Source organism: Ambystoma mexicanum, chromosome 13 (genome assembly GCF_040938575.1).
Source record: "Ambystoma mexicanum isolate Mex_15411 chromosome 13, UKY_AmexF1_1, whole genome shotgun sequence".
NCBI classification, from domain to species: Eukaryota; Metazoa; Chordata; class Amphibia; order Caudata; family Ambystomatidae; genus Ambystoma; species Ambystoma mexicanum.
In genome coordinates, this window is record NC_090938.1 from 34293333 (window position 1) to 34354280 (window position 60948).

Here is a 60948-nt window from a genome sequence, read left to right on the forward strand (position 1 = left end):
GTGTAAAACAGGGGTGTATGGTTGCTGCAGTACTTTTCAACTTATGCTTGGCGGATATGCAAATGGCATTCCATCTCGTTGCAGCAAACCCTGTGAAGATCACTGATGTGATCATTGGATGGCTGACGTATGCTGATGAGCTCATGTTAGATTACACACCCGCAGGTCTTCAGCAAATGCTTGACGCCCTTGGCAACTATTGCGCTGACAACGGTCTACAGATCAATATTGATAAGAGTAAAGCGATGGCTTTTACAAATAAACAGACCAAAAAAATGTGTGGAAATTGAATGACAAAATAGTGGAACAAGTCACGTCCTATAAATATTTGGGAATCATTGTGGACGACTGACTAACATGGAACACCCACTGGACCTCCCTCCAGGCTCGGTGTACAATTTCGACTAATGCCTTGAGCATATTTATCAGCAGAAACAGTGGCTACTCAGTATCAGCAGTACTGTACTAATATACAGCAAAAATAAGAGCTATATTATTGTATGCTATAACTATTTGGGGCCATAACCTCATTAAGTTGGTGGAGCGTTTTGAAGCTTGCCTGTTACGAAAATTGTTCCGCCTACCTACTAATGTAAGCGTGGAGTATCTTTACCTAGAATTTGATCTTCTTGGGATGCCATATGTATTTTATCAATCATTATGTGATAAATTATGAGAAGTTAAACAGACTGGAAACAGACAATCACAGTACCCTATGTAGCCGTGTTCTTGAGACTTGAGGGTAAAGCCTCGTTCGGTATCATGTTAATGTTAAAGGTCATTTGTACCGCGCACTATCACCACCGAAGTGGTCCCCTGGCGCTCTGGCGGCTCTGAAAAGGGGAGGAGAGGGGGTGGGTTAGTAGGAATAAGCTGGAAAAGTGCAAGAGAGCAGTGATGTGCTGTTGGCAGCCTCATGGGCAAACTAAAAATGTTACACACTAAGTGGGCTTGTGCATTTTCCACACATGGCAAAACTAGTATATTTACCATGAAATCTACGCTAAAAAGAGCATTGAAAGAAGTCTGCTATGAACAACAGCTAACTAACCTTGCCACTAAATCTCACAGTGGTACTTACTGCCAAGAACGCATAAACAGATGTTCCCCACCGGCCTATATTAATGCCTATCCAAGTCTGCATACTGTCTGGCTATACTTGGTACTGAAATTTCCCATATCTGAGGCACTCAAAACAAAAAGGTGCCCAATTAGGGATACCGTGTTCTGAGCGAATGTGTCGCCTGTGTGGTAACGAAACCACTGAGACGCTGTACCATCCATTGATTGTGTGCGATAGCTTGTACGAATTGCGCTATAAGCACATCAAGTCATACAGCAATCAATTTGAGTTTGTCGAAATGGAGGCTTTATGGTTGCATTTCATGAGCGGCAATGATATAAATTCGATATATTTTATGGTTGCATTTCATAAAAGGATTGTACTAATTTTACGATGTATTGACTGATTTTATTATGTGATGCATTGTACTGTATGTAATATAATTAGATGAGAGATGTGATTGGTTTTAATCTGGTTTTAACATTGGTGATGTAATTGTACTATACAAAGCATTTGTTTTGCTATATGTACACAAATAAACTTGAAACTTAGTGAGACTACAATATGAACCTCCCCCGCGCTCCCTACTGTGCAGGGTCAGAGGCCGTCGACACTGTTACGGTTGTTGACAATTGAAACTGGTCCTTGAAGCAGTCGCTGAAAATCTTGCAGTAAACCGATATCAAAAGGACTGAAAGAAATACTAAATAATGGCGCCCGCGAAGAAGGAACTCTGCAATATGCGTTAGACTGACTGGTATTAGTATTATTTATATAGCGTCTATACGCAGGCAAGTGTTTCAAAGCACTCAAGGAGGGTGGGAACATGGGGAAAATACAAGTGTCGCTCAGAGCCCTTGAAAATCTGAGACGATAATAGTGTATAAAATACATTAAACAGTATGGGATAAAGCAAATCGATTCTGCAATTTTAAAAGTACAATTAGGGGTGAAGACAGGGGAGAAACAGACAATACCTTGAGCCGTGGTACTACAGATCGCGCAAGTGCACAGAGGGTAAAGTGCACCCAGTCGGTCGAGACTAGGCTAAGTCCAGAGAGAGCCACTCTTTGTTTAATTTCACAGTGCGTTCAGTGGGCTTGGGGTGTAGGGCCCCAAGGCAAGTGCCAGCAAGGACTGACAGGGGTGCAGGGACCAGTGAGACTCTTGAGGTACACCAAGCGGCCAGTCAACATACTGCAAGGAGTAGGAGGGAGGGAAAGGACAGAGCTAGGTAAGCAGGGTATTGGGAGAGAGAAGGAAAAGGAGAAGTTATTGAGGCATTTCCGGAAATTTCAGGAGATCTAGCTCAAGACATAGGGTGGCACCTGCCAAGGATAGGGATCTCCCACCAAATCTCTGCTTGGTGAACTGGCTCACTCGCAGAACGTTGGTGGTAGATGAGCGGAGGGATTGTGAGGGACAGTATTTAGGTAGGCAGCGTTGAAGGTAGGTGGGTCCCAGAAAGCCTTGTGGGTAATGCAAAGGGTCTTAAATTTGATCCGTGCAGCCCTGGAGAGCCAGTTGAGGGATTTCAGTGACGGAGAGATGCAGCCCTGAACTGGAGGCCAAGAACAAGTCAGGGGGCACAGGGCAGAAGGGAGGTTGAAGAGGCTGTTGCAATAGACCAGCCTGGAGAGAACAAGGGCTCTAGAGACAGTGAGCCTCAGGGGGAAGAAAGAATGGGTAGAGTACCCCTGAGGTGTAGTTGCAACTTTTTAGAGGTGTCTGAAATGTGAGAAGGAGAGAAGATGACCCCAAGGTTTCGTGCTTTGCAGGTGGGTGCAGGAGCAGGGCCAAGTGAGGCCAGCCAGAGTGGGAAAGTGGAAGCAGGGGTCCCAATGTGAACTACAAAAAAGGCAGCAGGCGCCCCTCTCTCGAAAGAACACGGCATGATAACCTGTTCAGTGGTTATCAACCACTTTGAGAGTTTGCAGCCATCTGCTTTTTGCTCACTGTACCTTTCACAGATGGGAAATATCCATTTGCATATCAGTCTTTGTCCAGCCCACATGGGCAGTCCAGCACCGAAATGCTATGGCAATTCCTTTCTGAACAAGAGTACCAACAGCAACCCCATACACGTGTTTCAGCCTTGTTGGGCCTCATCAGTGAGGTGAAGCTGTGCCTCTCTGAGCACAGTGAGCAGGGAGTCCACGTCTGGTTGCCCCCAGGCAACTTAGGGTAACCAAGCCCAAGTTCTTTCCAAAAATACAAGAAAGGTAGCAGGCGCCCCTCTCTCGAAAGACCACAGCATGATAACCTATTCAGTGGTTATTAACCACTTTGAGAGTTCGCAGCCATGTGCTTTTTGCTCACTGTACCTTTCAGATGGGAATGCAGCACACCATGACTGAATAGCAGTCAGATGAGGAGGAGGTGGCTGAGGCTAGCCTGAAAGGTGTCATCAGCATGGCAGAAACAAAACAATCCGAGAGAACTCGACGCATGAAGGACCATGGGTACTGTAGACATCACAAGTATTAATGGCCCTGTCGGCATCCCTTTTCGTTTTGAAAATTAAAACCAATATCCTGCAGCTACTAGTAGTGACTACCACTACCAGAGACTGCATCCCTCCTGCACTAAATAGTCTTCACTGGCTCCCAGTTGCTGCACGGATTAAATTCAAATCACCATACCAGCCACAATGCGGTCTGGGCCCAGGGACCACACTATCTTCTACTTTATTTTACTAAATACTCTCCGCTCTAGACCACTATGCTCCTCTTGCTCCAACTATGTATGTAAAACGTTTTGCTAAACAGAGCAAGTGGTCGTTCACTTTCCTCAGCTGGCTCCCTCCTATGGAACAGCCTCTCCCACAAGTCTTGAGCAGGATCTTAAATTCGACAAGCTCCAAAACTCTCAGCTTTACCTCCTCCTTCCCCTCTCCCCTCCTAATCCCACAGTTGCTGCGATTGGTGTTCTGGGCACTTATACATACTCAGGTCCCTGACCGTCCACACCCAATCTGCCCAGTTTAGCCCATCTCTGTACTTACACCCTGCAGGCTCGCACTTACACCACTCGCGGCTCCAGGCCGTGTAGCACTCAACATTCCTAGCACTTCATCTGTGGTTCACTCATGAGCTCAGAGTCCCCAGCACTTAACTTCATGCCCTCTTCCTTGCTGCACGTTCACATTCTGAATAAGCAAGGCATAGTAGGTCAATTGTTTCCCTCCGCTGCTCTTATGCCCGTTATCCATTTCCCAATCATGCTCCCTCCCTTGCCCCGTGGGCACTTTGAAACCGTATTTCTTATTATATAAGCACCTAACAAGCAAATAAACGTCCAGCATTGCAGCATCCACAACAACGGTCTGTGTGTGTTGCCCAAGGAAACAGTAACAGCGGACTACCCCTCTGCCTACAGCACAAACTCTTAAGATGGAAAGGCCCATGCCTTCCTTTAAAAGCCAAGCACAACCCAGAAAGAACCAGGATGCAAGCAGGGGCCTTGAATATGGCAAGTAAACCTCACCAGCGATTGAGACCTCTGATTAGTTCCCCCAATCTGAGGGTAGCGCTTACTGGCCACAAACTCAGACTCTAGTCCCACAAATCCACAGTATCCGATTCAGTTCAACTCACCTGTTGGCAGCCGGACGTTTCGCCCAGCATTACTTTGTCCCATTTTCACACGCACTGTTAAAAAGAATTGGCTCTAGCACAGATTATCTTAAAGATGCAATGATCATATCTTTTTTTTTTTTTTTTATTGTAATTTTTAGTTTTAAATCAAACTTTTATCACAACATTTTCCTTTACATTTGTTTGAAATCTTTTAAGAACATCAACTGTTACATTTCACTCTTCATCACCCAGGCTTAAGTTTCATTTGCCAAACAATCATCTAGAAAGTTTATTGTCGAGCAAGTTAGATGTATCGAACTTCCACCTAATATTCTTTGCCACCAATCGTCCATGTTATCATTTTTTGGCGCAAATTTCCCAAGATGGAGTTTTCTCCTAAGCTTAAGCTCTGGGCATACTGTTATAAGATGTTTAGGTGTTTCAGTGTGTATCTTACAAAATCTGCATGCTTCATCTTTTGTTTTTACCATGTGACGTGCCACGAGCATTTGATTTGTTTTTATAGCATTTAATCTTAATTTCAAGAAGCCGTTCCGATGGTGTCTCGAGGGGAATCTCTGCAAATATTTGGGCACGTTATTTAATTTGTTTGTTAACTGACTTTTGTCCAAGGTGGATGAGAGATCTTTTAGTTTTTCTATATTTTTTATCCACAGCCATTGTTGTAGTTTTTTCTTTGCTATTTGTGGCTGATCGAGAAGTGTTTTGAGTGTGATGTCAGTTGCATTCAAAATTTTCTCGAGCTTGTGTACCCAGTTCTCAAGTAAATTGCTGGTCTTCGAATTGCCAGTTGTCATTAGTATTTTATATGCAGGTTCAGGGTTTGTGATCCGCATTTTCCTTAACATTGCGAGAGATTTCCATATAACGCAGCCATGCAGTTCTTCTAGGGCAAGTTCATGTCTTATTGCGATAGTTGGGATGTAATTAGGTAAGCTTAACACTTTCCGCCAAAAAGTGCCCTCCAGTTTTGTCCAAATTTCATAATCCAAGTTCCATATGGTTTCCGACCCATATGTAATTCCAGGAATTACTTTTTGAATATAAAATTGTCGTACTGGAAGCAGACTGAACTTTCCATACAAGCTATTAATTTTTGCCCCTTGCAGAGAGAATGTTTTCATACGTTGTATCAGGTGTGTAACCCAATTGTTTTCACAAATTGACGTATTAATTAATACTCCTAAGTATCGAATTTCTTTAACAACTTCTATTTTGTCGTCGTCAATCCTCCATGTAAAATCTCGGTTTTTCTTTCCTTTGGCTGGTCCAAATTTCATTATTTTGGTCTTGTTTACGTTAATTTTTAGTTCATTTTCCTTCATATAGTGATGTAGACCCTGAAGTAGATGTTGGAGCCCTATTTGTGTTTGATCCAGAAGGACTAGGTCATCTGCATAGGTTATACACCAGATTTGTTGGCCATTTATTTTCGGTGAGAAGCGATGGATTTTGTTCAGTGCATTTGGAATGTCGGCAATAAACAATTTAAATAGGACTGCAGCCAACGGGCATCCTTGTTTCACCCCTCTGGTGGTATTTATGGCTTCGGTTAGATCTCCTTTACCGTTTAATCTTACTCGAATCGAGGTTTTCGTGTGAAAAGCCATTATTGGGTGCAAAATGTTGGTTGGACATCCCCAATTTACAAGTTTTCTCCACAGAAGATCTCGATTAACTGTGTCGAAAGCCTGTTGCATATCTACAAATGCTATGTATAAATTAGTTTTTTTTGCCATGGTTTCTAGTTTTAGCAGATTTATTGTGGTCAGATTAATATCTGTCCCCACTCCTTTTGTGAACCCAGTTTGACGGTGGTCCATTATACCTTTCTTAGTGGCCCATAAAGTGATCTTTTGTTGTAGGAATGTTGCCATTATTTTCCCCATTGTGTCAAGAAGGGCGATGGGTCGATAATTTGCTGGGTCAGCACGATCTCCCTTCTTGAACACTGGTATCACAATAGCTTCTGTCCAAGATTCCGGTAGTTGTTTCTGCTTTGCAATTCTTTCAAACAGAATCGCAATAAAGCTTGCCCATTCAGTTTTCTGAGCTTTTAATTGTACATTGGATACACCGTCAGGACCTGCTGCTCTTGAGTTTTTTAAATTGCAGATTGCGATTTGAATAGCTTCTGTAGATTCAACTACATTCCAGTTGGTTGGTTCACAACTCACATCACGTGCTAAGACTTGTTTTGTTTGGTTAAATACGCCTGTAAAGTGTTGGTGCCACGCTCTCTCAGACACTCCGTTTGCAAGCATATCAGTTTGGTGCGCATTATTATTGTTTAGAATTCGCCAGATCTCGCGCGTGTTATTAGATTGAAACAGGGATATCATTTGTTGTCCTCGTTCTTGGTCTCTTATTATGGCAAATGATTTATGCCAATTACGATATGTCTGACGCCTTTGTTTTATTTGTTGATAGGTATATGTACCCCAGTGACGCTTCAATTTTCGTATGTCCTTGTTGAGTTTTTTTTTTTGGCTTTTAACCAAATTGCTCCATTCGTGCTTGTGTGTTTGTTTGTTGTTTAAGAAACTTTGGCTGCTCCTTTGTTGGTAAGGCAACAACGACGTGTAGTTGATTGAATCTTTGTCTTTGTTTGGTCTTACTCGAAATTCCTTAGTGAGGTTCTTTATCTGCTGTTCATTTATGCGAAGCCGGTTGCGTCCTTGATTTATTTCCACCGGTTGATTATATGTGACTGCTTCCTTTTTACGATGTATTGGCCAAGACATTTTTAGAATGTTATGGTCACTCCGCTCTGTTTCGATAATACTTAAATTTAAGATCTTTGTCCAAACATTTCTGGATGTCCAAATGTAATCTAGTATTTTTTTGTATCCAAAGTTTCTCCAAGTGAACAATGGAGGGATATCTCCTGGTATATGTCCATTTACTAGATCGCAATCTCTCGCTTCCATTTCATGATCCCAGCGCACTCTTCTTTCGCTAGAGGTTCGTTTTTCTTTTATATTTGATGTTATGAGTTTCCTTTCTGTATTGAACCATGATAGGTTCATGTCTCCACATATGATTATTGATAAATCTTGATATTTCTTTTGATTTTTGTCAATTATCGATGTTACTGTTTGGATGAACAGTTCAATTGAGATCTTAGTTGGATTCCAGTAAAGGTTGATTAAAAGTATGTATTTAACCTCCGTTTCTTGGCTGGTTGATCTCCGCATTAATGTAGCTTGTACGAAACTATTTGGATTGTTAGTTTCACATATTTCCCATCCTAATCCATGTTTGACCATGGTTATTAGTCCAGACTGCGGGCGTCCTCGAGCATTTTTTTCAGCTGGATTTAGCAGAGTGAGGTAACCGTCCTTTACCGGCGAACTACACAACCATGTTTCTTGTAAACAAATTAGAAAATTGTCCGTCAAATCGACTGGAAAACCTCGTGTGTTCCATGAGATTAAAGTTACAACCTCCTCTCGCCCATTTTCCTCTACCTATTGTTTTCTTACCTTATGATCCGCCTCATTTTTTTTCACATTTTTCACCTGACAGATTTTCATCTGGTTTCTTATGGTATCACGACGCTGTTCCTTAGCCTCAATTTCTGATTTTCTGGTATTTGAGCTTCTAGGGGGTTGGGAAATGGATTCTTCCTCATCTGTGATTTCAAATCCCATGAACAATAATTCGTCTTTGGCTCCCATGAGTGTTTTCCTTACGGCATTCGAGTTGATATGTAGCAGTACTAGATCTCCTCGTTCTTCTGAGAGGTATTCGACGATTCTTATGTCATATGTTGTGATAGTTCTTAGGATAGGGACTGAATGTAATAGTCTCATAACATTCCCTCTGTTTAGGTTTACATCGTTTTCTTCCTGAAAAATGTTTTCAATCCTTATTTTTCCTAGTTTTTCTTTCTGTTCAGTTTGTTGTTGACTTTCTTCTGAACGCAGTTTAATCTGTGATTGTGCACGTGTTAACTTTGGATTTAGCGAGGCTTGATTTTTTGTCTCCGTGCTATCATTTTTACCACTCTCTTTCTCATGTTGTTTATTTTCATTATTCATTACGATCAGTTTTTCTCTAACCGCTTTTATGTTTGTTGTTGTTGCTCTTTGTTTCTCAAAGTGACCTTTTTGAAATCCTTTGCGAGATTCTTTCAAAGCTGACTCGCTAGTTTCGTCCACATCGGAATCATCCGTTTGTTCTTCAACAAAATTGTCAGTATAAGTTGACAAATCACATAGGTCTACTGAGGATTCTATCGATTGCACAGAAGCGTTGTCAGAGTCTATTCTCATTCTTTTTTTCAAATTTGATGGGATAGGATTGTCTGTTATCCCCGTTATTTTTATCAAGGGTTTTTCCTTTTCTTGTTTATTGATTGATGCCGATTTTTCTCTTGCAAAAAGACTTTGTTTTATTGGTGTGGGTAAATTTCGAATAAACTTTCTTGAACCAGAGGAATTTTTTTTCTTTTTTGTTACGTCTAGGTTTTTTTTTTTTTCCGTTTTTTTTCTATGCGATTTTAGGTTTTCCAAATTTGATTGATCAGCCTTTGCGTCGTGTGTAATGGTTTTTGCTGCTCCTCCAAATATGCCATAAGTTGTCTTTTTGATTGTTGCATTTTGCAGGTACGTAGATGGCCCAGCTTGAGCGTCATCTGCTGGATCACTTTGAAGGTCTCTTGCAGGCAGAATGTCTGTAGACTTTGTTTGTACTTCTTTAAGCAATGTACTGCAGTTCTCCATAGTTGGTTGTTTTTCTTTATTTGCTGGATATTTATTTATTTGATTTAGTGCAGTTTTTTCCTGCGATAGGTCTTTTTGCTCGATATTTGTTACTTCTTTGTTATTTTGTATTGTAAGCCTGTTAGGACTCCTATCTCCACACGTCTGACTAGGCGTTCTTACTTCAAGGTCTGTCATGCCGGCCGCATTTTCCATCTCTCTATCTTGTGTACTTGATTCTTGCCTCATGTTTTCCTTCAGAAATTTCATTAGGCGGCTTTTTCCCATGCAATCATTTTTAATCTGTGTACTTAATTCAGTGTGACGTGACCAGTTTCTGGAAGCTTCATTGCCTATTTGATGAGATAGCTCCCTATTAGCGGTTTCCAATCTATTGAACTTGTCATTTAACTGACTTAATAGTGCGTTGTTATTTTGAAGTTCGTCATGAAGTGATTCATATAATTTAATGAAGGGAATTAGAGCCAACGAGGTGGCAGCGAGGACATTATTATGTATTTGAATGGCAGCCGCCGTTGATATATTGGTTTTTGTCGCAGCCTCATTTTCCAGATCTTGAATTGAAGCCTCTTTCTCTTCGGGCTCCCTTTCCGTTCCGACTTTGTGTCTTACGGTGTTTGGAGCTGATGTCCCTGGATTCGTGTTATCAACTTGTGTTATACCAGGCGTTGAACAACTTGACATCAAATGTGAGGAGTTATTTTGGCGGCTTTTTTTCCTCTGCTGATCATGTAACTTGCTGCTTGAACTAAGTGAGGAATTTTCCAGCATCTGATTTTTTTTTGGCGTTTGCCTTCCGGTGAACGACGCACTTTGTTCTATTTGAGTATGGTTTTTAGGAGACAGATCGATAGTTATGTTATTTTTGTTCTTTTCGATCGTTTCAATAGGTCCCGTTATATCACGTCTGTCTTTGTTTTTATATTTGTCTGTGAAGCTTTCAGTAAGTTTATGCCTCATGGCTTCAACATCTGCTTTTAAACGTTCCGTTAGGCGTGCTTCTCGACCTGCAAAGTCAAAACTAGCGGTCTGTTTTGGCGTATTTTTCTGCCAACTTTCATTATTATATTGAGCATAAATTTGTTTGTGTAATGTTTGTAGCCCTGGTTGTAAATTGATTTCCATATTCTCTTCCATGACCCTTGATTTTTTGGCCGTGTCTTTTTTTTCCTTTCCTTTATCCGATCCAACTGAGATTTTGAGCTCACAAGGTCCCAGTTTCTCTGAGCTTTTAGTTGTTTGCGCTTTTCTATCTTCTGCATCATTTTTCTTGTGGTCTGAGGGAGGATAAACAAAGCGCATAAGACTCTCTTCGCCTGACCGCTCTGGGACCGCTAATTGTAGCAGTTCGTGATCGGTCACGTCGAAGGGCGAATCAAACATTAATGTATTGATTTCAATGGGGTGGACAAGTACTACTCCATCTTGGATTTCTTTTTCAACGGCATTTTCACCATTCAAATTGGTTTTTTCTATGCGTTGGTTTTGATCATCAATATTTTCGCACTCGAGCATTATGGTATCTATATTGGCCATGTTTATTCCGCTGGTATTGCTATTACAATTTGCCTCAAGATTGTAATTAGCGCCAGTAAATGTTTGCGCTTGTGTGAGGTGTCCATTTCCCACCATGACCTCTCTTTGGCTGTTTTTAGTGGAGCGACTAGCCAAGTATTTGGTGATTATTTGCGCAAGCGGAGACACAGAAAAAGATTCATTATTGGAGTTTTTTGAGTTTGCACTTATTGATGTCCTAGGCACCTCCTGTACCAAACAAACCTTGTTTGTCATTTGCTGTTCTAAACTCGACCAATTATAACCCTCCAAACCATGTGGTTTGGTACATGTTTTCTCACTCATAGTTGCAGGATTTTCAATAAGCCGTGTGCAAAGCTTTTGCTTAGAGCGTGTTTGTGGTCCCACCTCCACCATATCGTTTCCTTCTTACCTGACTCGTCTGCTGGCCTCTTTGCTGACTGTAGGCTTTTCTTGCCTTATGCCGAAGTCGCCGAACAGCCTAACAGTACAGCACCAGCCCTTCTGCCACCAGGGCTTACGCCGCGAGGGTGAGAGCGAGTGTGTTTTGTTCTTGTTTCCTGTCACGTGACTCCTCACGTGACCAACGAGGCTCCGCCCCCTCCTGGGAACGAAGCGCGGAGCTGTATGGATTATGAACAGCTGAAGTAGGAAAGATTCGCCTTCCACCACGCGAGTCTCTAGGTCTGCCAAAAAGTCCTCAGCAACTGTAGTACGCCACTCGGCAGAGAGCGAGTGTGTTTTGTTCTTGTTTCCTGTCACGTGACTCCTCACGTGACCAACGAGGCTCCGCCCCCTCCTGGGAACGAAGCGCGGAGCTGTATGGATTATGAACAGCTGAAGTAGGAAAGATTCGCCTTCCACCACGCGAGTCTCTAGGTCTGCCAAAAAGTCCTCAGCAACTGTAGTACGCCACTCGGCAGAGAGCGAGTGTGTTTTGTTCTTGTTTCCTGTCACGTGACTCCTCACGTGACCAACGAGGCTCCGCCCCCTCCTGGGAACGAAGCGCGGAGCTGTATGGATTATGAACAGCTGAAGTAGGAAAGATTCGCCTTCCACCACGCGAGTCTCTAGGTCTGCCAAAAAGTCCTCAGCAACTGTAGTACGCCACTCGGCAGAGAGCGAGTGTGTTTTGTTCTTGTTTCCTGTCACGTGACTCCTCACGTGACCAACGAGGCTCCGCCCCCTCCTGGGAACGAAGCGCGGAGCTGTATGGATTATGAACAGCTGAAGTAGGAAAGATTCGCCTTCCACCACGCGAGTCTCTAGGTCTGCCAAAAAGTCCTCAGCAACTGTAGTACGCCACTCGGCAGAGAGCGAGTGTGTTTTGTTCTTGTTTCCTGTCACGTGACTCCTCACGTGACCAACGAGGCTCCGCCCCCTCCTGGGAACGAAGCGCGGAGCTGTATGGATTATGAACAGCTGAAGTAGGAAAGATTCGCCTTCCACCACGCGAGTCTCTAGGTCTGCCAAAAAGTCCTCAGCAACTGTATTACTGTCTGCACATAGCTATGCGAAAACCGAGCGGGCGTTCACGCAGGTCTGCTAACTGAACGACCCCGCACCTGCAGAGCTAATTGGGTGCTAAGAGGTGCTGGGCGGGAGAAGGTGCAGTGGTGATCGAATTACCCACACAAGGAAGAGGCGCAGACAGGAAGTTTAGAACGAAAGATGGATGGATGGATGGAAAGGCTCGTGTGTATTCAGAAGTTGCTCAAGTCACCATGTGCTCAGGATGAAACAGGAAATCGATGTAGGACTGTAGGTCAGCACCTACACGTCCATTCACCAGCACACTTTGTTCCATCTCTAATTAGTGTCTTATATACACAGGAACCACATTGCACAAGTGCTTCAAGAAAACAGTCATCTGGCCACAGCCAGTATTTAAAAGCATGTAGAGACAGTTAACATATTAGGGTTATCAGGCAAATAAAAGCATAAGCAAACATTCCTATGAGGTGAAAGTAGGCGGGCGGGATTGAAATTAAGTGCAATTTACTGAAGAGGTGTGCAGGCTACAGAGATGAAAGTTCACGTCATGCAAGTGATCGTGGTAAAAGGGAGATGGAAGGAGGGAAAGGAGGATTGTGGGGAAAGGGTTAACCAAGGTGAAAGCAGGGGACTAAAGGTGGAGGTCAAAGCACTTTAAAGTTTGAAACTGGAGCGTACGGATGAAGGAGAGGGTGGGGTGAAGTGCTTGGTGTATGAAGGTTGCATTAAGTTTGTGATTGGAGGATGACCGTGTATTTGGGCAGTCTTATGAAGGTGACGAATTTGGGTGAAACAGGTTGCAACACTGGGAACCACAAACATGTGGTCTTACCTAATAGATAATTTAGTGGACTGTATAACAAGGCTTTGCTGAAAGCCAAGTTGACCACGTTGATCTTTCTTTGACCTACATCATGGGTCTGCATCCTTTAGCTCTCCCATCACCACTTGCCATCCAAGCCAATGGTGATGGCGTCCAAGTCAAACAGCTGGGGAGCCACATGCTCCAGACCCCTGATCTTTAAGGAAAGGCCAAAAATGCTGTATGGCCAAATGCAGCTCTGAAGCAGTGGACTTTGACCGTTGATGTTGGATACATGCAACTTATTGAATAGATGCAACCAGTTCAAGCAAAAAAGAAATGCCAAAAATGCAGGAGAGGCTCTACCGAGGATAAAGCTAAATAACCTGCTCTATGCGACTGCACTTAAATGAGGGACAATGGCCACTGAGCAAGCACCATTAACTCCAAAGACATGTTCGGGCGTATTTGTGCTCACATTTTTAGCTCACGGGTGCAAACTTCTGACCCTCCACTGAACTGCTTGCCCATTGAGCCACCCGATGCAGCAGCGTGTATCCTCACTGAGCCCGTCACAGTCTATCAACCACAAACCGCTGGCAGTCTGCTTCTAACTGCACATCATTTTGACAAGCGCCACTCCAAACCACTGCAACGTCATTCACCAGCCCTTCTCAGAGGCTACAACCAGACTACCTCAGACATTCTGGTGAGTACCCCAGCCTCCAATGTCAAAAGCCACAGAGCTACTGCAGTTGTACCCGCTCAACGCCTTCACAGCCACTGTACCCAAACTGATCTTGACCCGCCCACACCATTGCTCAAAGCTGAGCCTCTACACCAAAGAACCAAAACAAGGTACTATTGACCAATAACTGCTTCTTGGTTCATTTGGGCCCTAGATACTGGTTAGGTCACTTTTCCACCTTTGTTCAGCAAAAGACTATTGTTTTTGTGGTTAATATTTTGCTTAGCGCCCCTGTATTCATATTCTAGTGCTACATTCTTCTGCTTCATCTTCTGTTATGTTACTTGGCATTTATATAGCATTCTATTATCATTGGTATCTCAAAGCACTGGTAGGTTGAACGCCCTCGGGAACCATAGTTCAGTTCAGTAGAGGTTATCATAGGGTGCAAAAGTTATGTGTGCAGCTGATGTAATAGCTGGATGGTAGCTACATCCTAGCGTTAGGTGTGGTGTTCAAGATATTAGTTGGAATGTGTGCAGTCTGGTGGGTGGACATCCAGACTGGGTTTGGCTGCGTTAGGCCTGAAGGACGGTTATGTGAGCAACTACACCGGAATGCCACGGGATAGCTGCATTTTATTAGGGTGGTGAGGTGTTCATGAGGTCGTGTTCGTATGTGAACAGTTAGGCCGAATTTATCAAGGGCATGTGCTCTAGTTGTGTGATGGTGTAGAGAGTAGGCAGTGATGATAAAATAGGTTCCTCTTTAAAGCGCCCGAGACCAGGTACATGTACAGGATAGCCGGAACACATTGACACGGATACACCGTGACAGTGGGCAGGGTTTACAGTGACAAGCTGGGGCATACAGAGGTATAGTAACAGCATGGGGGACAAGAACGCGGGGGCATAGTAACATACATGGGCACACATGACAAGAGGGTTGGGTAGTACATTGGGATAAATAGCGACAGTAATGGGCTGGCAGGGAGCACAGCGACAGTGACAGAGGGGGGTGGGTTTACAGCAAATAGGAGAACACATAGGGATATACGACAGCCGCATGGGAACAAGAAAGCCGGTTACACAGACACGAGCACTGTGGGCACACAGGAACTAGAGGGTAGGGTAATTCCATTCCATCCAATCAATGCATCCATCCCTACCTTTTCTTCATCCATCAATCTATTCCGTCGATGCATCAATCCGTTTTCCATTTCTTCTGTTTGTCTCTTCAATCATTCGTTCCATGTATCCCTTCCGTAAGTGCATCCATCCATTACTTCCATTTCTTCATCCATTCATTGTATCCGATGCCCATTCCATCCATCAATTCCATATACATATTCCACATGCGTCCATCCACTCCGTTCAATCCATCCCATCCATTATATACATTTCAACCATTCTATCCATCTTATACAGTTCGTTTATTCTATCCATTCCATCAATTCCATCCATTGCAATCATCCACTCCATTCCATCAGCCATCCTATCAATTTCATTCATTGTCCATTTCATTCTGCATACATCCATGCCATACATTCCATCCACTCCGCATCTATTTCCTCTATCCATTGCATCTATCTATTCCCTCCATTACATCTGTCCATGACATCTATTCCGTCAATTCCATCCATAGTATGTACACACCTTCCACTCATTTCACATGCATTAATTTGCTCCACATGCGTCCGTGCTTTCCATCAGGTCCATTCCATTTATGTACCTTGCATCGATTTCATCCATCCTATCCACCCCTTTCATCCCATCTATCCATCTTATCCACGCCATCGATCCATTCCATCCAATCGGTAGGATCTATGGTTCAGTGTTCATATGCAGTTGTCTAAATTCCAATCAGTGGGCATATTCATTGAAGACAAGGTTGTGTAGTTTGTCTTTGGGATGTTGCGAGTTCAGATGCATCATTAATGTTTTTCAGTGTTATGGAAAGAGCCATGTTTTTAGTAATTTGTGGAATGGCATAGTCTTGGGTGTGAGGGATGTGTGGTGGACGTGAGTTCCAGAGTCAGGGCCAATGCTGAGAAAGAGGATCCCCCTCCAATCCTGACTGAGTTGGTGGTTGGGATCACTAAAAGGAGGGCAGAGCTTGATATTAGGGTGCAGGGAGAGGGGTAAGGTTTTATCTTAACTAGCAGAAATAGTGGGCCGGTCTTGTGCACTGATGCACAGGGTCTTCAAAGTGGCCCTTCGACCAACTGGGAGCCAGTGGATGTTAGGGGTGTCACATTATTCGTTTTATGACGATATAACCTTCTTGCCAAATGGTATATCATGGTTATCGCGGTATAGCAGGTTGAGTGAACTAATCTTAAATATTTTCTAAAATGTCATAAATCAAACACAAAACCAGGCACCAAGGGCCAGAATTGGGCTTTTCAACATACTTTTCACTGAAATGCCACTTCTTGCTTCCACCAAACACAAGTGTGGAGAGGAGGCGGCGTGAAGGAGCCCTTCTGCGACTGGCAAAGCAAACTGAATAGCTTTTCTTAAGTGGTCATTTAGGCTTTTAGCTCCCCCACTGGCTACTTGTGAAGATGAACATGTTGCCATCTTGATGACCTGCATGCCACAGATCAATGGAGGCTGATGGTAGTATACGCTTGTGCGCATAGACACTCTTTACGTTACAGCCTTTAGTTTACTTGCGGGCCAAAAGGTGATCAGTAATCACAGACATGTTACCCTTTGGTATGGCAGCAGGGAATAGCCACAGAGGAGTGAATTTTGCAGTGTGACTTATATGTAAATTCAATGATGGAACCAGGTAAATCCCCCCATTGTCATGTTTAGCAAACATTATAAATATATAAACTCCAAAGCTGCCATCCCAAAGTAAACCCTTTTCCTTCTTGGCACTGTATTTATTCTTCCTATTGGTAACAAATTGATTTTATGTCAGGCACGTGTGGTTTATGGAATGGCATTAAAAACTGCTCCAACTGAAACTACTTGGCAGACGGCACATCCAACAGTGCAAGACCAAGACAGTGCAGCACTTGCTTACTGCAGCCTTTCCAAATCAGATTGAAAAGCACACTTAAGGTATAAACGGTATACCAGTATAAACAATGTGACAGTTATTGTTCAAATAAGTGGTTCACGGTATCTTTAACGGTATACCGTTACATCCCTAGTGGATGTATCTGAGAGCTGGAGAGGCATGGTATCTTGGACGAGCAGTAGTTTAGCAGCAGCGTTTTGCACTCTTAGAGTTTAATAACGTGGTTTGATGGGACTCCTAGGTATAGGGAGTTGGCACAGTCCAGTCTCAACATTACTATAAACACTAGTGGCATGTCTGTTTGGGAAGGAGCGGTAGGGAAAAATGCGCCCGAGAATTTTGAGATGGTAGTGACAACATTTAGATAGTGTTGACCTGTCGGGAGAGGGTTAGGTCAGAGTCCATAGTGCATCCACTGTTTTTTACTGCGCCGGTCGGGGGATGGCCCATGGAAGGGTGCCGTGGACGAAGTAGAAGTTCAGTGTTGACACATGATTTCGGTTTTGGTGGGGGTTAAGAGGTGGTTTACAGTCATCCAACGATCGATATCTAGGAGGCAGGCTGCAAGGTTGGGCTGGAAGTTGGGTTCCGAGTTGTGGATCTTCAGGATAATTTGGGCATCATCGGCGTAGTTGTAGCATAAGATTGTGAGGGTGGACATATAGAGATTAAAAAGGAGGGCAGATCAACATGCGCCTTGCAGTATTCCAGTATTAACTGAGCGAGCAGCTGAGACAAAAGGGGGGGAGAGGAGGGTCATTTGTTTCCCGTTGAGGAAGGAGGCGATCATTTAAGCGTGGTTCCTCGGATTCCAAGGTAGTGGAGACGGGGCGGATTGAGTGGTTAATCGTGTCAAAGTCTGCAGACCGGTTGAGGAGAATTAATGCAGCCCATCCTGTAGTGTCTGCAGTGATCTTAAGATTGTCCCAAATTGATGCCAGAGTGGTTTTGGTTGCGTGTCATGGTCTGAAGCCAGATTGGGCGAGGGTCAAGGAGGTTGTTGGATTCGACAAAGGCATTTAGTGGGAGTATGGAGTTGGTCGATGAGTTTTGCAAGGAATCTGGCGTTCGAGATAAGTCTATAGTTTTTGGGGTCAGTAATTATTTATTTTTTTTTAGAAGAGGCTTGAATGAGCAATTTTGAACACAGCTGGAAAGATTCCAGAGCTGAGGGAGTCATTTAGAATGGTTCATGTTCTCCCGCGCCATGTGGACGAGAATATTTCTTTGAGGACAGGCGGGGCAGGGGTCTGCTAGCAGCTAGACGTTTAAGAAATTCTTCTCTGGATATCAGTTCGAAGGAGTGAAAGGTGGGGAAAGGGGCAGTGGGTGGGGGTTGTTGGATTGGTCGGTAGTGGGGAGGCAGTTTGTTAAGGGAAGTAGTCCTGTCAAGGCAGTGGTGTAGAAGTTGGAGAGTCGCAGAGCGATTGTGAAGGGGCAGATTGGAAGAGGTGCAAGTGGATTTGGTGAATTCAGATATGATTATGTGGAGTTCTTTGCTGCAGTTATCACAATTGAGAATCGGATTGTTGTAGGCTTTTTTGGCTTTTCAAATTTCTGCCTTGTAGTTGCGAAAGTGGATCTACTGAGACACTTCTGCTCGCCATTTGCATTCCAGTGATTTTTGGTTTTTTGGCATTCCTCGGTTCAGGAGTAATGGTCTGATGCGAAGAGGGGCACGTGGGGTGAGAGGAATCAGTGAAACATTGAGCCATGAGTCGAAGGAGTTGTTGGTTAAGGATCTGTCTTGGGCTGTTGCAGGTAGTTTAAGGGCTTCTGCTAGGTCGGAAACGGTTTGTTCCAGCATTTGCAGCGAAGGGAGAGGGTTGGGGCGGCACAGGGGAGAGAATGGAAAAATGGATGAGAATGTGGTCAGACCAGATGAGTGGTATGGGGAGCTAGATGCAGGTGGTCATGGGAGCTGAAGATAGCATTTAGGGTGTGCCCTTTAGAGAGGGTTGGCCCGTTCATAAGAAGGGAGAGGTTGAGTGTATCAAGATTGTCGACTAGTGAAGGGTCATGGGGTTGGTGGGAATGTCCAACCAGATATTGAAGTCTCATAGGAGGGCCAGGGAGGGGTGGTTTACTTGAATGGTGGCTACAGAGTCACAGAGGTTGGTTGTGAAATGTCTGTCGTCACCAGGAGGTCTATACATGATTAGGAAGCTGTGGGAGAACGTTGTAGGTAGTGGGAGTTTAATAAGAAGGGCTTTGCATGAAGGAACACATGTTTGAGAATCAACGAGTGAGACAGAGAAGTGAGATTTGAAGAGGACTGCCACTCTGCCACCTCCTCCTCCTGAGGGTCTTTTGAGTAGGATGAGAGAGTAGCTTGGGGGGGGGAGCCTTTTGTGCAACAGAGGCAAAGTCATAGAGCCAGGTTTCAGTGATGAAGACTAGGTCCGATTTGTCAGAGGAGAGGAGGTCAAAGATGTGTCGTTTTTCACAACAGAGCAGGCATTAAAAAGGATGCACTTGACAGAGTGGGGTGTGGTCAAGGAAGTTGTTGGGGTGCGAGTAGGATGTGCATGTGGGGCACTCCAGGTCAATGAGGCAGGGAGAGGAGTGGTTGCGGGAGGTAGGGTGTCAGCAGGCTCAGAGTGATGGATGCTGGGAGTAAGTTGGCAGAGGCAGGGAAGAGTAGGCAGGCAGAGGACGATGTGAGAGGTGCAGAGGGGCGGGCGAGTGGATAGATGGTCAATGGGTGAGGGGTTTTTGGGGGGAATCTCGAGTAGGTCTCGAAGGATTGGGGAGTGCAGTGTGTGGGGAGAGAAGTTGAAAGAGAGGGGGGTGCAATGGGGATGGAGAGAGTGGGAGGCTGGGTAGAGGTAGAAGGGTGAGGAGTAGACAGTCGTGGAGGGGGACCAGGCTTGTTTTCTACTTTCCAAAGGTTTCGGTGCAGTAGGGGCGTGAGGGGGGTCAGGGAGGAGGTCAGAGGGTGACGGAAATGAAGCTACTGTTCTTGCGAGGATGAGACGTGCTGCTTTTAGAGAGGGGAAGGGATATGGTGGGGGTGGGATGTTGGCTGGTGTCGAGGTGGGGTTAAGGGGGGGTTGTGGACAGGAGGTTAGTTCTGTGATGGGTTAGGGACTCCGGTATGGGAGGGCGGATCACCGGATGGTGGCAGGGAGGGGTGGAAGAAAGTTTGAGCTGTTTGGGGCTCTCTGGCTTGGGAGTTTGTTATGGGGCAGGGTGTCAGGTCGACGGGCATTAGGGAATTTACAATGTTGGACAGAGGGGCAGTGGGGAGCAATGAGTTTGGGTGATAAGGGAGTGGGTTTCTGAGGGAGGTGGTTGGTGCGCCCGAGTGCGGCTCTGATTTTAGAGTTTGATAGAGAGGCAGTGTGTCGTGGCAAAATTGGGGGGGTTCTCAGAGGCAGGCTGGGGGGAGGTGGGGGAGCGATGAGTTTGGGAGGGGAAGGCGCTTCTGAGGCTGGCGTGCCAGGGTTCAGCTCTGGAATACCAAGTCGGATGTGGGGTGACAGAAGGGGATTGAGCGTGTGTCGTTATGCTGAAGTGAGGTGGGTGGGGGAATTCTACATATGTGCTCAGGGAAGGAATGAAGGGGGGCTTGAGAAGGTGGGTGCAAGAGTGCGGCTGGTGAAATGTGGGGACTGAGGACGGGTTCTAGGGATCTGGACGTGTGTGGAAGGTGGATACTTGCGAGACGAGGTCGCCATCTCGATGCGAGTTACGAGGTAGAGTTCAACACTAATCTTTCAATGCACCATCTGGATTTGAGTTAGGCTAAGAGGGTGGAATGCAACGCAATATCACTTGGGCACAATGTCTGGGTGTCACACAGTCTTATGGGTAGAATACAACTTGTAGACTTTCAGTGTATTATCTTGATGAGACAGTCTTAAGAGGTAGAATACAACTCATTTTTTCAGTGCATAATCTAGATGTGACTTAAGTAGACTTTCAGCATGTGAAAGTTTAATTGTACTATCGAAATCTGAGATGGGCTTAGAAGGTGGAACGCACATAGTATCACTTGGGCACAATGTCTAGATGCGACAGTCTTAGGAGGAATAGCGCAACACAGTAAACTTTCAGCGCACTGTCTAGACGTGCCAGTGTTAAGAGGCAGAATTCAACACAGTAAACTAAGTGTCCTACATACATTTGAGATATGTTAAGAGGGTAGAATGCAGCACAATATCACTTGGGCACAACTTCTAGATGTGACGCAGTCTTAAGGGTAGAATACAACTCAGACTTCAGTGCACAGTCTAGGTGCGACAGTCTTAAGAGGCAGATTACAACACAGTAAACTTTGGTAGGTAGAGAGCAGCACAGTGATTTTAGATGGTGTGCTATCTAGTAGTGGGAGTCGCCTGTGGGAGAGAGGCCTACACCCAACAGAGATTAATACAATCCTAACACAGCTAGAGTAGACAGTGTGGGAGCCGGAAGGCAGTGGACAATAATCAGTGTTTAACATTGGTTTACTAAGCGGCTGGGCTTTCAGGGTAGAAAATGCTCTACTCTCCACCTAGGCCACTCCTACTGTACTATTCCTATTAGCTGCTGGCTGGTCACTGGCTTCCCCGGCTGACACGATAAGGGCGCCACCGTTAGCCACAGGGGCTGCCCTAGGAGGGCACCAATCAGGGCCAGGAGGATGGGGAAAAACACGGAAGGGAAAGCGGGCCAGTGGGGAGGAAAGAAGGGTGCACAGGGGCCATGGGGCCAACAGAAACAGGAAATACAAGGTAGAGGCCAGGAAGGTCTCAGGGGCACGACACTCCGATATTGGAAATCTCAAAGTGCCATAGGGTGGCAGACCGATTTAAGTAAAAATGTTTGTATAGAACCTTGGACATTCTCTTTACACTGCACTGTATTACTCTGTTTGGGTCACTACTGGATCACATACATATCCCTCAAGAGAATATCATCCCTCAGGCCCACATTACCACAAAAGGCAAAGAAAGTATATCGCTTAACCGGGCCCGTTTTACCTTAATGGTTGTTTTGGCTCTTGGTTTGTAGAAGGGCAGGGCTGGGCAAGCATTTTCACCCCTGCTTATCCTTGTACTCCTGCAGAGAAGCCAAGTCATCATAGTATTGAATCCCCAGTCAGCGAATGGATATCAAACACTGCTGCCAAAATTCTTAGTTCAACATCAAATATTTCTTGCAATCAGGCACACCTGAAGCCCCTCTGCACACGGCACAGAAGGTTGTAATGTGAAAAGCAAACAGACAAAAGGATAGATCGGGCAGGGCAATGAGGTGGGTTTATGCACCCTGAAGCACAAGCTAAGCCATTACATAAGTTTCAAGTGAACAAAAGCCAAGGTGTTCACGCCCCACTCACTGTCTCAATACTTGGCCAGTTGGCAGAGTATCTGAAAATTTGATAGCAGTGCCAAGAACTTGGCTGTTTGATTGCAGTTCTAGGGACAAGGGTCAGTCAGGGCTAGTAGAATTCTGGACATGCGATGATTCACAGGTCAATGTGGGCATTACGTTTCAATTGGTCTTGTACAGTGCACTACTGCCACTTGTGTGGTTTCTTGGCACTCGGCAGATCTGGGAGGGGGTGGAAGGGTATTGTTGGGATGAGTGAGATAAGCGCAAGAGCTTAGATGGTCTGTTGGTAGCACCAGTTCAGAGAAATCGGCCATTTTTTTGTTTGGGTCGTTTGTCTCGTGGTAATGTGTAGCTCATACATAGTTGGTGAAGCTCCTAGCGTGTTTTGTTGCGTTAGAGGTGTCCCGTGTTTTAGGGTAAGAATATTTCAGCATGGTTAGTGGTTTTCTGAGCATACACGTATTCAAAACCTACTGTATTTCTTAGTGCGCCTGGATGAAAAGCATACATTGTCTCGAAAATGAGTACCAATTTAGATAGCAGTGTATGTAAATATGTCCTATGTAAAGCGCTATATAAAAAATGAAATGCATCCTTCAAGTGACTCCAGATTAAAGCATACAAGTACCATGCACAGTAAATGCTCATATAAGAGACCATTGCCTTTGGCCACACTTGCTATTGTATTGGGAGGCCGGGGTATGCTTTCTTCAGGCAGTTTCTATGCAAGTGCCCCAATCAGAACCGGTTAAAAAAGGCGTCCATTTCAAGATGGATTTACATTCGTACATATTTTGAGACGGCAATTCACATGCATTGCTGCTTCTCTTAGAAAACAGTTGTGTCCCAATAGGTTAGCAAAGAAGTCCCACCGCTTAAGGAAGCAAACATAGGCGATATTACGGAAAATTCATTCCACGGGCAAGACACAAAAGTAGAAAAATTGAGTCTGTATGTGAGACGCATCAAGTAAAAACTTAGCACGTCTTTAGCCCCATGGGTATTTTTTTAAGGGGAATGGTAACAAAAAGTCAAACATTTTACCACCGACAATGCAGAGTGTCCACACCTAGGGTGTAGAAACCAAGTTAGATTCTCCATATTAACCTCCTATCTTCCGGTCAGCTGGCAATTCATGATAGAACATACAATTTAAAATGTGTACGGTGCATCTGCGCTATGAGTGCAAACTCATACAACCGAAGGGGAAAAGAATGGCTTTGCTCCCAACCGCAGAGCAGAACTTTGGACAAACGCACGCACATGGCATCAAACTCTGCGTCTTGTGCACTACATACAGTATTGCTCCCAGCCCCACGACAGCCATACCTGCAACATCGCAAGGGTGAAAATAACAGCTCAAATAAATATGTGCCCGATCGCGAACGCAGTGATCCTTCCGAGCCCGCTACAGGGGCCGTGAGAAATGACAAGAACTTTAACACAAACCGGTTTATTTATCAAAATAAGTTCAAAACGAAACACAAGTTACCATTGCTACAGGTTAACATTTCCAATCACGAAAGAATCCTCACAAGGGGCAGCATCCTTGCCCAACCCCGTCAATTCACGTGCTTTGTTGGTCACAAAAGCCTCTTCCGGGGCACTTGAGTCTTCAATGGCATAGTTCAATGCCACCATTTAAAAAAACGAGAGTTCGTGGCTGGCAATGCCTAGACTGTGACACTCTGCAGCAAAGTGATGTTGTCCCCCTTTAACATGATACGGCCTGTGAAAGACAAAGAACGAGGTTAAACACTTCAGACACTCCCCCATAACATAACCCCAGAGCTTGCTCTGCATTGTCAGCCACACATGCTAGATGTTGCGTCTTCACACATCATAGTAGACCTGACATATCACATCTGATTCTGACCCTTGTCACATCTAGAACTAGGCGCCACACACGAACTAGTCCATCACTGCCTGTACACGAGAGCAGGCATTTGCCGTGACAACATAATATGACATAGCAATCATAATGAACACCAACTTTGTTCATTGGACCAAAGCAAGCGCATTATCTCAAGTGAGCCAACAGGCCATTATTTACACAAAGCACCAACGCCGCCACCAGAGGGCTATGGACTCACCCAACTGTTTCCTGGTCTTAGTCTTCAGGTGGACTTCTTGTGCGTCATCCAGCACCAAGTTCATGTATTCATCGAATCCCTGAGAGACAAGAATTTGAAAAAATGCGCTCTTAACAGGCCCAGACCGCGAGTTCAGAAGAAATGTGTGGAATACAGAACACACTGGCAACAGTCCCCTTTGAAAAACTGGACATGCCCCTGCATCAAGCGATGGACTCGCGCGCCGAACTTCACGCCAGAAGTGTCAGCACTGAACCAAGACAACCCACATATTAAAGCAGACAGAGGCTGGCTCTGGAGCCGCCCCCGGGTGCACTTCTGCGTCACTGTCACAGAAGGAAAAACCTGGATAAGTACAGGGTTCAGAACTGGTGGGAGATGGCGCCTGGTCCTAGCCCACGAAGAGCTTCCTTAGCCTGGCAACCAGTGTCCTACAAACATACCTATGGGGCATTAACTATTTGGGGATGAGAATCATTTGAGACAGCTAGAAGAGATTTAAAGCATTGTAACGCACTAAAGTAAGCATTTCATGTCTAGATTTGCAGCATGAACACCCACCCAACAGAAAATAAAACCACTGCCATGCATTCGGTGTGGATCACACGAGATTTCAATTTTGGTCACAGAACATCGTTAGACATACGGCAGCAAGAAACCAGCGTTGAACCATCAGCCAGTGACATTAGAGAAATATAAATTTTCCTTGTGGGATCGCTAACAAATTGCGTGCGCTCTTTTCCACTCTCAAATTTCAAAAAATAATGAAAACTAATGTAAATACGGGGGGGTCGGCAGCAAGTGATAATACTCCCTCAAACTTCCCACAAAGTTTGTACAAAGTAAACAAAGAAATCAGAGTTCGGGAGGATATCTCGCGCTCACACCAACTGAATAGATACAAAAGTTCCTCAAGTTACATAACATTTGTTAGTTTAATTTGATTTTCAAAGTGAAGAACAGGCTGTTCTTCACTTTGAAAATCAAATTAAACTAACAAATGTTATGTAACTTGAGGAACTTTTGTATCTATTCAGTTGGTGTGAGCGCGAGATATCCTCCCGAACTCTGATTTCTTTGTTTAGCCAGTGACATTACACAACATGCACGTCCCCGATTTCACTTTGCTGGGCGGACTTACTCCTTGATGGATACAAAGCTACCTCTAGAGTCGGCAACCATAGTGGATGCCGTGCAAAATTAATAGCTAGTAGCTACCGATGCAGAAATAACCCCCTCAACCCCACCCAAATTAACCAGATCACTGCTCTGCCTAATAAGTTATCCCTAAACTACCATTTCAGCAGTCTTTAACTCAAGACTGGTGCTGACCTAGCTAACATCCACCAATAAACCCTCTCCACAGTGACTTCAACATACACATTGACTCCTCAATTATGACCCTCTGCTATGACCTCTGCACCTCGCTCCATTCTCCCCTTTGGTTCTAGTCACTTGGTTGGACACCCTCTCGATGAAATCATCCACACTGATCTCTTGCTCTCACCCACTCCTGATCAAACCATTCCCTCCTCTCACCTGGACCCTCTCTGCCACCTGACAGCACCTTCCCCAGCCCTGCCAGCCATGTTCACGAACATCAATCCGATGAAACAAGTGTCAGCAGCTGCCTTTGCATCTACCTTCACCCACCCTTTCCCACTGCAGACTACCTCGGACTCCACAACATCCATCTTGCCATCACATGCTCTCCCCAGTCACGAGGATCCACCTGAACCATGCCCCCAAGCATATCAGGTACAAGACTGAACTTGCAGCCCTGAAACACAAGTGCAGGGCTGAGAAACGAAGTGGCAAACCTCAGGCTCAGCCTCTGACAAACTGCCCTGTCACCTTCTCCAAAGGCAATACTTTTCCCCATTCGCTCCAAGAAAAAGAGCCACACCAAGGCTTGCGTCTCTCGTGCACCTGGTCACCACTGTCCTTCCAGAACCATTAAGGACAATACTGGATCTTGCACCAGCACTTGCCGATTTCTGCAATCACTTCTTTTGCTACTCTCTTTCCCCTCTTGGGAGCCCCCCCCTTGAAGAAGAAAAAACTACAGACCCATCATGTCCAGCTAACTACCGCCCCATCACCATCACCCCCTTCCTTGGGAAACTTGGAGAAGCTAACCCCCCCCCCCCACCCCAACCTGATCCAGCACACTGAGCCGATTGAGGCACAGAAACTGCTCTTCTCAACACCTGTGAAAACTGCTCACATCCACCCCTGTTCTCATTCTACTTGATCTCTCCCCTACGTTCAACAGTCAACCATCCCATCCTCAAAACAGATGCACCAGGTATCGAGCAGCCGGCATTGGCCTGGCTGACCTTCATCAATGACTGAGGATTGAGTTCAAAACCCTCTGCATGGTCCAAAAGGCCTTCTGGGGCCTCAATACCTTCAACTCTCCCTAAATATCCAATTTCTCGAGTTCTTAGCTCATCCGCCTCCAACTCCCTCAGGGTCAGTCGCTTCCTAAAGCAATGAGCTGGTGGCAATTCTTTCTTCGGCTAGGGCCTCCCTCTGGAACAGCGTCCGTAAAACTTGAAAAGAATCATCCCCGGTTCCGGAAGCACCCCAAAACCTCTCCCTTTGCTTCAGCCTTTTCCCCCTCCTCTTCCCTGCTGAATTCCAGACTGAATATGAAATTGCACTGGATACATCTGATATCGGGCCCAGGTCCCCTCCCCCGCCAGTCACACTCCTGCACTGCCTTCCGGGCAACCCACGCACCTGGGGACTGTCTTCTGTATCCCTTCAGTCCCACTTCCAGCACTTGACACCCAACGTCAGCACTTACCCTTGGACTTTGCCATCAGCTGGTCGTACCTTTACCTTTTGTTATTTATTCTACTATCCCATGTACTGCACAGCCCCCCCCGGTCCCTCACACGTGATATGGCATTTGTAACGCGCCTATACACAAGTGTTTCAAATGTGATCTGAATGACACCTGGCCTAGTAGGATTGTTGTCTTTGTCTTCCCACTGTTCCCCCTCCCTTGCCCCATCGCACTTTTAAACACTTGTCTATAGGTGCAGTATAAATGTCATACCGGCCCTCGCAGGTTATCCTGGGCTCTTCTCTCCCTCCACCTCCACCTGTAGCGTCCCCCAGGGCTCCAACTTTTCTCCACGGCTCTTTAATATGCAACTTGTTCAGTTTGCGTGCTAAATTTCCACCTTCTCCCCTTACTTTGTGTTATGCAGATGACAAGATCCTCTCCTTACCCCCCTATATCATTCCCGACTGCCCATCTGCCATCCAGCCCTGGTGTGCCTCCAATGATCTCTGCCTCAATTCCAGCAAGAGAAACTTCCCATTGGGACTCCTGCTCTCTTTCTTCCTCTCACTCTGGCCACCCCAGGACCCCCCCCCTCCTCTGAAGCCAAAACCATGCAGACATTTGACCCCCCCCCTCTTCCCTCCCTCACACCCAGGACCTTGCCAAGACGGCCCATTTTCAAATCCACCTCCTCAAAGAAATCTTTCCTTTACTCAATTCCCCCCAGAAGCTCAGAGTATCTAGAGCCCCATTACTCCCCAGGCTAGAATACTGAAATAGCCTCTCCCTTAATCTACCCTATTCCTCTCTACAACCCCTCCAGGTAATCCAGAATAGGGCTGCAAGACAGCCTTCGCCTCAAGCCCAGGGGCTGCATCTCTACAACCCTAGAATCTCTCCACTGGCTCCTGCAAGGATGTGAAATACCATAATGTCAAAGCACCCAGAGGAGGAGGGCAACAATACAAAACGCATTTAATAAGAAAAGTAGAGAAACGGATGAAAGGACGAACCCACTATGCCATGTGAGAATTCAGAAGGTGCATATGCATCACCCATAAGGCTGTATGGAGCCGGGCACCATGCCATCTACAACTGGCTCGCACTAAACGCTCCTTCCCGCTTAAGTACGTTTCTCCAGGGCCAACTCCTGGCTTGTCAGGCGATGGCTAAACAGCAAGCTGGTAGCCGATCTGTGTCCTCAGCTGGCTTCCTCCCATGGAACAGCCCGACCCCTTGCCCCGAGACGGCTCAAAATTCCTGACACAAGTATACTTTACAGTGTCTCAACCACAGTAACGTTTCCCTTGGTCCCCTCCCCTTCACCCACTACTGCAATAAAGAAGCAGGAGCATGGCTGCCTGAAGGGTCCTGCAGTCAGCCACGAGTGCATTATGTCAAAAGGTACCATCTGCTTATTACTGTAGTCTAGTTTAAGGCCCACATGTGTCATTATTGGCCTGTTCGAATTCCGCTGTGTACAATTTCAGCCAACAATGTCACTCGATGTGCAGTGTTGACTCCACATGCCATAAGGGTGTAATTTATTGGGATGCATTATGAAATTCAACCCCGTTTTTTGGTGTCGTTTGCCGCATGAGCGTATGTGCTTCAAAAAACACCAACCACAACCCTCAAACGCATATATAATTCGGCCCCAAGATACCTTGCAGCCAAATCACCAAAACCCCTGACACCACTCACGAATCGCCTCAGGAGAGCAGCTTTCCGGCAAACATCACCAACAAGTGGAACGCGCTACCACCAGCCTTGAGAGTGAACACTCCCACGCGGGACATACGCAAGTAGCTCAAAACATTTTTCCTAAGAGCCAGACGCTTCCCTTTTCACCCATGTTTTGCCATAACGCTACAGTGTAACATGGCAAGCCAACCAATGTCAGTAATCAGCGCCTTGATGCCCGAGGGCTTAGAGCGCTATGCAAAAATAAAATGAACTTGCTTCAAATTCTGGAAGCTCCACGCGACTTACCTCCCCCCTCCCCTTCCTTCCCGCTTATGCAAAACCCCACTCGCTGAGATGGGTGACCGGGATCTTGGGCCATGGCCTCCCACACATACCTGCCTAACCTCTGGAATTTTTCCGGAGACTCCGGAATTTTAAGCATTTCTCCCGAAAAGTAAATTGAATCTCAGGAATTTTGACATTCTTTCCCGGGCCGTCATATTCTCCACCCGATTGGCCGCCGCTGGTAGCCAATTGGATGGAGAAGTGGGCGGGACCCGGAAACGGCGCAAAATGTTCGTGCCCACTGCCTGCACCACTATGAGGCCGCCGTTGGCGGCCAGCATTCATTCACCTTTCTCCCTCAATGCGACCCTGACTGCCGTAATACTGCTTTCAATCCAATGACGGATTGAAAGCAGTATGTTGGCGGCGGATCCCCCTCCATTTTGCTTACTATAGCACTGAACAAATGATTTTCAATGCTATAGTAAGCAAACTGAAGGGTACAACGACCGAGTTTAACTTTTGACGGGTGGGTGGGGCGTGTGGGCAGAGCCGTGTGCAAATGGGCTGAGACTTGTGTGGCTGTGGGCGGGACATACATCGTGAATTTTGATTTGAGGATGTAGGCAGGTATTCTCCCACACCCGCCTAAACCCTTTGCTCGTATGACCGCCTCTTCCATTGTCATTTCATTCCCATGTTGCCACGTGGGCGCTTTGAAACCATTTACTTGATGTACAAATGCACTACACATGCATTCACACACGTGGCAAGAGTCAATTGGAAATAACCAGTGCAAAATCTGTACCCAGCTTAAAACCAATTAGAACAAAGCAGTCAATTCAACACCCAAAATGTCATTTTTCAAACTGATAGTTTCATTTAATCTCCCTGTAACTCAAAGTCAGCACAGAAATGTATGCTGAATATAGCAAGTTATAACTTGCGGGGGTTATTGACTTGGTACATGAATACACAATTCAAAGCTTATGCAGAAACTACACGTTTGCTTCACTATTTGGAGATATTTATTTTCCAGTGGGCCTGGCTTATTACTCCAGGATTACTTTTTCCTATTCAGGGGTTATTTGGCACATGGCCAAGAAAGTGCTTCTTACTGAGAATGTTGACACTGCTTGCATGAGATATATCTATATACAGATTTAGATTAAACATATTGCACGCCCGTGCGAGTGTAACTTACAATGATGCAGCCCTCTATCCGCATGTTCACCTGCTCGTACAACCACACCTGGATTTTAGACCTCTGGGAAAAAAAAGTGCAGGGAATTAAAAAAAGCAGCCAAGAAACCAACATCACGCTAAAGCAATTAGGCCCACTGTTTAACAACGCATCATGTTGATTAACACGTGCAAATGGAGGTGCACTTTACAAACGTCGAAGGGTGGTTTTGACAGTCTGTTCAAACGAGCACCATCCAATTTGAAATGGTTCACACCAAACAGATTTGGTCCCTCCATCAGACGTAGAATGTGGAGAGCTGAGTACAAGACACTGCATGAAGCATACTTACGTTTTGCAAGTATCGAAAGATCAGATTCTGTTATATATCTGTTAAGGAAAGCAAACTAAGGCACGGTGGAAATCATGGAATCATAAAGAACAGTCCATACCACACACCTTCACCTGGGTTACACATGTCAGAAACTGTAGCCAAGCTCTCCCCAGAATACAGCGGCTGCTTTCTGCAACCTTGTTTTGTCTCTTCAGGTCTTACCCAAATAAATCCTGCATATCCACTTGTGAATGAACTACAATGCAGCATCAAAACACTACGACACCTAGTTACCCACGACCCCCAATCTCACCATAAGGATCACTTAACGACCCTGCCCCCACAATGACCTGCAACACTACCTTCCACATGCTATGTTTGCAGTCTTCACCAACCCATATACTTCATCCCTCCTCCCCAATGTTAGGGCAACTCATGCAATGATTAGTAGTCATATTAGGGCATGGGTGTGAAGCAACGGGTTCCATATTTCGATTAGAATTTCTATGATTCATTGCCACAGATTAGGCTGGCAGTAGCAGCACAAGATGCAAATGCGTGCCAAGGATCCATTTAGTGCCTGCTCTTTGCCTCGAAGAGCCTTCTTGGCTTAAAAGCAAACATCTACCAGGAGCTACTTTTGGCTCCCCACGCCAACTGATGTTGAGCAAACACGCAAGTTTAACTCTGGGCGTTTGGGACTACCCATTCAACATTTAAAGCATAAAGGACAAAATTATATGGTCGAATCTGATGCAGAACTTCTGCCAAATGTACTAGCTCCCCTCCCCCCGACTAAATGCTGGATGCCCAGGAGCTAAGTGTAGCTCCTGCTAATCAAAGGATTATTTCAGCCCCTATGAAATGCACCATTTTACAGAAAGCACAGGCTGCCCAAGTGCTAATATTTGGCAAACACCACCACAAACTCTGCAACAGCCAACCAAACCAAACAGCTACAAAATGAAGGTTCATACGAACAAGCCATCACAAACACCGAAACACCATCCAACCTATACCGACTACACAAACCGAGGACAGGGCAACTGGTTTTCCTGAACTGAAACTACCAACAGCACATCAGGGTCCGAAGTGGAGATTCAATGAGCAGATATTAAAACCAGCTCCCGGGTGTCGGGCTTCACGCTGTAGGCAGGAGCTAGCAGGATAACCAGGAGCTTCCAGGGATGCTCTTCTAACTTTAAGTATGATCCATTGTTTTTAGTGGATCAGATGTGTTCTAGTACTTTAAACATTCTCAAATAAGTCACATTTACATGTTTGGGAGGCACCAGCTGGGCCAAGGAGCCAAAAGCTTCTTAAACCTGCTGGTTTCAAGCTAACCAGGCTCCCCTTGGATAAAGCCAGGAGCTAAATATCATCCAGCTCCCCTCTATTGTGAGCCCTGCACATCCAATGTCTCCAGCAGTCTCCCTCCCACCAATAAAATCCCCCTGTCCCCCCATGAGCCCCGCTTCCTTCTTGTAGACCAGGGAAATGGCAGAGAAGCCCCTGTTCCATACAGGCATCCCCTCGTACAACAGTCACAACCGCCGCCACCACCACCACCCCCCATCCCAGGCACAACGTACGTTATTCCTCAACAACCCTGCACAGAGGCCGGGAACATCCATCCCCGTGCAGCAAGCAGCCTTGTACCTCTCCAACTTCCCAGACTTCAAAGCACTCCCCGAAGCGAGGCGATAACCTGCCCGCGGCCTCCTCTCACTCCTGCCCCTTTACCCCCTTTGTGTCCTAGTACGACCCTGCCCCTTCTCCCCCCGCGACCCCTCTCCTCTGGCTGCGCGGCGGCGGCCGCCGGTGAAAGGATACGATGGGCTGCACCATCACTTTCTGCACCTTCGGGCCCTGCCCCCGGTACGCCATGGCCGCGGCTTCTGGAAGGGTGAGAAAAGGGCCGGAAAGAGCGCGCGCTCGGCAACGGAACAGCTAGCGTGAGGAGATGGCGAGCGGAAGCGGAAGTGACGCGCACCGGAAAACACACACACAACGCGCGCCACGGACAGTGAAGAGGGACGAACGGGGGAACCAGAGACACTGAGGAAAGACTACCAGTGATGCGCTGCAAACAGAGAACCGGGGCCGCACTGACGCGTAGGAAAGGCTGCACTCCCCGGTAAGGTGGGTGGCCCTCTTATGTTTATGCCGCGGAGGTAGGACGTGATTCCAATTCGGGCACATAGAACCGGCTCCGTGTCATACGCCCCGTAGTTATCGTTGTACCTCTTTTATATCTATTCTCCAGGATGGGCAGGGTGAGTCTCTTTTCTGTGTCGCCGGCGCACGGCCCGCAGCTCTCACTTGAAGGCCTTGCGTGTGACGCGCATCCGGCGCGGTTCTGCGCATGCTCGCTGGTGCCCTTTCCTCCGCACGTGCCCCAGGGAAAGCAGAGCCTTACCTTTCCACCGGCCCCTCCATGGGTTTCCACAAAACCCGGCCATCAATCGCTTCAGCCCCAGCAGAGCAACCCTAGCAACGTGCAAGCAAGCAGTATTTCAGCATGGATGGTGACCAGAGCCTGGGCCCATGGGAGGAGGTGTTTGTGAGCCATGTGGAGGACGCTGTCACCTTTTGGGGGCAGTCGCTGCCCAGAGGGTACGAGATCTGCGAGCTGGTGGAAGAGCTGGCCCAGGTCTGCCCCATGATGAGCGCCGTCTTTGGGAACCCTGACCCGGGGCGCATGTATGGCGGCCTGTTCTCGCACGACAACACTTGGTACAGATGTCGAGTGCAAACTGTCATCGATGATGAAAAGTGCCAGGTGACCTATATCGACTACGGAAACTCCGAAGTGCTGAGCAGATCCAACATTGTTGACCTTCCAGATGAGCTCCAGCGCCCAAGCTTTGCCAAGAAATACAGACTGTGGGGGCTACAGCTTTTTGACTCCGATGTATCCTTGTCCCAAAGTGGTACAGAGTTTTTAATCTCTATGATTAATGAAAAGCAGATAACTGTTCGACGCAAAGCAACTTATAGGGATAACACTATTGTTGTGCAAGCAGAGCATAGCAATGTCGATATCGGTGAAGAAGTTTTAAAAAGGGGGTTTGCTTTGCGGTGCAAACCCACAGCAAATTGTAACAGCATTGAAGATAGAACATTACAGTCAAAGTGCTCGCACTTGAAACCTCAAGTCCTGTCACCTTTACGGAATCGACAGGTTGAAAGGTCGACAGCGGATTATCAGAATGACCCGTCAGCACAACCTAGGAAGCACAGCCATTTAAATATGCAGAAGCCTTCACCGAATAGGAATGAAAACAATTCTGGAAATATTAAAACTTCAACAAAGTTGGCTCATGAGTTCACTCGATGTTCCGTTATTGTAAAGAACAACAAACTAATGTTAATTGAAGAAAACAAAAAGCTGAAGCACGAAATAGATCTAAATATTAAAAAATGCCAGTCTTTAGAATCTAAAATTGAGCTCCTACACTTTGCAGCAGAGAAAGAAAAAGAGATTGAGAAGGAAACATGTTACAACTTAGAAAGGAAGTTACAGACAGCTGTTGCAGACAAGCTGGGAAGCTTATCTGCCAAAGTTTTGTTACTTAAAGAAGCAAGGCGCCAAAATATGAATATTCGCATTGGTGACAATATTTCGGAGGCAATTAGAATAGTTTCGGAAGAATCTATTACTGAACCAGCTTCCTTGCAGAAACTGGAAGCAGTATGGAAAGAATACAATCACGCACAAGGGAGGATCCAGTTGTGCAAAGACAAAGCTGAAGTCAGTGATCTGATTGGGAAACGGAATGAGGTAAAGCTGCATCTGTTTTCAGCAGTGCAAGAATTTATTATGGAAGTTAACATATTCACCATTGCTGAACGTGCAAAGGCCTTGCAGCGCTTATCCAGTTCTTTAGAAGCTGAATATGGTGACGCCACAAGTGTGGACTCTTCGCATACAGTATTCCGTGAGTTTTATGAATGGAAGGATGCACATTTTGACAATTTTTGCAGGGTCCGAATTGATACAGATAAATCTCTACAGGCCCTATTTCTGTGGTTCCGAGATCTCAGGGAATTGTTCGATCTCACCTCTTCAGTATCTATAAGTTCTGAAGAGGTGGTAGGGGATATTGATGGGGTTCTTAAAAAAGTCGAGGCAACTGTTGACAAGGAGCTGGACATGACTGTTGCTGGACAAAACGAAAGTGACAAGAAAATAATAACCTGTGCTTACAACAAAGTTATAGGAAAGATCTATGAGGAATTGCAATTTATCAACCTGATGCTGTCCAAACACACTGCTAGCCTTGAATTTAAGGAGCAGAATTCTGAGTGGCTCCATAAAAGTCCTAATATTGACAAGCTTCTAGGGATTAAGAAGACTCTAAAGGGACTAAAAACTGATCTGAAGTTGAGATTAATTGAACAAAGAAACTTGGAAGACACTGATGAGGACAGCGACCCTGATGTCAAGACCATAAAAGGACATTTGACTGAATTGAGGGACAAAATATTTGAGGAAATATATTGCGAACAAGAGGAGTGTGAGAAACTCAGTTGTTTGGTGAAAAAATGGTTCCCTGAGTTGCCGCTTCTTTATCCAGAAGCAGGACTCCTGCCCTACATGAATTCTAGCAGGCTTGTTTCAGCCAGTCTTGAACGCGAGATTTTAGATGCAAAACCCTTAAAGGAACTTAGCAGCAAGCGCCCTGTAGTTTGCGCCAGCGTTCAAGGTCAGAAGGTTTTGCTGAAGGGATATTCTGTAGGTGTTGATACAGAAGCACAGCTGATCGAGAGGGCAGCAAAATATCACATGGCTTGGTCGGAACTGAAGGAGGAATCTGGCCTGTTAAAACTGCTCTTCCTTTTCTTTTGTAAGTCTGATCCTTTAGCCTACCTCATGGTCCCATTTTATTGCGGGGAAAGTTTAGGAGAAGTTCAAGCAACTATACCTTTAACCTCAGAGGAAGTTGTTAAAGTGATGAAGGGGGTTGCCTGTGGGTTGCAAACCCTCCACAAGTCAAACATTGTGCATGGATCAGTGCACCAAAATAATGTATTCACACTGGACCGCAAGAAAGGAATTCTTGCAGACTTTGATTTCACTAAAACAGAGGAACAGCGCAATTTGTTAAACTCAGTCGGCTACCTGACCTTAACAGCCCCAGAGGTGAAAGATGGCTGCCTAGCTTCCCCATCATCAGATATGTATTCGTATGGATGCCTTCTGTTGTGGATATTCCATGGAGAATCTTGGAAAATGAAGCCAGACCGAACACCCGACTTGGATGCGTTTCATATGTCAGGCAATCTTAAATCCCTCCTATCAAGGCTTCTCTCCCCTGCTGACCGCTTAACAGCTACGCAAGTGATTGCAGATGAATATTTTCAGGTACAAGAAGCTCACATTGTTCCTGTTGCACCAAACACTTGAAAGGAGTGAGCACTAAAGAGAAAGGGAACCCCTTTCATCAAGTCCATGGTGTTGATTAAGACGTTTGCACTAAAGCCAAAGTTGTCGGCAGGTTTGTTTGTGTTGCTTTTGCACTATATTTTAAATGTGTTCATTTTTGTAATGTTATCCAAGTTGATAGTTCTAATTACAAATGATAATTTTTCTGCAACAAAGAGGTGCACTATGGCACACACTTAGACTGAGTAGACAGTAGCTCCTCAAAGCAGTTTGTAAAATGCCAACTATTTTCTGTTCCGCCTAAAATGTATGGGCTTAAGCTGTACCGTTGGCAATACACTTAGAACACAAGATTATTTTTCAAGAAACTAGAGTTGCCACTTGCATCAGTTTTTGCACTTTATTTGGTGTCTGGTTTCTCTCAGCGTAGCTTTAAAAGGTGTGTGCAGTTGTTGTACAATTCATCATTAAACTGTGACACTAGGGACATTCTGTTGTGCAGCTTGAAACTGAAGATGACTGACTAAATCTATTTGGAACAGCTAAAAAAGAATTTGGAACAGCTAAAAAAAGAAGTAAGTGCGACATTTAGACATAAAGCATCGTAAGAGGTGAATTGGCCCTTCAGGGCCCTTAAGGGCTGTGGCAAAGTCCGTCCCATACCAGACTTTGCGTCACATGCCATTGACTCTACCCTGTGCCTTTTAGAGCCTCAATGGGAAAAATCAAGTTTTCTCTGTGGACTATTTAACATCTAGTATCACTTTAGACTCAGACTGCCCTGGTGGAGGAAATGAGGCACAACTCTTGGTAGTCTCACATTCCCTAAAAGTGGACCTGCTTCATGGTTTTTGAAGGAGAGCTCAATGTGTTATAGTTTCCTACAGTTTACCAATACAGTCACAGCTGTACTGTTGGGCAAATTTTAAATCAGTGAGCACAGTCGTTTTTTAAAAAGAAAATAATAATGACTTGGAAGGCCACGCATAAACATTTATTTGTAAGGTGTCCTCTGTGTGGAGATTTGTATTCAGTAGGTGTTACTGCAAGAAGTAATCACTTTGTTTATCTGCTGCTTGGTTTGTTCGTCTACTCCTGGCTGCATTCTCATTTCTTATCCCTTTTCCACTTTCCCTTGTTTTTCAGTGTGATGTTTACTCCTGTTGTACAGAGAAAGCCAATATTTTACATAGGCGAGGTTTGCTCATTTCCCATTTGTTTTTTTTTACCTTTGCGCTGTAACCTGAATATACATGTGTTAAGTCTTGTATACTTTGGCCACCTTCCCAGATTCTTGTGTAGTTCATTGCTTGTTACATGGCTTCAAACAAATGTTAAGACGGTCACTTCATATTCAACTGTTTGCCTTTTTTTATATGCTTGTTACATTGCAATAAAAAACAAACGAGAACATTTATCACGGTTTCATATTATCTTACCAGGTACCTGACAGAACCTCTGCTATGACCAATGCACACGGTATAGAACAGATTGGAGATTATACAGTGTCTGAGGGCTGAGATATTGGTGAACAATCTGAGTATGTGACAGGGGCTACATTTCAACTTGCAAGCTACAGCTAAGGCATGCAAATTCACTCACCCCTCATTCCTTCACATACACACAACACACCATTTCCTATTCCCCAAAAGTAAATTATTGCTAGTCAATGGCTAATGGGAAGTGTGCATTTTGTGGCCGGTCCTGTGGTCATTTTCTCTTAGCCAGCACGTGTAAGTTCCCTTTCAAGTCATTCTTCTATTTCACTTGTTTCTCCTCTGTCTCAGTTATTAAGTCGTGTTGATTAGTAAATTTGGCCCGATACGCTCTTGGGAGGATTTGAAGGGCTCTGTGCAAACAGGTGGGCTGTGTAATTAGGTTTTATTTTTTATTTTTGTATTACTTGTTTTGGTTTATTTAAACCTTCACAAAAAAATACACAATTTGGATAATACAAAACACAATTATACAGTTCATAAATTCATTACAACGCTCATATTTCCAGAATTAACCAACTTTACAAACACAATTTAAAAATCTCAAAACCGTTAACGGAACTGATTTACCATGCATGATTCTCAACCAAAACGGGTCCAAGAAGAGTCGATTAGTATCTGGGACAAACTTACTGAAATACATTATTCTTTTTACTATCAAGATTGGGCAAAAAAGAAAGCAACAAATGAGGCAATGTTTCACCTTCAGCAATATTTTGACAATTCCTACAACAACCTTTAGGTTTCTTGAACTTCTCCTCTCTGGTATGTGGTCGTGACCACAGGGATCCAGTAGCTCCATTTCTGCATGAAGGTGAGCAGTGTCGGCTGCCCATTTGAGTGCGGCGCGCAGCTTGTGTGAATTCCTTCAACATCTTGTTTGTGAATTTTTATTTTGCTACACATATCGCACTGCAGATACAGTGCCCTGCTGAGCGGCTGCTCCCCACTTTCACTTTGGGCCTATTCCCACGCACGCAGGGTCCCAGCCTGCGCATCGCCCAGCGGGGCTGTTTAATTGCTGGTCCCGATCACCCTGCAATCATGGCCACCACCATTGCCATCGGAGGTGAGCCTCGTTCTGGCCGACCTCCTGCTCCTGATTGGGACTCATTTTCTTCTGCCCAATCCGAGATCTGGCAGGCATTGAGTTGGCCCCCAACCAAGGCCCCTATCTTGAGCTGTAGGGAACACCTCTCCATGCCTGCTATTCCTTGCCCCTTTGCCTCCTGGCAACGTTTCTAAAAATGAATCACACAGACTTGGACCACTGCACGATTTGATCACAAACAGAACCCTGACTTTTCATTTGCTCTGGTAAGCAACATGGATGCATTTACCTGGTCCACACACCTCCCTTGGACACTGATTGCTTTTGCTCCTGCTCCTTTCGACATCTGTCTAACTATCCAATCTCTGCACTGATTGTAATATTCATAGTGTTGTGCCTCTTATTGTATGCTCTCTGCTGTTTTCTAATTGCTCTGCTTCAAAAGAAAAATCTAAATCTAAAACTCAAGTTCGATTATCTGGTGTAGTTTGCAACTATGCATCCTCCATTTTGTCCTGCTCTTTAGGGCTTTCTGGCAAATAAGATTTTAGGTGTGCTTTTCCAACTGCAACCTCCATTTTGTACTGCTCTGTAGTGCTTTATAGCAAATTCGTTTTTGGGTGTGCTTTCAAATGTATTAATGAGCTTTTAATCTGGTGAGATTCTACTGTTGCATAGGGCTTCCAACCCTCTCCGCTGCTATCCCCCTTTCCCCCGCCTCTTTTCTCTGCCCTTTTGGTGCTCTCCATCTCTCCTATCCTAATTGCTTTTACATCACCTACCCCCCCTCTCTCACTAAGTTTGGAAGAAAGAAATATAAAAAGGCACTCCTGACTTCCAACCCTGGTCTGCACATTGCAGACACCTACAGCAATGCTTCCTCCAGACAGACTATCACTGACATTCTCTTTGCTGTGCCTTGCGCTGATTTATGGCTCCGCATATGGTTTCTGTCCTCTCCCCTTTCTCTTTCTCTCCCATTACTGGCGGCACCAGAAGGGAAGTGCACTTTGCTCATTTTGCATCTGCCAAATGCACCATTAATGTCTATCACAAAGTCAAAGTCACTATCATAGCCCAGGGCTCCCAGCCCAACCTCTTCCTTCTTGAGGGCGTCTTCCATCTCTCTTCAACTCCCCCCTCTCTCGCCACCCCTCCTTCCCTCATCCCCACTCCCCCCCAGTGGTGGCACCCCACCTGCAATTAATTTTAAAGGGGGAAACTAGCTTCACTTAGCTACCCTCAACTCTCGTTCTGCTATCAAACACTCCTTTGACATCTATCTCCTCCTTGAAAACCTTGACGTCCTTGCTCTCACTGAGACGTGGTTCAAGGCCAGCTCCATCACTGCTTTTGACACTCTTCTCCCTGACAGATACAAGATCCTGTCCAGTCCCTCCCGGCCTGGCGGTGGAGGGGCTCTGATCTTCCCCGAGTGGGTTTGTGGCTCTGATCTTCCCTGGGTGGGTTCCTGCCTCATCCCCACTCAAACTTACTCATCCTTTGAAAGCCTAGTCGGCAAGCTATCTGTCTCGCCTACCTTCTCTCTTACTTTTGCTACCTTCTACAGCCCCCCCGGACCAATATCCCTCTTCCTCTTAGAATGGGTGCACCTGTCCTCTCTTATTGCCTTCTCCCCCAAGCGTATTTTACTTGGGAACTAAAATCCATCTCGACTCCCTTGTTTTGGCTTCTGTACTCTTTTGCAACCTCTGTGACACTCTTTCCCTCTGGCCCAACTACTCTGCCGGACACACCTTGGATGCGCTCATCTCATGAGACACCCCACTCTCCAATCCTCTTACTACCCATCTTTCCTGGTCTGACACTCTCTCCTCTCTTCCCACCTTGACCTCCCCTGTCCCCCAATGGTGCCTCCGCCCGCACTGCCAGTCTCCTTCTCTGTCATTCGACCGATGAAGTGTGTGTGAGTTGCTGCATTTGCCTCTTACTTCATTAGTCCTCTGCCCCCTTCTTTGGACTCTCCTTCTGACTCTGTTCTAGCTAACCTCCATCTCTCTATCTCTAACACCCTGGAGATCCTTACCCCTGTCATGAGGATCTACATGAAGCCTGCCTAAAAATGCAACTCTTGGTATGATTCTGACTTGGCAGCTTTGAAACGCAAGTGCAAGGCTGCAGAGCGGAAATGGTAGGCCTCTAGCTCATCCTCTGATAAACTGGCCTGCGGCCTACTCCAAAGGTAATAGTGTCTCACCATCTGCTCCAAGAAGAGGGCTCATGTCCAAGCCTGCATCTCTGGAGCCACCAATAGCACGACTGAGCTCTTTGCAAAGAACTTGCCAATCCTACTGCAGTCTCCTCCTTCCTCCGAGGCCCTCTGCACTGCACTGGCCGCCCACTTCTTCAAAATTTTGGACATCCTGTCCTCTCCGTCATTTTCTCTGACCCCACCACCCTTCTCTTGCCTCGCTTGGCCTCCTTTGTTCCCCACCATACTCTCTTCTGTCCCATTGCACCAGACGAGATCTGTAGAGTTGTCCGCTCTATGAAAGTTTCCTCTGAACAGGTGCCCCTGTTCCTCCAGAACCATTAAGGACAACATTGCCTCTCTCGCCCCAGCCTTGGCTGACCTCCTCAACCACTCCTTTGCCACTGGCTACTTCCCACAACCCCTTTCTTGTGCATCCTCTCCCAAAAAAGCCAATCCTTCTTGCCCCGCTCACTATTGATGTATCACCCCATCACACAGAAATGGCTGGCTGCCTCCATGACCTCTGATACGGTTTCAGGCATCCATAGGCACAGAAACTGCTCTCCTGAACACCCATTAAGACCTGCTCTCAAACCTGAACTCAAAAACTCACTCTGTTCTGATTCTCTATGATCTTTCTTCTGCCTTTGACACAGTCAACCACTCCATCCTCATAAACCGTCTCCATGATACCCCAAGCATCACAGACGGGGTACTGGCATGGCTGACCTCCTTCCTTTCAAACTGACCCTCCCAAGTACAAATGGGTCCTTTTCTCTCCTCCACCTCACTCTCTACCTGTGGCGTTCTTCAGGGCTCTATCCTATCGCCATGACTTTTCAACATCTACCTGGCCCACCTGGTCTCCACCTTCTCCCTTCATTTCCAGAAGACCCACATCTCTCCTTCAAGCTGCCATCATTACCTCCTCCCGCACACCTGACTGCTATTCAGGCATGATGTTCTGCCAGGAATCTCTGCCTTAATGCAAGTAAGATAGAGATCTTGCACATTGGGATGTCTGCTCTCTGGACAGCCTCCTTTGGTTCCCTCCCATCACCGAGGCAAAAAACCTTGGGATCATCTTTGATTGCTCTCTCTCTCCTTCTCTCCACACATCACAGACATTGCCAAGAAGTCCAACTTTCAGCTTCACCTCCTCAGGGGCATACTCTCCTTCCCCCAGAAGGTCAACGTCTCCAGAGCCCTGGTTCTCTCTAGGCTGGACTACTGCAATAGCCTCTTCCTCAATCTGCCTCTTTCCTCACTTTGCCCCCTTCAACTAATCCAGAATAGGACTGCAAAACGTATCATTGGCCTCAGGCCACCAGATAAGGTCCATACTAGGCCTTGTTACGCATGAAAATCTTGTAAATTTGACAGCTTTATTATTTTCCTGTGTACATTTACACACAAGTTAGGAGTGGAGTGCAGTGCAAAGGTCAGGTTACATGACAAAAACCAGAACGCTCCTTTTGATTTTTATCTACATGGATATAATTGCAAGCCATAGATAAAAGCACCTGAAACAGAATGTATTTCAGTGAAGCCTTTCAAAAAATGCAAATGCACACTGTGATAAAAGGAATGGTTTATTTCCATTCAGCTTCTGCTGTGTTGATGCTCATGGAGCAAACAAAAGCACTGTGCATATTTATTTTCCTAGCATTTTAAGATTGTATAATTAATAAGATGGAAAACTAAGTTGCAATTGAGAATTCATAATTTGTAACAAATTATGCTTTTTTCCCTCTCCAGTACAAGCAAACCAGTATTGCACACATGTATTTTTCAGAGTTCCTGTGCTGTGTGCATAATCATGCGGAGACAGATCATGTTTACACTTATAATTTAATATGAACTCTAATTATGAAAACAGTAAGTACAATTAAGAGTATGCACGGTCTAGTTTACATTTGTTCAACCTTGCAGTCAATGGGGTACATTACTACAAATGGTCAGTGGCAGCAGAGCCTTTGCTCAATGGTGAGTGGTTGTCATTACACCAATCACAGGTGTTCTAGCCTCTCAAATCTCCAAGGCTACAATTAAAACATCTGAAATATGACTCTCCAGGAAGTGCAAGCGCCGTTCAAAAACAAACAAATAAAAGTTACGTTTGTAATTGAAATGGAAACTCGGCAAAACCTGTCCCTGTGATAAACCATATCGGTATTTAACTTTATGTAGCACTTCATACATGTTTCGTCTGTTTCATCCAACATCTAGGCACTGTGATTAATATACCTCAGCCGATAACCAGTTTACCGACCTTCTGAATGATATGAGCCAATAAGATGGCTCAGCCAGTTGAGAGACTGTTGCTTCGATCTGTGCGTGATCTGTATGCTTTAGGTTCGAATCCCAGCAAGGTCAACTCAGCCTTTCATACTTTTGAGGTCGATAAAGGAGTACCGACTTGGGTTTGGTGATAATTGTGATAAATATGTTCTATGTACAGTGCTTTGCCAAAAGCGCTATATAAATTACCATTTGACCATGAGATTAGGTATAGAATTTTGCATGTAGTTCGTCCCTCCCTGCGCTGTTGTATCATAACATTGGGATACCATTAGGTAGTAATGGCTCCAGGGAATTAGGACTTTCATTAAACATCAAAAGACAATTCTGCTATGGAACCTCAAAACACACAATACAATTCATGTTTGCTTTACTATGTAATTGGCTAGGTTTTTGTGTTTTCAACATTTAAATAAATACAGGAGAGATCAAATGGCCAGACCTTAGAGAAATAATGAAAGGTGTATTCTGTCACAATGCAGAAAGCTGCTGCATAGTAATGATTTCCATACTGTTTCTGTACGCGTCGGCTGGATCTTACATACTTTTACTCTCTTGCAAAGGAGAAAAGTATTTTCTATTCTCTTGAAATCACATTTACTCTCAAATACTCCCACCTCAAAATCGTATCTGGGGCACTGCTTGGCCTCAAGCCCAGGGACCACATCTCTCCGGCCCTAAAATCTCTCCACTGGCTCCCGGTGACCGCAAGGATCAAATTCAAGACCCTTTGCGTCATCCACATGGCTGTGTGGGTCCTGGGACCTCTCTATATCCAGCTTTCCCTCCCTAAATAACTCCCTGTCAGAGTCCTATGGTCCACTGGCTCCAACTCTGTGCAGGTCAAACGTTTCGCCAAGCAGAGAGTGGGAGGTAGATCCCTTTCCTCAGCTGGTTCCTCCCTCTGGAACGGCCTCCCTGCCCCCCTCAGACTTGAGCTGGATCTTCTTAAATTCTAGAAACGTCTCAAGACTTTCCTTTTCTCCTCTTCCTTCCCTCTGCCGCTGTGACAGGGACCTGGTCCCTTTAGAGAAACACAGGGGAATACTGACCACCCCCTTCCCAGTCTCCCCTGCATCCCTTACCAGCACTTGTATGCAGCCTCCCTTCCCCGGACTAGCCCTAATCTGGTCCTCCCTTTCCACTGCACCCATCCTCCCTTCCCCTTCTCTTCCCCCTGGCACTTGCCTCCTTGGCCCCCCAGCACTTCCCCACCCCCCTCCCTTAGGCACCCCAGTCCTGCACTTCTCCTTCGCCGCCCCCCTGCACTTACCACCTTGTCTTGCAGTTGCACGGTAGGATTGTCACAAGGCCGATAGAACAGTTTGTTGTTCTTCTCTCCCATGTCCTGCCCCCTCGACCCCAAACTTGTCTTGTGGCACCTGGGAACACTTGTGTTTAGGCGCCATACAAATGTCCAGTAAATCAATAAATACGCACGTAGCACCGTCTTTTGGCTGCTTCCAAGTGTTGTAGGGTAGCTGGGGATCAGAAAGTGGGCAGAAGCAAAAAGTGGAGGAGGGGTCCGGTAGGAAATCAAATCTGTGAGTATGACCGAGAAAAGTGTCATTGCCTTCCAGGATGTAGGGAACACAGCGCAAAGGCGGCTAAAAATAAAGCTGTGGCAAACGTGCAGCTTCCTCCTTTTTCACCCTCAGTGTCTACATATAGGCCCTTCCTTTTCTTTGGTGCTTTCCATGATGGAGAAAACTACCTTCAGGGTTAAAGTAGACGAGAGGAAGGGAGAGTGGTGGTCCTGCCAGGTGCACACCACTCCATTTCCATTGCCAAGCAAGGCTATTGGGATGAATTGGGCACCAGGGCTCAGCATTACACCCATTTAAGGGATCCCCATACTTTTCAGTGGCAATTTAGTAGGGTATTTACCAACAAACCCCCCGCAGCAGATGGCGGATCAGTGCACCACACAATTTAGGTCTATTCGCTGCACCTCTGTGCCTGGCATTTGAAACTGGAGAGCAGCCTCACACAGAATGTGTTAGGAGCTGACTGGCTTTAAGACACAAGGGAAACCCTAAATAAATACATATAGATAGCTCCTAAGTGATTTACATTTGCAGGGCCTGCCTACCCAACTTTCACATGTTATCTGTTTAAAAATGACACTGTTCCAATTGTGTGACTCTATGGTAGCACTTCAGCCCATTACAATGCAATGCAAAGTTAACCGTCAAGGGCAGATATTTTTGTCCTGAGTTACATAGGACTCCCATGTACTGCTGGAACAACATTTTAAGGTCATATTACATGAAGCAGTATTTGTACAGTGCAGCGATCATCCTCTTCATGGGTTTTTGGTGCTGATGCATGTCATTAGAATGAGGGGTTGTTTAGCCAAGCATAGGTGACCATGAGAGACGATTTCCCATGGGGGCGAAGCAGCAGTGCTGCCATCCACGATATCATAGGGGGTATGATGTGAATATGTTGTTGGCTGTAGGGTGGGCATGGTTTGAGACCCTCTGTAACTTCTGGGTGTCATTGTTAGAGTGGCTGTGGTAAAAGAGTTCTCCAAGAAAGAAGAATAAATGCCCTACTTACTCATGGTTGTCTCTTCATGAAATATGGGTGGAGCTACAGGGGCTCTTACTTGAGGGTAGACTTTTAACTGTGCATCCTCTGGGAGCAAAGCCGTGAACCAGACTGCCCTGAAAGATACCTGTAAAGAGCTTTGAGTGGTTTATTGTGGTGGTATGGAAGGCTGGATTGCTCTTGGGCTGAGGCTTGGCTCCGGGCGTTAATTGGCATAATCCAGCCTTTTATGCCCTTGTTAACCTCGGCTGCAGTCACCATGTCCTTAAGACACGGGTGGGGGGCTGAGGGGGGGAGCAAAGGGTTGATCTTGGTTCCCCAGTGGGTCGAGTCACCTTGCAGCTACATTTGCAGGCCTACTTTATTTAATATGGTCATTTCGGTGAAGTGAGTGCTGATTACCTGGGTTTCATGGAGTACATGTCACTTCCTCCTTCAAGGATAAGAAATGTTCTTGTTAAAAGTCATATTCATCCAAATCACTTATTTCATTTGAGCAGTTTCACATCTTACCTCGGCAAACAAAGACAGATATTTACAACAACACTTAAAGAACATAGAAAAACATTCAACATGGTGCGTCCTCTAGCACAAATAGGCTAAACAAAAAAATGTGTAACCAAATGCATATCCTTTTGATGTCACATGGACGTTTCGGCTTCTGTTTTTCATAACACCTTTGTCCGGACCTACAAGAGTCTTCCTGAATCTCTGAACATTGCACCCAATTGCAGATTGTCAATGTGATGCCGAAAGTAGTGCCTGGTGCCTTACTAATTATTCTCCTAGTATATATACTCTCAATGTTGTACTCTATCCTGTACTCTCTTGCCACTAGGACGAGGAAGAGTGATACAACAATGTTTCTAAAAACAAACCTGCTGAAAATAAAGTTGGTCTGGCAGGCTGGGTTTATTCTCTATTCCCAACGCTGCATCTTTAATTCATGGTACTGTGTTTGCCAATAGGGAGGATGGTCTTTAACCACGGGGACGCTGGTTATTTCCAATATTGGCCTTTTTTATTTAGATCTGTTGTCTCTGTGCGGGCAAACTGGGCTGGTGAAACTTTTACTTTTGGAAGTTCCAGCAGTACCCCCCTTTCACTTCAGCGGCGTGGCCCAGGTTTCTTCTTATCTGTTTGCCATCTCCCACTGTCCGGTAGGGACACCGGTCACCCTCCGTAGGCCAACACTGCAGACACCAGCGTTGGAAGCTCTCGGCCTGCGGGTTCCACAGCTTATCTTTCGGCCCACTTCTCCCCTCGCATGGATCCTGTAGTTAAGCGAGTCCTGCTTTTCACTGTTGTTCTCTTGTTTGCAACCCCGTTCTAATTATGCATTTCACCGGCGGCACTAGGTGAACTTGCTCTTCACCACGACACTCTGAGATCAAGTGTAGGCGGCATCTGCCACGTACATTGAAGTCCTTTTCGGGACTTCCATGTGTCTTGGAAAGACAGAGGCAGTGCCACTCTGCAGAGCCCTGGTTTCGGCTAGCTCTTGGGCTCCTGCAGCGGTCTTGCAGCTTGCTTTTCGTCCTCCTCTTCCGTTCTTCTGCCCGGTCCTCCACCTCTCCATCTTCCATGTCTCTTATTTAATCCATTCTACCTGCTACCATGGTCTCGTCCGTTCCTTTTGCCTCTGCTGCCGCTACTCCTTCCTTTCTGCTGGTTACTTCCACGTTTGTTCCAACTCCTGCTGACACTGCTACTATTTCTGCCCCCACTGCTCCTGCTGCTATCACTTTGTTCGTGCTCAACTTCCCACTTTATGCAAGAAGCACTTCCAGCTGTTTCCCAACAACTAGAAAGTTGTTTGCACTCCTTTAGTGCCTCGATGTAGGGCCTCCTCGTCTCAGTACTATACATTATTGTAATTGGTGTCAGTCTACAGGAGTACTTTGGTTGATCTAGAATATTTAGAAGGGTGGGAAAAAATGACAAACTCTTTTGGTCATGTTGGCAAAGAAATGGTGTTGTCACAATAGCAAATGTATATTTACTTCCTTCTTCAAAGCATTTCTTCACCTTGTCTACAAGAACTGGGGAGATTTTATGAAGGGCGAGTACCATTTGCATGGCACTCAACTGTACTAGCGATCATGGGGATGTGTGAAACTTTTATTTAACGTTCAAACTTTATTTGCAGTGTGACAGATGTCGTCCCTTCTACCCAAGGCGGAGCCCCTTCCCATGAGACCACCGAGGTGAGGCCGCTATTTTTAAAATGTATTTATTGTGCGATATAGTACATTAATTTGACCTTTCACACAGTAAACACATTTAAAAACGTTTGAACACAATTTTACCAATTAAAAAAAGTCTTAAAACCTAATTTTCACATGATTAATTTTACATAGTGCAAGTAACAATCCAAGTACAAAATGCAAAATTCAAAATACTAAAAACACTATAAAACCTAAAATGTTGTCCCTTTAGAATTTAAAACTACCTCCACAAATTCCAAAAATCTTAATAATAAAGAAATTTAATTGGTATTTAAAATTCTGATCCATAGCTCCTCCTCCGGTACATGGACAAATAATTGTTCTCCCTCCAGAGGGGCTGTAAAAAAGGACAATTAATGCAAAGGTGCTTGAGGGTCTCATCCTCTTTTCCACAATAGTGACGGTCTCATTCCCGTAGGCACCTTTCTCCTTAGTGCCCCAGTGTCGGAAACGGATTGAGCTTCGTTCGCAACATTTTAAACATGAAGTTTCTCGATGGGTGCTTTTTCAGATAAGGGGCTAATACGTTGACATTTTTAATTGACCAAGTGAAGTGGTCATCAAAACATCAGTATTTCGGCAGGTCCGACCTCAGCTGAATCCACGCGTGTTTATACAGCTTTAATTTCACTTTATTTGGATTTTCTGTCAACTCCTGTGTGGAGGATTCAATTTGCAAAAAGAGCCTCAGTACAACAAACTACCCAGTTATCAAGGACCCCGCAGTTTCCCTTTGCCGCCGTCAAATTTAAATGCTCGAAAAGAGAAGCCTTATGGGGAGTAATGATCCAGCTATATATCTGTCATCTTCCCCACTTGATTAAAGTCTGCCTTGGCAATTGCCCTAGCTCATAAAATCCCTGCCAGAGGCACTGAGGGAGGGAGGCGAAGCCCTTTCCTCCAAAACCTTCCCTCCATCTTAGACCTCAGCATTCTCCGCACTCTGAGCCCCAAAAATCAATTAGGCACGAATTTTTTGTCTGAACAGCTTAATCAAAGGCATTGCAGATAATCTACCAAATCTAAAATCAAATTGGATTAGCTGATTTGTGGCTGGCAGAAATGTAGTGTTTAAGTCACCATCCGGACCATTTTTTGCCTTTCCCGTCGTAAACAAAAGAGACCAAGTATTTGTATTTGTTTACAACATCCAGAGCAACGCCAACGATCGACCGCCCACATTTTATCCATTTCGACCTCTTTGTTTAGCACCAAAATGTTTGATTTGGTGCCATTAATTGAGAGGTCCAATTTGAGCAAAAATGAATGCGCACAGGGTTCTCTGCAGGCCGATAGGGGTCAAGTCACAGATTACAATTACATCAGCATCACCAAATTCCAGCATTTGACCATATCTTTGATGTAAAAACAGAACAGAAACGGAGCGAGGACACACCCTTGCCGCAGCCCTGATTCGTTTCTATCCAGTCCGTCAAAGACCCATACGAGTGCAATCTGACTTTGATACTGGTCCTCAAATGCTTAGCCTCCAGAATGCTAGGCAGGGGGCAACCATTATCATGTAAATTCTTCCAGAGAGCATCAATATTCACGTGATGAAAGGATTTGCTTACATCAAGGAAAACAAGAAGACAGGTCTCCCTTGAGCTATTGCTTGCCCTGAGAGCAGAGACAATAAGATGTCCCCACTCCCTTCTTAAAACCTGCCTGCCATTGATCCAGTTTGCTCGCGCCCATATCTGCAGCTCTTTTAAAATCATCCTTGCAAACATTTTGTCTGAAACATCCAATAAGGATATTGGTCGGTACTGTACAGGGACAATCTGTCCCCTCCCTTGAAGATCAAAACAACCAATGCTATTCTCCATGTCCCAGGGATCTATTTTTATGTGCAAATGTTCCCAAACAGACGAGGCAATAGTTGAGACCATAGCAAAATATTTGATTTTAGAGTTACGTTAGAAAGCCCATCGGGTGCGTAGCATTTTATATTTTTATTTATTTTACATTTATAAAGCTCACAAAGCAGCCCTAGGGCATCGTCGAGCTGTTCCAAGACATGCTTACTTAGTTACAGGAGAACGGAAGGAAAGACAGCCTTGAAAGACAGCTCGTCTGTGGTTGGTGGTTACAGTGAACCTAGTACCAGACAGGTAGTAATTGTATGTATTAAGTGGTCGGGGTTTACTACGGTTCAAAGTTTACAGGTGAACCGGATACAACTAATACCTTGTGGAACAAGATGTCTGGGATTACCTGGGGTGTAGAGTGGACTACTAGTCTTGTTTTAAGGGCTTTGCGGAAGGACATGTGAGAGGTCTCATTCCTTAGGCTGTTTGGGAGGGCATTCCATTGTTTTGGTGCTATGAAAGGGACACTGGACTGCCCGCTTTGGCCCTTTTGATGGTGGGAATGTTCAGCTGGGTAGAGTAATGTGATCGGATGGGTCTGGAGGAACTGGCTTTGACTACTGTCTCTGAGAGATAAGAGGGGGCTGCGAGAGCGAGGCACTTGTGGGTTGTGGCGAGGGTCTTGAATATGATGAGTTCTTTGATGGGTAGCCAATGAGCAGTGTGCCTAGCATGGGAGATGAATGTTCAGGGCCACTCTGATCACATTATTTTGAATGATTTAACCTCTGTTGAGATTTTTGCCAGCAAAAGGGACGTTGCAGTAGTCAAGTTTTGCCCCAATAGTGGCTCTGGCTATTGAGAGGCAGTTCTGTTCAGACAGGTAGGGTTTGACTGCATTCATCAATTTAGTTGTGAATAAGGCTGAGGAGGCAATGGTACTTACCTGGCGTGTCATGGACAGTGTGGAATCGAGGTACACACCCAGAGTCTTTACTTTTCATTTGACTTTTTGCTTAACTTGATTTCCAAGGCAACGGGCCTCATTACGAGTCACCCGGTATGGAAATAACGGAGGCGGTAAACCCGCCGCCACCGTTGTTTCCATAACGGGTCATCTCGAGTCCTGCAGGCGGAGGTGTCATTCCCGCCAGGTCTGACCTGGCGGGTTTAACACCACCCGCCTGCAGGCGGACGTTGAAACACCGGCACCATCACGGAATTCCCGGGTTACCGGGGTCGTAATGCCCCGGTAATTCCGGGAATCACGGAGGCGGAATGGTAATACGAGTCCGGCGGTAACCTGCTGGAATTTCAGGCACGGTTACCACCAGACTCGTAATGAGGTCCAATGTCATCAAGACCCCAACACAATGACCCCTGCCACCTAACTTGCAAGAACAGGCCAATACCCGTTACCCCTGCACCCACGTATACATCCATAACATCTTTCACCGTATACATCCATAACATGTTTCACCCAAACGTCCTCAGATATTGCCTGTATCTGTAGGAACTGATCCGTGCCACTCGGTTTAATTAACTGCCAAAACCCAGATGGATTGTTACCCAACATACAACACAACATGTTCTCAGCATCATTTATCCCCATGATAAATCTGTGTCCCTTCACCCAATTTCAATAATTCTGTCTCACTCTGCAGACGTCAGCGAATCCGCCAGGCTGCAGACCCCTCTGGAGTGCTCTGATGTCCAAAGGCAACTGTCTTTTCCGAACTTGAATCAGGGCGTCAAAATCATGCATGTACCCAACCTTCCTAGACCTTTTATCCAGATATTTTGCTGGTAATAGACCCCCAACACCGATGGCCCACAAGGGGCAAAGCCATTAGAAGAGCATAGTTCTCTCATAACAGCGTTAAAAATCCCTACCACCTGATCTTCGAAGGAAGAGACTATCCTCTTAGACCATTTGACCAAAGAGTTTCTAGGGTTGACCTCAACATCCAAAATCCTGTCCTTAATTGGTTTCACCCGGGGGAGAGGAAACCCACAATGAACCATAGAGTGATCGCTCCCCCCTTCCAATTCATCCCCATCACCATTGCAGAAACCACTACCATCATCCAACACCTCAAAGCCTCCAACTGGACTGACGGCCTCTGCCCCACACACATCATCAAACTCTGTGCCGAGCCTCTGGCCCCCACCATTACTAAATGTGTCAATGCCTCCTTCAGCACCTGCACCATACCCACCTCCATCAGAGAAGCTTGGGTCAAACTACTACTGAAAAAACCTTCCCTTGAACCCACTCTCCCCACCAACTACTGCTCCATCACTATAGTCACATTCCTCTTGAAAATCCTTGACCGCACTGTCTACCTACAACTCCAAACCTACCTCAACCCACTCCCTACTCGGTCTACGCCAATCCAGCTTCAGACCGAGACATAGCACGTAACCCGCCTTCCTCAATCTCAAGATACAACTTGACTTAATTTGCGACAAAGGAGACCATGCTATTCTCCTGCTACTCAACCTCTTGGCGGCCTTCGATCTCGTAGACCACAATATCCTCTGCCACCGCCTCACCACCTCCTTCAACTTCTCCCAAGAAGCAGCCAAATGGGTCAAATTCAGCAGACCCCATTGCAGTTACCTATGGTGTCCCACAGGGATCCTGCGTCTCGCCCACATTCTACAACATGTACACTAAGGACCTATTCGATCACCTTGACAACCTCAATATCCACTACACAAATGTTGCTGACAACACCCAGATCCTCCTCAAAATATCTGCCACCTATGATCTCGACTGTGCAAACATCAATCACATCTACAATATCATTCAGGCCTGGATGGCAAACCACCACCTATGCCTAAATGATGACAAAACCGAGCTACTCATTGTCGGCACCCCCCACCACCTCAAACATCTGGATTCTGCCTACTCCTCCTTTATCATCTACGGAAACAGCATCCCTGTCTCCCCCCGTGTGAAAACACTAGGAGTCTACCTAGATGTAGAACCCAACCTGAACAAACACATGAAAGCAATGACTCTTCCGCTGCATACTCGACCAAACTCCTCAATCTCGCCAGGAAATTCCTCATTCCTAGCAACTGCCTCAGTCTTGCTCGAACAACCGTCAGTAGCCAACTTGTATGCCATTTTAGCAGGGACCTCCAACAAGAATCTCAAAAAACTCACACAGAACACCCCCCTCAGAGCAGTTTGGGGCCTCAAATGCTCAGAGCACATCTCCCAAATGAGACGCATGCCCACTGATCCCCCATCAAAGCACGTGTTCACTTTAAAATACTCTCTACCACCCACCGCTGCCTCTACAACACTAACCCCCCTATCTCGCGCACTGCATCTCCAAGAAACCCAATCTACAAACCTTACGCTCAAATTCCTCCATCTCACTTACTACACCTAGATTCACCAGAAAATGATCATGGGGCTCCTGCTTCCCTGTCATCACACCCACTTAATTGAACACGCTCCCCACCACCACCAGGAATGAACCTTCCTACCTGGCATTTCGCAAACAAGTCAAAACCGCACTTTTTTTTAACAAAAATGAATGATTACCTATGTAACTACTGTTAACTGGACTGTACTGTAACTACCTATGCTCTACTGCATGTAATCTACTGCTGTGATACCTCCAGGTCCTGGGCGTGTATAACAAATGAAATAAATAAATGCATCGCTCAATTCAGTGATCTTGATTGCCAAATTCCCTCCCCTCTGAAAGATATCAGCCGAGGCAAAGAAGTAATTTAAAGTAGAGTACAAGGGGTCGCTGTGCCAAGTAAAACAGGGAGGCACATCAACAGCACAATTCCCATTCAATAGCAGTAAGTGCCATGCCTCAAGCTGCTGTCTCACCATTTGACCCCTTTCATGAGCCACCCTTGACGTTTTCCTCCTGATAGGTTATTGATACCAGTAGCCCTCCACATTCAGCATTAAATACCCCCCCACCCCCCAACACAATTACTGAAGCACCCTCCTCTGGCGTTTCCCCCAACAGCAGGAAAGAGATCACAGAGAAGGCTTCCTCCAGTTTGGAAATCTCTGAATTGAGATAAACATTTATTAGTAAACACTTGCTGCTGGTCCCAGTATCCTGGCATGCCCATTCAAAAACAATCACCAGCATAACTTCTCTGCCAGACTCTATTTTATGCATAGCGAGCCCCTTGTTTCGTCTACAGGCCGTCAAAACACTCTGTTTATGCCACGCTTCGCTTCATTGAACACTAGATCAAAACCCACTTTTATCGGTATATCCATCAGCAGGGTTTCCTGAAGGCAAATAATATCACAAGAGGAAAACAGATCCTAAGGCCGCTATCCGATAGTCCCCTGGGGCTGGTGCACAGCGGGAAGATCTCATGGGGACAGAAGCCCCTACGGGGACAAGGATGAAGATCTAGGCGGAAAACACAGTATGGTCACCTCCAATCCACCTCTAATAGCCCCAAACACACAATTCCACATCTCCCCATACATGTGTGTAAAACCATAGAGCTATCTGCTGCTGAGACGATGAAGAGTCCAGACTACCCAAGTAAGACGTAAATAAGAAAAACTGAGACCACTAGGAGGAGCAGAGCTATGAAGATTGCTAACAGACACATAGTTGAACCTTCTAGTTCTCCACCAAGGGCCACTATCAAGACCAAACTAAAAGCAGAAGTACTAGTTTTGTGGTCAAGCCATCCATGGAGGAGCCCTGAGCTGGGAAGTGGTTCTGCGGGGAAGACAGAAGAAGCTGACCGGGATGCTGGTGAGAAGGTGGAGATTGTCCCTACATTGTCTGACGTTGAATAACCGACCCAGAAGCTGGCGAAGCAGGAGTCCAGACCAGCGAATAAGCCGGATAACACGGTCGCGCACAGATGCGCAGTCTGCGAGGGGCCAGAGGCTGCAGTGCCGCTGCAGTACATCAGAAGGCGAGGGAAGCCACTGAAAAGAGAAACCACAGAAGGAAGAGTCCAAGACTGACTGAAGCAAGACCCTAAAGATACTTGGGTTGCCGGGATGGTTGGTGGGGGGACAACAGAGTCTGGGAAGACTCAGGAGGCCGCAGATCAAAACCCACAGAGCAGGGGCAACAAGGGAACCCCTGGAGTAAAGAACATTTGTGCCAAACATAAAAGCAGAGAAATAGTGTCTGGGACCTGCACCCACAAAAGAAGAGTCATACAAGTTATCTTCTTTGTGGCAGTACCTGGAAGGAGAGTGAACCTGGCCTGCCAAATTAGAAGAGCAGAGAAACACTGGTCTGGGACCCGCATACACAAGAGAAGAGAAGCATAAGCAATCTTCCTCGTGGCCCTACTTGACAGAAGAGTAAATCAAGGCTGCCTAAGTCTAGAGATGAAGCGTGTGATCCTCAAAATAAAAGAAATGCCAAGGGAAGGGAGTCAGTCCCCTTGGTTGTGTTGAACTGTGAAACCAATTTATTAATTTAATAGTTTTTTTTTGTAATGCACCTAATACCATATACCCAAGTTCGGTTTCTAAGCGCAGATCCTGGATTCGAACCTCTGTTCCTCTGCATGGTCTTGCTTTCAAGACCAGCACATTGCCCCTTTGCTATGCAAAAGAGAGGCCAGGGGAAGGGAGTCATTCCACCTAGTGGTGTTGAACTGTGCGATTACGTGAAAAGAGAGGCCAGGGGAAGGGAGATATTCTCCCTGGTGGTGCTGAACTGTGAAACCAAGTAAAAAGAGACCAAGGGGTCTGAGTCATTCCCCCTGGTGCTATCAAACTCTGAAGTCAAGATAACAGGAGAAGGGAGTCATTCTCCTGGTATCCAAGGCCAGAGGAAGGGAGTCATCCCCCCTGGTTGTGTTGAATTGTAAAATTAGGATATCAGGAGAAGGGAGTCATTCTTCGGATAGCCAAAGCTGAAAAGATGTTCTGGCACAGAAGACTAAAAGATGAGCAGTGTGCCTGCCAAAGAGAAGTGCTGGAACTTTGTCTTTTGTGTTGGAGGACAGGTTTGACCCAGGGAAGGGAGTTGTTCCCCTAAGAAGAAGTCAAAGCGTCAAAGTGAGCTTTTATCCCCAGTTCAGAAGGAGCCATTCTCCTGGACGAAGACGGTCTACTTTATATATAGTTTAGTTTTAAGTGTAAGGGACAGAAGTAGGGTTTTGACAAATGACCGTGGACTCTTAAGTTACCCAGACATTTTGCAGACCTGTTAGAATGTTAGGGAAAGTTAAGGTTGTCGCTTTATTTTCTTGACTAATAAAAGTCTATAACAATCACCCTCACAGCAGTAATTGGCAAATTAAAGTTTCACTTGATCATGGCTGGCCTTTGGCGGCAGCATTGCATCAAATATAAAGTGTGCTTATGGTGACAAGCACTATTTTACTGAAAGCACTGGTAAATATTTTGTCAGCAGTCACCCTGGGGCTAGTGCATTTCTCCTAGGTCGAGCTAAGAAACTCACACTGCAATTCTAGTGGGATTGTACGAATTTCCGAGGCCTGCTATTCCAAACCCACTCCATTCTTTTCAGGTCCACTTCAAAGGGTCACCAGTAATTAGCACCCTGGTTTTAGCAGGCCATTGTCATGGCAGGACTCTCCTTGAATAACCAGTTCTGAAGGGATCTTCTAAGTTTGGGATTCCGTGCCTTGGAGCAAGTTGTCACCCTTACTTTGGGAGAGGGGGGTTGGCAAAGTAGAAGGTTCCTGGGCCCGGACCCACATGATACTTATGGGTACAACCAGGCCAGATGGCTAATATACACTCAGCCATGTCATGAATGAGTCACCTCACTAAGTTGTGGCAATATAAATTACAATGTTTGCTTGTAGTGCACATGGCAATATAATTGTGTAATTTCAGTAGCTACCATGTCATAAACAGACGGGGCTTATATTTAGATATTAACATGCCACCAAGCTGCTGGGGGTACACACTTATAAAAATAATTTGACCCAGAGGTGCAGAGGGTTAAAAAGCCAGCTCTGGCTGCTGAAACCGTAAGTTTCATAAGCATTGTCCAGTAATGTAGATCTAACCTGTGAACATTTCCTGCCTCCACTGGAGGGCAATCACTGGGGATGCCAGGAGACTGCCCCGGCTAAGGTACATGGGTGCCCTATGTCTTTGACATGGAAAATTATGAAAGTTGGATCTGATTATCAGATCCTGCTTTCAGAAACAGAATTACCAGCAGCATTTTATTAATAAAAAAATAGAATAGCTCAGGCTATTTAAACCTCACAAATGGCATTCTGATACACATGTAAAAAGACAAGGAGCTCAGTCTGAGATTAGAAAGTTTCGGTAATATTAACCCCGTATATATGGTCGCCATACATATGGTCGCTGAGAATAGGCCATGGCGACTTTATATATGGTGACAATATATATGGGGTCAAAGGGACTGGGGGTGTCCCCCGCAGGTTCAAAGTGATAATGTCCCTGCAAACCACTGCCATTTTTGTCAGATGACATTTTTGCAGGGACATTATCGGATGGAACCGAGCGGAGGCTGCAGGCAATCAGAGACCGATGACAAAAGCTTGTAGCATGCTGGAATAGAGACCAGAATGACATGTAGGGGGGAGTAAAGCCCAGGAGGCTAGGCTGAGTGTCCAGATGGCCGGGCCACACTGGAGCCTAGGAACTGGAGGAGAAACACAGGAGCTTAAACATGGGAGTCAAGAGACCCAGAGCTACTGGTAATGAGTGTGGGAGAGGAGGCTAGACTTGAGTGTCCAGATGGCCGGGCCACACTGGAGCCTAGGAACTGAAGGAGAAACACAGGAGCTTAAACATGGGAGTCAAGAGACCCAGAGCTACTGGTAATGAGTGTGAGAGAGGAGGCTAGACTTGAGTGTCCAGATGGCCGGGCCACACTGGAGCCTAGGAACTGAAGGAGAAACACAGGAGCTTAAACATGGGAGTCTAGAGACCCACAGCTACTGGTAATGAGTGTGGGAGAGGAGGCTAAGGATTGTAAAGGTGATCTGGGTGAAGATTGTGCTCCAGGGTGAAGAAGAGGCTACAAAGATCTGGAAAGGGGGATTACAGTTTGGCTCAGGGGTGTAGCAGATGCAAGAGATTGCTCTGAATTGCAGAGGGGCATTGACAGGACAGATGCTGTCCAAAGGGGCAAAGAAGGCGGGGGCTAGGAAAGGCCTGAAGAACATGGATTAAAAAGTAGAAGGTGCACGAAATGGTGAATGCGCTGGAGAAATAGTGGCTATGTGGAGATTTGGTACTGAGGAAAGGGAGGTGTCCAAAGGGATGAAGAAGGCAAGGAAGAGTGGAAAAGTAAATATAGCAGTTGGGCGGTGGATATGAGGGACGTATTTAATGCAGCAATTAATACTAGAGGCCTGAAAGTTAGCTTATGGTTATAGAAGGATGGGCTAAGCCAGTTCTGGCTGAGAGAATTTGAGAATCGGAGGTGTAGGGCACGGGCTGGGAGGAGGATGCAAGGCGGAACTGAAGCATAGTGGTGAGAATTTGAGTAGTTGGCCACCCTCCTGAACCTGCACACTGTCTGGGTCTACATCCACGCCCACTCCTCAAACCCTTCATTCACTGCACCCGTGACTCGGATGTTCCCCTGGAGGTAGAGCGCCTCGACGCACAGAAGTCTTGGGTCCCTGAGGAGGAAGGGAGACCAACAACCAGTAGTAGCAGGTCACAAAAGAAGAGAAAGAAAGGGGCGGCATGAAACACTCGTGCACTCACTCTCATACCTTCTCTGTCTCTCCATCGAGTTCTTTCATACTCCCTCCCTTTCTATCCCTCTCAAATACATACACTGGATACCGTGTGCAACAAGGATGAGGAAATGGCAAAAGGAAGGAGACCAGTGGCAAGGGTCCTGGAAGAGTGGGCCGCCTAGGCCACGAAGACCTTCCTTACAAGCCACCCTAACTTACTCAGGTGCTTGCCCAATTTGACTTATTGAGACTTTGCCGTTCAGGGCAACAGGCAGTGTTTTTCATATGTTCGTCGGGGCAGGAATCCCCGGCAGCCATTTCAGGCCTAGGAGCTGTCTCACACAGCACAGAGACGGTCACAGTCTTCAAACACAGCCCACACAGAGACAGTCACATGGCAGAAAGCCCCGGTCCCCTCCTCAGTCATCTCTTGTTTAGATAGTTCCATAACGTCAGTGGATGTCGATTAGACGAGGATCAGGAAAGATAACATGTGAAGTGAGAATCCTTCTGGAGTACAGTTCAATAGTTCTCATGATGCCAAGTGCCTGTGACATGCCAGGGTGATTCTTTCGATGGAAGGAGAGTATAATTTGTGGGTCAACCTCTGATGGGTTCAAGTTAGATATGGATGGGGTTGAAGTAGAAGTCTAGTGGGGGCGCACAGTGAGACCATCAAAGCTGTACATTAGAATTAACTTAATTTTAACATTTTAAGTAATATTTGTTTTAACAAAACATGTAGATGCTGTTGCCCGGGATCGGGCCTAAAGGAGGACACACAGCCGGAGTGATGGTTGGAACCTTTCTTTATTCACTACAAACAGTAACTGGTGCGAACCGCGCCTTCCACTGAACTTCCCCCAACTCTGCGTCACTGGTCCTGCCTCCTAGTGGGTGGGGCCTCCTGTTAAAGGTACCGCGGCTGGCAACACCACCCCCGGACAAATGTCCAAGCGTCGGGTCAACATTCTTAGACCAGTCGGGCTGACTTCTTAATTAACCTTTCTGGCCTCTCGTGTCGGGCCTCCACGTCTCCGCTTGGGGCTTCTCAGCTGAGTTCTGTTCCGCCTTCAGCTCCTCCAGGTGGGATCCAAAGGTCATCCTGTGATTCCCGTGGTATCGGGCTGCAGGCCCTCGGTGGGGACTCACTCTCTTCTCTTTTGATGTAGTGTTTGAATTGTTGACAGTTCCTCGTGACGGCCTTGTCGTGATTTTGGGCTGTCACCATCGTCCCTTTTACAGCCGTGACTCTCATGGGGCTCGGAGCAAAACGTGGGTCAGTCTTTCTGATCATGGGCTGTCGCACTAGAACCTCATCCCCAATCTGAAAGTCTTTCGGCGTTGCCTTGTGTCAGTGCCCTGCTTTGCCCTTTCTTTCACTTCAGCGTCGCGTTGTGCTACTTCTGCGTCTGTGTTCTCTGTGGCTGATGGGTTTCGTAAGGTGCGAACATGTACTTCGTATCGGACCATGAGTCCTGCTGCAGTTTTGCTCGTGGGGTGTATTTCGATAGTCTCTGAGGAGCCGGCACTGCACTTGATGTGGGTTGACTGCCTCAATGTGGGCTCTCTGGATCGTCTTCTTTATTGACGCCATGAGTCGTTGCGCCATTCCATTTGCTTGTGGGTGTCGAGGTGTAATTTTCATGTGCTTAAACCCTAGGTGTCTTGCCAGTGCTGCAAACTCATATCCATTGAAAGGCAGTCCGTTGTCAGATTTGATAACTCTAGGAATGCCCCATTCACCGAGTACTTCGTCTAGTACTGCGGCTACCTGGGGAAAAGCTGGGGTGACTATTTTCTTGACGATGGGTAAATGTGAGTATTCATCAATCGGGAGGAGGAGATAATGACCTGATTCAATGGGTCCGTAAAAGTCCACGGCTACTCTTTCCCAAGGGCGGTCTGGTATTTGCGTGCGTTGTAGGGGGGCGGGAGGTTCGGCTGGCGATGTGCACTGGCAGGCGTGACAGTTCTTTATCCCTTCATCTACTGCTGGGTCTAGGAATGGGAACCAGATGTGGCATCGCAGTTGTTTTTTTGTGTTTTCTGCCCCTCGGTGACCTTCGTGTGTGGTGCGGACGACGTCTGCTCTCAGGGCGGCTGGGATGACGATGCAGCAGCCTCTGAGTAGTATGTTGTGGTCTTTGACAGCCAACTTTTTATGTATTCTGGCTAGCCTTTCGATTTCTTCCTTACACACCCCCGGGTTAGCCAGCATTGCTTGACGGTCGTCCTTCCACTTGTTGGTCGACGTGAGGCTGATGGCAAGTGAGGTCGTGGGATCCGCTGCTGAGGCCGCAGCGACCATTTCCATCGATGGTGCGGGTGGAAATGAGTTTGCAACTGGTGTCCAGTCAAAGGATCTAAAACAAAAGGATCGAATGCCTTTTGTTCGACACCAAAAGGACTGAAAAAAAGGGTCAAATGCTTATTTATTTATATATATTTTTAGTTTGGTATGCATAAACAAAAATGTTAAAAAGAAAACAGGGAGGTTGGGGGGGAACCCCCCCCATAAAAAAAACAGAAAAAATTTGACCCTTTTTTTCGGTCCTTTGGTTTAGAAAAAAAGGGCAT

At 45.9% G+C, this 60948-nt stretch overlaps 1 protein-coding gene and 1 pseudogene across 1 annotated transcript; one reads left to right on the top strand and one right to left on the bottom strand.

Annotated features, from left to right (window-relative positions):
* Nucleotides 1-23701: 23701 nt before the first annotated feature.
* SNRPE (small nuclear ribonucleoprotein polypeptide E) lies at nt 23702-32905 on the bottom strand. Its single transcript, XM_069633104.1, has 5 exons — nt 32476-32905; nt 30661-30687; nt 30330-30392; nt 24358-24436; nt 23702-23993 (listed from the first exon to the last, which is right to left on the bottom strand). Exons 1-5 carry the CDS (start codon nt 32527-32529, stop codon nt 23938-23940), a joined length of 279 nt encoding a protein of 92 aa, XP_069489205.1. The 5' UTR covers nt 32530-32905; the 3' UTR covers nt 23702-23937.
* A 122-nt stretch (nt 32906-33027) lies between these two features.
* On the top strand, nt 33028-37448 carry LOC138520790 (serine/threonine-protein kinase 31 pseudogene; annotated as a pseudogene).
* The last annotated feature ends 23500 nt before the right edge of the window (nt 37449-60948 follow it).

What these genes read in the sequence shown, in the direction of transcription:
- SNRPE (XM_069633104.1), bottom strand. Translation starts at nt 32,529, where the DNA reads ATGGCGTACCGGGGGCAGGGCCCGAAGGTGCAGAAAGTGATGGTGCAG. An exon ending in TCTTTCGATACTTGCAAAAC is followed by an intron (nt 30,393 to 30,660) that starts GTAAGTATGCTT and finishes TTTTTTTCCCAG; the next exon opens with AGGTCTAAAATCCAGGTGTG. An exon ending in TAAGACCAGGAAACAGTTGG is followed by an intron (nt 23,994 to 24,357) that starts GTGAGTCCATAG and finishes TGTCTTTCACAG; the next exon opens with GCCGTATCATGTTAAAGGGG.